A 53,722-nucleotide genomic window follows, 5' to 3' on the forward strand; every position below is an offset into this window, starting at 1 on the left:
ACACTCCCACACACACAGGGAGGTGTCAGTGCCAACACTCCCACACACACACACACAGGGAGGTGTCAGTGCCAACACTCCCACACACACCGGGAGGTGTCAGTGCCAACACTCCCACACACACAGGGAGGTGTCAGTGCCAACACTCCCACACACACAGGGAGGTGTCAGTGCCAACACTCCCACACACACACAGGGAGGTGTCAGTGCCAACACCCACACACACACACAGGGAGGTGTCAGTGCCAACACTCCCACACACACACACAGGGAGGTGTCAGTGCCAACACTCCCACACACACACACAGGGAGGTGTCAGTGCCAACACTCCCACACACACAGGAAGGTGTCAGTGCCAACACTCCCACACACACAGGAAGGTGTCAGTGCCAACACTCCCACACACACAGGGAGGTGTCAGTGCCAACACTCCCACACACACACACACAGGGAGGTGTCAGTGCCAACACTCCCACACACACAGGAAGGTGTCAGTGCCAACACTCCCACACACACAGGGAGGTGTCAGTGCCAACACTCCCACACACACAGGAAGGTGTCCGTGCCAACACTCCCACACACACAGGGAGGTGTCAGTGCCAACACTCCCACACACACAGGAAGGTGTCAGTGCCAACACTCCCACACACACAGGGAGGTGTCAGTGCCAACACTCCCACACACACACACACACAGGAAGGTGTCAGTACCAGCACTCCCACACACACACACAGGGAGGTGTCAGTGCCAACACTCCCACACACACAGGGAGGTGTCAGTACCAACACTCCCACACACACACAGGGAGGTGTCAGTGCCAACACTCCCACACACACACACACACACAGGGAAGTGTCAGTGCCAACACTCCCACACACACACACAGGGAGGTGTCAGTGCCAACACTCCCACACACAAAGGGAGGTGTCAGTGCCAAACACTCCCACACACACAGGGAGGTGTCAGTGCCAACACTCCCACACACACACACACACAGGGAGGTGTCAGTGCCAACACTCCCACACACACAGGGAGGTGTCAGTGCCACACTCCCACACACACAGGGAGGTGTCAGTGCCAACACTCCCACACACACAGGGAGGTGTCAGTGCCAACACTCCCCACACACACAGGGAGGTGTCAGTGCCAACACTCCCACACACACACACACAGGGAGGTGTCAGTGCCAACACTCCCACACACACACACAGGGAGGTGGCAGTGCCAACACTCCCACACACACACACACATTGAGGTGTCAGTGCCAACACTCCCACACACACAGGAAGGTGTCAGTGCCAACACTCCCACACACACAGGGAGGTGTCAGTGCCAACACTCCCACACACACACACACAGGGAGGTGTCAGAGCCAACACTCCCACACACACAGGAAGGTGTCAGTGCCAACACTCCCACACACACAGGGAGGTGTCAGTGCCAACACTCCCACACACACACAGGGAGGTGTCAGTGCCAACACTCCCACACACACACACAGGGAGGTGTCAGTGCCAACACTCCCACACACACACACACACACAGGGAGGTGTCAGTGCCAACACTCCCACACACACAGGGAGGTGTCAGTGCCAACACTCCCACACACACATACACACAGGAAGGTGTCAGTACCAGCACTCCCACACACACACAGGGAGGTGTCAGTGCCAACACTCCCACACACACACACACACACACACACACACACACACACACACACACACACACACACACACACAGGAAGGTGTCAGTGCCAACACTCCCACACACACACAGGGAGGTGTCAGTGCCAACACTCCACACACACACACAGGGAGGTGTCAGTGCCAACACTCCCACACACACACACACAGGGAGGTGTCAGTGCCAACACTCCCACACACACAGGGAGGTGTCAGTGCCAACACTCCCACACACACAGGGAGGTGTCAGTGCCAACACTCCCACACACACACACACAGGGAGGTGTCAGTGCCAACACTCCCACACACACCGGGAGGTGTCAGTGCCAACACTCCCACACACACAGGGAGGTGTCAGTGCCAACACTCCCACACACACAGGGAGGTGTCAGTGCCAACACTCCCACACACACACAGGGAGGTGTCAGTGCCAACACTCCCACACACACACAGGGAGGTGTCAGTGCCAACACTCCCACACACACACACAGGGAGGTGTCAGTGCCAACACTCCCACACACACACACAGGGAGGTGTCAGTGCCAACACTCCCACACACACAGGAAGGTGTCAGTGCCAACACTCCCACACACACAGGAAGGTGTCAGTGCCAACACTCCACACACACAGGGAGGTGTCAGTGCCAACACTCCCACACACACACACACAGGGAGGTGTCAGTGCCAACACTCCCACACACACAGGAAGGTGTCAGTGCCAACACTCCCACACACACAGGGAGGTGTCAGTGCCAACACTCTCACACACACAGGAAGGTGTCCGTGCCAACACTCCCACACACACAGGGAGGTGTCAGTGCCAACACTCCCACACACACAGGAAGGTGTCAGTGCCAACACTCCCACACACACAGGGAGGTGTCAGTGCCAACACTCCCACACACACACACACACAGGAAGGTGTCAGTACCAGCACTCCCACACACACACACAGGGAGGTGTCAGTGCCAACACTCCCACACACACAGGGAGGTGTCAGTACCAACACTCCCACACACACACAGGGAGGTGTCAGTGCCAACACTCCCACACACACACACACACACACACACACACACACACACACACACACTGATGGAGAAGATTGTGCGAAAAAAACTAGTGGAGCATCTGGAGCGAAGGAACTTTGTAACACAGCATCAACATGGGTTCAGGGATGGCAGGTCCTGCCTCACAGGGTTACTTGAATTCTACGACCAGGCAACAAAAATAAGGCAAGAAAGAGAAGGGTGGGCAGACTGCATATTTTGGATTGTCAGAAAGCCTTTGATACAGTGCCACACAAGAGGCTAGTGCGAAAGTTGGAGATGCAGGCTGGAGTGAGAGGGAAGGTACTCCGGTGGATAGAGGAATACCTAAGCAACAGGAGACAACGAGTCTGTGTGAGGGGTGAAGTCTCAGATTGGCGAGACGTCACAAGTGGAGTCCCGCAGGGGTCAGTCCTCGGACCTATACTGTTTCTGGTATATGTAAATGATCTCCCAGAGGGTATAGATTCGTTCCTCTCAATGTTTGCCGACGATGCAAAAATTATGAGGAGGATTGAAACAGAGGATGATAGTAGGAGGCTACAAGATGACCTGGATAGACTGAGTGAATGGTCCAACAAATGGCTGTTGAAGTTCAACCCGAGTAAATGCAAAGTAATGAAACTAGGCAGTGGAAACAGGAGGCCAGGCACAGGATACAGAATAGGAGATGAAGTACTTAATGAAACAGACAGAGAGAAAGATCTAGGAGTTGATATCACACCAAACCTGTCTCCTGAAGCCCACATAAAGAGAATAACGTCTGCGGCATATGCGAGGCTGGCTAACATCAGAACGGCGTTCAGGAACCTGTGTAAGGAATCATTCAGAATCTTGTACACCACATATGTAAGACCAATCCTGGAGTATGCGGCCCCAGCATGGAGCCCGTACCTTGTCAAGCACAAGACGAAGCTGGAAAAAGTCCAAAGGTATGCTACTAGACTAGTCCCAGAACTAAGAGGCATGAGTTATGAGGAAAGGCTGCGGGAAATGCACCTCACGACACTGGAAGACAGAAGAGTAAGGGGAGACATGATCACAACCTACAAAATCCTCAGGGGAATCGACCGGGTAAACAAGGACGAACTTTTCAACACTGGTGGGACGCGAACAAGGGGACACAGGTGGAAGCTGAGTACCCAAATGAGCCACAGAGACGTTAGAAAGAACTTTTTCAGTGTCAGAGTAGTTAGCAAATGGAATGCATTAGGAAGTGATGTGGTGGAGGCTGACTCCATTCACAGTTTCAAATGTAGATATGATAGAGCCCAATAGGCTCAGGAATCTGTACACCAGTTGATTGACGGTTGAGAGGCGGGACCAAAGAGCCAGAGCTCAACCCCCGCAAGCACAATTAGGTGAGTACAATTAGGTGAGTACACACACACACACACACACACAGGAAGGTGTCAGTGCCAACACTCCCACACACACACAGGGAGGTGTCAGTGCCAACACTCCCACACACACACACACACACACAGGGAGGTGTCAGTGCCAACACTCCCACACACACACACACAGGGAGGTGTCAGTGCCAACACTCCCACACACAAAGGGAGGTGTCAGTGCCAACACTCCCACACAACAGGAAGGTGTCAGTGCCAACACTCCCACACACACACACAGGGAGGTGTCAGTGCCAACACTCCCACACACACAGGGAGGTGTCAGTGCCAACACTCCCACACACACAGGGAGGTGTCAGTGCCAACACTCCCACACACACAGGGAGGTGTCAGTGCCAACACTCCCACACACACAGGGAGGTGTCAGTGCCAACACTCCCACACACACACAGGGAGGTGTCAGTGCCAACACTCCCACACACACACACAGGGAGGTGTCAGTGCCAACACTCCCACACACACACACAGGGAGGTGTCAGTGCCAACACTCCCACACACACACACACATTGAGGTGTCAGTGCCAACACTCCCACACACACAGGAAGGTGTCAGTGCCAACACTCCCACACACACAGGGAGGTGTCAGTGCCAACACTCCCACACACACACACAGGGAGGTGTCAGTGCCAACACTCCCACACACACAGGAAGGTGTCAGTGCCAACACTCCCACACACACAGGGAGGTGTCAGTGCCAACACTCCCACACACACACAGGGAGGTGTCAGTGCCAACACTCCCACACACACACACAGGGAGGTGTCAGTGTCAACACTCCCACACACACACACACACAGGGAGGTGTCAGTGCCAACACTCCCACACACACAGGAAGGTGTCAGTGCCAGCACTCCCACACACACACACAGGAAGGTGTCAGTGCCAACACTCCCACACACACACACAGGGAGGTGTCAGTGCCAACACTCCCACACACACAGGGAGGTGTCAGTGCCAACACTCCCACACACACACACACAGGGAGGTGTCAGTGCCAACACTCCTACACACACAGGAAGGTGTCAATGCCAACACTCCCACACACACACAGGAAGGTGTCAGTGCCAACACTCCCACACACACAGGGAGATGTCAGTGCCAACACTCCCACACACACACACACAGGGAGGTGTCAGTGCCAACACTCCCACACACACACAGGAAGGTGTCAGTGCCAACACTCCCACACACACACAGGGAGGTGTCAGTGCCAACACTCACACACACACAGGAAGGTGTCAGTGCCAACACTCCCACACACACACACACAGGGAGGTGTCAGTGCCAACACTCCCACACACACACACAGGGAGGTGTCAGTGCCAACACTCCCACACACACAGGGAGGTGTCAGTGCCAACACTCCCACACACACAGGGAGGTGTCAGTGCCAACACCCACACACACACACACACAGGAAGGTGTCAGTACCAGCACTCCCACACACACACACAGGGAGGTGTCAGTGCCAACACTCCCACACACACAGGGAGGTGTCAGTACCAACACTCCCACACACACACAGGGAGGTGTCAGTGCCAACACTCCCACACACACACACACACACACACACACACACACACACACACACACACTGATGGAGAAGATTGTGCGAAAAAAACTAGTGGAGCATCTGGAGCGAAGGAACTTTGTAACACAGCATCAACATGGGTTCAGGGATGGCAGGTCCTGCCTCACAGGGTTACTTGAATTCTACGACCAGGCAACAAAAATAAGGCAAGAAAGAGAAGGGTGGGCAGACTGCATATTTTTGGATTGTCAGAAAGCCTTTGATACAGTGCCACACAAGAGGCTAGTGCGAAAGTTGGAGATGCAGGCTGGAGTGAGAGGGAAGGTACTCCGGTGGATAGAGGAATACCTAAGCAACAGGAGACAACGAGTCTGTGTGAGGGGTGAAGTCTCAGATTGGCGAGACGTCACAAGTGGAGTCCCGCAGGGGTCAGTCCTCGGACCTATACTGTTTCTGGTATATGTAAATGATCTCCCAGAGGGTATAGATTCGTTCCTCTCAATGTTTGCCGACGATGCAAAAATTATGAGGAGGATTGAAACAGAGGATGATAGTAGGAGGCTACAAGATGACCTGGATAGACTGAGTGAATGGTCCAACAAATGGCTGTTGAAGTTCAACCCGAGTAAATGCAAAGTAATGAAACTAGGCAGTGGAAACAGGAGGCCAGGCACAGGATACAGAATAGGAGATGAAGTACTTAATGAAACAGACAGAGAGAAAGATCTAGGAGTTGATATCACACCAAACCTGTCTCCTGAAGCCCACATAAAGAGAATAACGTCTGCGGCATATGCGAGGCTGGCTAACATCAGAACGGCGTTCAGGAACCTGTGTAAGGAATCATTCAGAATCTTGTACACCACATATGTAAGACCAATCCTGGAGTATGCGGCCCCAGCATGGAGCCCGTACCTTGTCAAGCACAAGACGAAGCTGGAAAAAGTCCAAAGGTATGCTACTAGACTAGTCCCAGAACTAAGAGGCATGAGTTATGAGGAAAGGCTGCGGGAAATGCACCTCACGACACTGGAAGACAGAAGAGTAAGGGGAGACATGATCACAACCTACAAAATCCTCAGGGGAATCGACCGGGTAAACAAGGACGAACTTTTCAACACTGGTGGGACGCGAACAAGGGGACACAGGTGGAAGCTGAGTACCCAAATGAGCCACAGAGACGTTAGAAAGAACTTTTTCAGTGTCAGAGTAGTTAGCAAATGGAATGCATTAGGAAGTGATGTGGTGGAGGCTGACTCCATTCACAGTTTCAAATGTAGATATGATAGAGCCCAATAGGCTCAGGAATCTGTACACCAGTTGATTGACGGTTGAGAGGCGGGACCAAAGAGCCAGAGCTCAACCCCCGCAAGCACAATTAGGTGAGTACAATTAGGTGAGTACACACACACACACACACACACAGGAAGGTGTCAGTGCCAACACTCCCACACACACACAGGGAGGTGTCAGTGCCAACACTCCCACACACACACACACACACACAGGGAGGTGTCAGTGCCAACACTCCCACACACACACACACAGGGAGGTGTCAGTGCCAACACTCCCACACACAAAGGGAGGTGTCAGTGCCAACACTCCCACACACACAGGAAGGTGTCAGTGCCAACACTCCCACACACACACACACAGGGAGGTGTCAGTGCCAACACTCCCACACACACAGGGAGGTGTCAGTGCCAACACTCCCACACACACAGGGAGGTGTCAGTGCCAACACTCCCACACACACAGGGAGGTGTCAGTGCCAACACTCCCACACACACAGGGAGGTGTCAGTGCCAACACTCCCACACACACACAGGGAGGTGTCAGTGCCAACACTCCCACACACACACACAGGGAGGTGTCAGTGCCAACACTCCCACACACACACACAGGGAGGTGTCAGTGCCAACACTCCCACACACACACACACATTGAGGTGTCAGTGCCAACACTCCCACACACACAGGAAGGTGTCAGTGCCAACACTCCCACACACACAGGGAGGTGTCAGTGCCAACACTCCCACACACACACACAGGGAGGTGTCAGTGCCAACACTCCCACACACACAGGAAGGTGTCAGTGCCAACACTCCCACACACACAGGGAGGTGTCAGTGCCAACACTCCCACACACACACAGGGAGGTGTCAGTGCCAACACTCCCACACACACACACAGGGAGGTGTCAGTGTCAACACTCCCACACACACACACACACAGGGAGGTGTCAGTGCCAACACTCCCACACACACAGGAAGGTGTCAGTGCCAGCACTCCCACACACACACACAGGAAGGTGTCAGTGCCAACACTCCCACACACACACACAGGGAGGTGTCAGTGCCAACACTCCCACACACACAGGGAGGTGTCAGTGCCAACACTCCCACACACACACACACAGGGAGGTGTCAGTGCCAACACTCCTACACACACAGGAAGGTGTCAATGCCAACACTCCACACACACACAGGAAGGTGTCAGTGCCAACACTCCCACACACACAGGGAGATGTCAGTGCCAACACTCCCACACACACACACACAGGGAGGTGTCAGTGCCAACACTCCCACACACACACAGGAAGGTGTCAGTGCCAACACTCCCACACACACACAGGGAGGTGTCAGTGCCAACACTCACACACACACACAGGAAGGTGTCAGTGCCAACACTCCCACACACACACACACAGGGAGGTGTCAGTGCCAACACTCCCACACACACACACAGGGAGGTGTCAGTGCCAACACTCCCACACACACAGGGAGGTGTCAGTGCCAACACTCCCACACACACACACACATGGAGGTGTCAGTGCCAACACTCCCACACACACACAGGGAGGTGTCAGTGCCAACACTCCCACACACACACACAGGGAGGTGTCAGTGCCAACACTCCCACACACACACACAGGGAAGTGTCAGTGCCAACACTCCCACACACACACACAGGGAGGTGTCAGTGCCAACACTCCCACACACACACACAGGGAGGTGTCAGTGCCAACCCTCCCACACACACAAACAGGGAAGTGTCAGTGCCAACACTCCCACACACACACACATGTGTGGGAGTGGATGTGACACCTAATCTAACTCCTGAGGCACATATAAATAGGATAACGACAGCAGCGTACTCTACACTGGCGAAAATTAGAACTTCATTCAGAAACCTAAATGAGGAAGCTTTTAGGGCGCTTTACACTGCCTACGTGAGACCCGTCTTAGAGTATGCCGCGCCATCATGGAGCCCCCACCTGAAGAAACACATAAAGAAACTGGAGAAGGTTCAGAGGTTTGCGACGAGGCTTGTCCCAGAGCTACGAGGGATGGGATATGAAGAGCGGCTGAAGGAACTGAACCTTACGACACTAGAGAAAAGAAGGGAGAGAGGAGATATGATAGGGACATATAAAATACTCAGGGGAATTGACAAAGTGGAAATAGATCAAATGTTCACACGTAATAATAACAGAACGAGGGGACATGGGTGGAAACTGGAAACTCAGATGAGTCACAGAGATGTTAGGAAGTTTTCTTTTAGCGTGAGAGTAGTAGAAAAATGGAATGCACTTGGGGAACAGGTTGTGGAAGCAAATACTATTCATACTTTTAAAACTAGGTATGATAGGGAAATGGGACAGGAGTCATTGCTGTAAACAACCGATAGCTAGAAAGGCGGGATCCAAGAGTCAATGCTCGATCCTGCAAGCACATATAGGTGAGTACATATAGGTGAGTACACAGGGAGGTGTCAGTGCCAACACTCCCACACACACAGGGAGGTGTCAGTGCCAACACTCACACACACACACAGGGAGGTGTCAGTGCCAACACTCCCACACACACACACAGGGAGGTGTCAGTGCCAACACTCCCACACACACAGGGAGGTGTCAGTGCCAACACTCCCACACACACACAGGGAGGTGTCAGTGCCAACACCCACACACACAGGGAGGTGTCAGTGCCAACACTCTCACACACACACACAGGGAGGTGTCAGTGCCAACACTCCCACACAAGTGTAAACGATAAAGTGCCACTTGCTGCAGACGATGAGTCATAATAACGTGGCTGAACACATGTTAACCAAACCACACATCAGAAAATGGAGAAACGACGACGTTTCGGTCCGTCTTGGACCGAAACGTGTCAAGTGGTGTGCGACTTGCTATCATGATTAGAAACACAGATTTGACAGAAGTAGAAGTCAATAAAACAAATACATCACAGTTTGATACAATATCCCTATGGGTAGTAAATGCACCACGGCAGGAAGCTCAGCAAGCCAGTGGTAACTGTGAGTGGTAACTCTTACGTTTACCTCCCTTAAGAGGTGGACCCCAAACAAAAGGAACTGCTTACTTACAAATTTTTACTTTAAGCCTGAGCCCGTAAAAAAGCGGGAGCAAACCGCCAGGCTTCCACCACACGGGTAAAAACCTGTGTGGTGGAAAACAAGCAGAACATGAGTGGAACAAGAATAGTTGAAGGGTTGACATCAAAGACCGTTTTCGATAACAATAACAAGTTTATTAACAGAGACTAAACGGCTACAACATCGAGTTTACGTTACGTTAATGTCCATCCAGTGGCACTCAACAGCTACTTAACAACCCCGAAATAGCAACGACTCCTGTCAATTGCTGCATGGCTGAATACTGAACTAACCTGAACACAGGTGTGCCCACTGACGACGCAACATTGCAAACAAATAATTCACAAGACAACGTTTACACAACAGTGAGCGTTACGTTACGTTAATGTTCATCCAGTGGCTCTTGTAAGACAGCTATTCAACAGCCCCTCGAGAAAAAACAACAGTCTGCATATTGCGGTTACTGGGCTGACTGAATAAAGTAACTGAACAATGGTGCCCACTGGTGACACAAGCTTGCACTCAATATATCTCACGGCCCTCCTGGTGAGCAATATACTATAATCACAATCTTACTGGCACTGGCAGCCCTCCCGGCGAGGTGGGTAATCCAACACTGATAACCCCCCTATCAGTGTCTTTTGTGAACACTCTATGCGACTCCCTGCAATGAAATTGCAAATGTAAACAAAGTTAGGCAAGGTGGGGTCCTGAGACACTTCTCCAGTAACCCCCAAGTTACTTTAACTCTCATCTTCAGAGACGATAATCAAACAAATTGCCTTAGTCAATTGCAATATTGATTATGTGATTAATTACATTAATTGACTGTCAACAGCAGCCAGCAACAAAGTACTTCTACGTTAATCACGAACACTTGTCTCACTCAGACAACAAACATCAATAGTACTCTATGTTAATCACCAACACTTGTCTCCTACAACAAGTCACACTGTTAACAATAACTCGTTATCTCTAAATTACATCACATTTGACCCCCCTCAAGCATTCAGTGAGTAATTCCCAATTATTGTCAACGGACAACTAATTAAATTCCAATCGAGTTACGTTAACTAAGCCTACCACTCTCACTTGGTAGCTTCTCAACAGTCTATGTCAAACTTACTTTAATGAGTGTTAATTACCCTAATTAACCCAGAGCAATTATTTAACTGTCACCTGGACCGACAATTAATTATACATAAATACGTCTCACTCCGCACTGCCTAGGCAGGTCTCATCAAACACTGTGAATTCCCGGAGGAGGTGTTAATTATCCGAATTAACATGAGTGCTTAATCATCTACCGTCCCGCGACAGATCAAATTAATCCAACGAGTTACGCTAGCCCAATGACATCGCCCTACGAGTCAGTCAATCCCTTTGACGTTAATTACTCCACTAATTAACATGAGCCATTAATTGCCGTCCCAGACTGGTAATTAGTCACGAGCAAATTACGTTAACACAAATATTGTCAACCTTTGACAGTTCCTCCCCACTATGTGAATTCATGACAAGAATGCTAATTACACAATTAGCTAGAGTGGGCAATTAGTTGTCATACGGACAATTAATTGCTCCTGAAACGTATCTGGACAAGTGCAACACTGTTTACCATAACAGCTCCCTCATTAAGTAATGTGCAACCCCTTATGACGTTAATTACCCCTTAATTAACTCTCACTGAATCCTTAAATCATCAACACAACTTAAAGAAAACATAAAGTAACCTCAGGTTACATAGGTCAAACTCTCAGTGACATAACAAATAAATGTCACGGCCCCACACGCTTGCAGGAACCTGCAACACGTTATTCTTGAGATCTTCTTGAGATGATTTCAAGGCTTTAGTGTCCCCACAGCCCGGTCCTCGACCAGGAAACCCACCCCCAGGAAGCAGCCCGTGACAGCTGACTAACATTCAGGTACCTATTTTACTGCTAGGTAACAGGGGCATAGGGTGAAAGAAACTCTGCCCATTGTTTCTCGCCGGCGCCCGGGATCGAACCCCGGATCACAGAATCACAAGTCCAGCGTGCTGTCCGCTCGGCCGACCGGCTCCCTGCACGGCGCAGGAACTGGTGATGTATTGGCATTGAAATCGAAATGAAATGTATTGAAATCGTATTAGCGTATGTTTTTCCATTGGAGACTTTCAGCGACGTGGAGAGGGGGAACCTGCTGCCTGGGTAACAGCTTCTCCCCCGAATCAACCTACCGGATGCCTACTACTGAGACACCGTAATTTCATAAATCTGAGTACTCACGTTACCGGTCTCCGCATTTATCCTTACATACATCCCCTCCAGGTTGAAGCAGATCATACAACTTGCTCCCAAGTGGTTTTGCCATACCCATGTGACTCAACCCGTTGTGGCCACAGGGTGTGGCGGTAGGGTGTGGCCATGGAGTGGTGCGCCGCGCTGGCCTCAGATGTATACAGTCGGTGTGGAAGACATGTGAGTACCAACCTGTCCTCTTAAAAAGAACGTCGCTTTTGGCCGTTTGCCCGTATGGCCGAATTTGGACACCGGGTGTGATGGATGGCGGTGACGAAACATGGATGACACGGCAAGGTGAAATTTCAATGTAACATGGGCCTGTAATCTCCCCAAAATTACACTTGAGGGCTTCCCCTGAACACCGGGAAGCCCTACCCGAAGGGAACTTACAAACATTCCATGGGGAACTGTTCTAAGTAATACAAGTCCTACAGAAGGAATAGAAAAACTGACTTCAGAAGCGTATCAAGTCTGTCTGAAACATGTTCCTTTGAGGAAAGCCAGAAAGTGATCTAACGTAGAAAGAGAACGCAGACGACACTATAAACGCAGGAAAAAATAACGGAACTGCTTATGCAGACACGAATTTCCCGTCAAAGAAGGAATAATTTAAATAGGGAGATTGAAGAAATCGAGCGGAAATATAAACACTCATATGAAACTGAAGAAAGGCAGTTAGAACAGAAAGCAATTCAGGAAATAAAGAAAAATCCAAAATATTTCTTCTCATATGCGAAATCAAAAGCAAAAACCACTGCCAGTATTGGACCTATTCGTACAAGTGAAGGTTCATACACGGAGGATGACAAAGAAATTAGTGAAATCCTAAAAAAGCAGTATGAGGACATGTTTAGCACTCCAATAAACAACATGAAGGTGGAAGATCCAGACAATTTCTTTATGCGGGATATTCAAACCCCTGTAAATATAACTGATATAAACACGAGCGCACTAAATTTTGAAAAAGAAATTGAAAACATGCCCATGCACTCGGCCCCAGGTCCAGACTCACGGAATTCAATATTTATAAAGAAATGCAAAGTGCCGGTAGCACAGGCACTCAGTATAGTGTGGAGGAAGAGCTTGGACACGGGGGAGATACCAGATGCACTTAAAGTAGCAGACATAGCCCCTCTACACAAGGGAGGGAGCAAAGCATTGGCAAAAAATTATAGACCAGTTGCACTAACATCGCACATCATAAAAGTATTTGAGAGAGTGATTAGGAGTCAGGTCACCAATTTCATGGAGACCAATGACCTTCACAACCCAGGCCAACATGGATTTCGAGCGGGGAGATCGTGCCTCTCACAGTTACTTGAGCACTACGACAAAGTCACTGAGGCATTAGAAGAAAAACAGAATGCTGATGTGATTGTCGGAAAATCCGACACCATTTAATAATCATACAGATAATAGCTGTATTGTATAAACAAGTTACCCATAGAAAACGTAACTTGTAGTGGAATTACCGTCTAAAGAAAACGGGATATCATCACCACATACTATTATAATTCACCAGCTATTCTGCTGGGAATTATTCTTAAATACATTAGTCTTTGGACTTTACCATCATAAAAGATCTTATATAAATTAACTTAATTATCAATATTAAAGTAGAGTAAATGTGACCCTTCTATCACTTTCTGACATGTGGACAATGTAAGCCAGGCGTCAGAGTGAGGAAGGAGGGCAGCCATTGTTGTGTCACCTCCGAGACGTGTGGAGCAAATTTGGCTCCTATCATATCTGGACAATGTCGGCCAGGCGTCAATAGTATGGAGTGTTAGATGCAGCCATTGTTTATACGAGACCAGAGGCTCACACGGGAGCAAATTCGGCTCCTGTTAATTTTACTTGGACGTAGTGTTATGGAACCCAAAGGTGTACCATTTTCAACACGCTGTCAACAAATTCAAGTTAAGTGTTCTTTCCGAAACCCATGTATCTTCATTTTTGGCCATTAATGTCATTATATAGGGTGATCCGGTTAGAGCACGTGGAGGCCTCAAACTAAAGGTAATTAAGCCAGGTCTTTATTGTTCCATGTACAGTTTTCTCTGAAATACTTGTCATATATAGGATTCTGGCTTCACAGCTAGCGCACTTTTGACAGGTCAAGACGAGGAAGCATGTTTGTGCTTCAGTTACCAGCACGTGGAAGCTACCTCAAAGAGGGAAAATGTGGTCTACATCCTGGTTATACCTGCTGTACAAATAAGATAAGGAACCTTTTCAATGTATGTAGTTAATTCTGTAGTATGATTGGCTGCATATATATATTAATTTAATAAACCCCCCCTAATGTGTAGAGGATCGATTTGTGAGATTGAGATTATTGCAGAAATACACACTTATCATTATACAAATTGCTATCGAAGTATATAAATTAACGTAAATATAAATTCATATAAATTAAATAAATATAAATCTCACAGGTCGGTCCCCACAGTGATATACACGGACTTCGCAAAGGCTTTCGATAAATGTGACCATGGCGTGATAGCACACAAAATGAAGTCAATGGGAATAACCGGTAAAGTAGGACGCTGGATACTCAGTTTTCTGTCAAACAGGACTCAGCGAGTAACGGTCAACCATATAAAATCTAGTCCAAGTGCAGTTAAAAGCTCTGTACCTCAGGATACAGTCCTTGCACCGCTGCTTTTCCTTATTCTCATATCAGATATAGACAAAAATACAAGTCACAGCTTCGTATCATCCTTTGCAGATGACACAAAAATCAGTATGAAAATTACATCGGCTGAGGACATTGAAAAACTTCAAGCTGATATTAATAAAGTTTTCGACTGGGCATCAGAAAATAACATGATGTTTAACAGTGATAAATTCCAGGTACTCAGGTACGGTAAAAATGAGGACCTTAAACATAATACAGAGTACAAAACACAATCAAATGTACCCATAGTAGGAAAAGAGAATGTAAAGGATTTGGGAATAATAATGTCTGACGACCTAACGTTTAAGGAGCATAACCAAGCAAATATTGCGACAGCCAGAAAAATGATAGGATGGATTATGAGAACTTTCAAATCCAGGGATCCCGTCACAATGGTTGTACTCTTCAAGTCACTTGTGTTGTCCCGTCTTGAGTACTGCTCAGTACTCACTTCCCCCTTCAGAGCAGGAGAGATTGCTGAAATAGAGGGAATACAGAAAACATATACGGCACGCAATAAAGCACCTAAATTATTGGGATCGTCTCAAAGCCCTCCAAATGTACTCACTAGAAAGAAGACGAGAGAGATATCAAATAATATGCACCTGGAAGATACTGGAGGGCCAAGTACCAAATCTACATAGTAAAATAACAACGTACTGGAGTGAACGATATGGAAGAAAATGTAGAATAGAACCAGTGAAGAGCAGAGGTGCCATAGGCACTATCAGAGAACACTGTATAAACATCAGAGGTCCGCGGTTGTTCAACGTCCTCCCAGCAAGCATAAGAAATATTGCCGGAACAACCGTGGACGTTTTCAAGAGGAAACTAGATTTATTCCTCCAAGGAGTGCCGGACCAACCGGTCTGTGGTGGGTATGTGGGCCTGCGGGCCGCTCCAAGCAACAGCCTAGTGGACCAAGCTCTCACAAGTCAAGCCTGGCCTCGGGCCGGGCTTGGGGAGTAGAACTCCCAGAACCCCATCAACCAGGTAACCAGGTACCCGATTCCACCTCTTGCCAGTTATCATAGTAAATATAACAGACGACCACGAATGTTATCAATAACGTCAGATCACAACGAGGCTGCCTCGTGCCTCGGCTGAGCACGTGTTCACTCATTCAGATTATTTTCTCAATTCGTTTCCTTAATAATTGTTCCACGATCACGCAAATTGGATCCAGGTATGATTCACGATAGCAGGGTCACCGTAGTGATAAGGAAATTAATGATTACACGGCGATACCGGCGATAGCAACATGCCACCTGGGCATATAGGGCATGGGTGAACTTCTTGTCTCTAGAGCACTAGAGCGCTAGAGTGCACCATACACTCTAGCCCAGTCTAGAAAAACTAGCTGGGAATTTCATGCCCTCACAGTAACAAACCCCCTGTCCCTATATCTTAAATGGCGAAAAGGGATCCCGAAAAGGCTTTATAGGCACCATTATACTTCTACTGAGGAATGTACAAAGCAACCCAACTAAACAATATTTGTTTTAGAGGTTCCCGTTCAGCTGCCAATGTAATTATGTTCGTATGCTCCTCTGGTGTTAGAATTGACGTGATATCAATACACTAAACCATTTTTTTCTTTATGCAGATGATGAGTCGTAATAACGTGGCAGAAGATATGATGACCAAACCACAAATCAGAAGATGGATAATCGACGATGATTTGATTGTTGCTGCCGAAGGCGGCTAGTTTATTGTGCACCCCATACTCATCCTGTGAGCGGTAGCGCAAAGCATGACAGAGGGCACAAAAGGTCTTTATCAGACCTCATCTTAGATTATTACCTAAACAATTTCTTCTATCCTTCACACCTTATAGTTACAATGTTAGCTAGTTACAGAGAGAGTGCTATTACAAGAGCTACATATTTACAGTAAGTCATCATACATTATTGGTAGGTCTTATCGCTAATACATAATAGTTTGGCCAATGGGGATATTACAGAGTCATAGGGGAGCTTCTGTTTATTATTAGTCCTCACAATACACCACTTGTTTCTGAATCTCATATGTCGTTCATCTACTGGAAGCGAAATGTGGGTACAGTGCAAGGATTTCAGGTAATTTATCCATTAAGGAGCCGGTCGGCCGAGCCGACAGCACGCTGGACTTGTGATCCTGTGGTCCTGGGTTCGATCCCAGGCGCCGGCGAGAAACATTGGGCAAAGTTTCTTTCACCCTATGCCCCTGTTACCTAGCAGTAAAATAGGTAGTACCTGGGTGTTAGTCAGCTGTCACGGGCTGCTTCCTTGGGGGTGGAGGCCTGGTCGAGGACCGGGCCGCGGAGACACTAAAGCCCCGAAATCATCTCAAGATAACCTCAAGATGGTAATAAGATAGGTTGCCATATCATACAGAGTGAGCTTAGATTTATCTAAAAGGCTCAATTTTACAACAATCCAAGATATAGTGTTCGAGTGTGTGTCCCTGCCTATGTCCACACACTTTACACTTTACTTCATCTAGATCCCTATACAAGCCGAACTGCCAGAGATACTTGTAGCCAAGTCTTATACTAGCTGTGACAACATTTGTTAGTCTACTGACTTTGTTACTTGCCCCATACACATCGACGACGTTTTAGTCCATCCTGGACCAATATCAGGTCATATATCATCGAATTTGACATACGACGACGTTTCTCCATCTTCTGATGTGTGGTTTCGTCACCATTTTTGTCTCTGTCTTGTAACTGCCGTCTCCTTGCTACCCAGATTCCCTCGAGGGAGGAGATGTTGCGCAGGCGGGTAAACTGCCAGGCGGGGGCCCCCAACCTGACCAACGTCAACACCTACAGGGCCCACAACAAGCTCCTCTACCCCATCAATGTGGCGAGGAATATCGCCAGGCTGGCCGCTCGCACCTACTTCGTCTTCCCAGCAGATGTGGAACTTTATCCCTCAGTCGACTTTATCCCAGGTGAGGCGTCTATACATTAATTAAATAACATTGATAACAACAGATACAGCGCCAACACCAGCATCAGCGGTGGTAATACCAGCAGCAACACTAGAATCAGCCATGATAATACCAGCAACAGTAGCAATGGCAGCAAGACATCATAAGAAAAGTTATAATTAGTCGGGTTCCTATCCTGGCCGGGGCGGATTGACTGGGCGCTAATCTTTAACTGTAGCCTCTGTTCACCCAGCAGTGAATGGGTACCTGGTTGTTAAACGAATTGGCGGGTCGTATTCCAGGGAAATTTAAAGGATTAAGGACTTACCCAAAACCCTATGCGTGCTAGTGGCTTGAAAAGAATGTAAGAATGTAAGATATATATATATATATATATATATATATATATATATATATATATATATATATATATATATATATATATATATATATATATATATATATATATATATATGTCGTACCTAGTAGCCAAAACGCACTTCTCGGCCTACTATGCAAGGCCCGATTTGCCTAATAGGCCGAGTGATTTTCTTTATTTTCAATAAATTGTTTCCAATTAGTTTATTTGAATTATTATTATTATTAAATTATATTAAGAACATAAATTATTGACATAATTGTGTTTGTTTAGGGTAGGTTAAGATAGGTTAGGTTAGGTAGGGTTGGTTAGGTTCGGTCGTATATCTATGCCAGTTTTAACTCAAATTTAAAATAAATTAACTCATACATATTGAAATTGTTAGCTTTATCATTTCATAAGAAAAAAATATTGAAAAATATATAAATTCAGGAAAACTTGGCTTATTAGGCAAATCGGGCCTTGCATAGTAGGCCGAGAAGTACGTTCTGGCTACGCTCTACGTTCTGGTGTGTGTGTGTGTGTGTGTGTGTGTATATATATCACGAAAATAAACACGTGATTAAAAATGTGACAGTGTCAGACCACAGAGGAAAATTAAAACAGGAATTTCCTTATTCCTGTTTCAATTTTCCTCCATGGTCTAACACTGTCATATATATATATATATATATATGTGACGGTAACGCGTTGGTGTTCGGCTGTTTAAGGCTAGGGGTATGGCCTCGTCACATAGTTATAAAAAAAAATAGAAAAAACTGGAACTTCGTCTGTGGTAAGGTAAGGAGAAGACACACAAAACACAAGTAAACTTTAACAATGAAATTTTAATTACGTTAAATAAATCAAAACATGGAAAAATGGACAAACAAATTCGTATAATAAAATCAATCAATCAAAAGAATAAGAATAATTAAATGACACAATGAAAAGTTACGTTAAGACAAAATAACAAGAAGTGCAATACAAAAATAAATGTGAGGTGCTGGAATATTGGCTTTAAGCTACCACCTCTCTCAGTACACGCTAACGTCTAGCCGGGAGAAGTGTTAACCGTGGAAGCACTGAATATTCTGAGGTCTGAGGTCGTGGCGACCCCAGACATCAAGTAGTATGGGGGGGGCGAGTGCAGTTGCAGCCAGACCGGCGACCAATCAGCGAGGAGCCGGCAGCGATCAACAGGTAGTTTGGCGGTTTGAGTCTGAACAGGTGTCCCTGGCTGCATACGTTTTGCGCTCTGGCAAACCTTGCTGGTGTTGTTGTCGTTGTTGGACATTTCTTCCATAGTAGTTATATATATTTGTTGCGACGTATTTGTGGAGAGAAGAGCAGGCTCAATCTCTTGAAGGAGATTATCGTCACAACTCTCCCCCGAAGCCTGCGGTTCTGGAAGAAGTACGTCGTTATGTGGTGGAGTATTAGATGGAGTTGCTTCTACTTCATAAACTCTGGAGAGATCATGGGCTAAGATGTTGTCAGACTCTTGGTATAGCGTGTCTCCAGGTTGAATTTCTGCAGGTAGCAAGCCCATAGTAGAAGACGTTGAGATGAGAAGTGGGCGTGCTGTAGGAGGTGTAGGGTGGTGTGGTCCGTATTGATGGTGGACCAAGCACTTTTCAGGTGTGGAGTGAAGTGCTGAAGTTTCAGGATGAGGAAGAGTAGCTCCTTGCCAATTGTTCCGTAGTTCCTTGTAGCAGTAGTCGCTGACAGGTGTATTCTTCTCGCCTCGTTGCTGCATCACGACACCACCAACGTCGGTACCCCTGGCGTCGACATGGAGGATGAAGGGCTTATCTGACGAGGTGAGAGTGGAATTAGAAGAGGGCAAAGGAGCACGATTATTATCCTGAAAGCATTTGGGAAGATCATTAAGGATTTCGGAATTAGAAAGCGCTGACTCCTTGTCAGTGCTTTCGGGAGGAGAAGCTGGGAAGGTCTCACTGTGGATGTAGGGTTCTGTGAAGGTAGAATAGTTAGTCAGGACAGTGGGAGGAGTACCATTATATTGCTTCAGGAGGTTGACGTGGCACAGCTGGGTCTTCCGCCGCCTATCTGGAGTCTCTATTACGTAGTTGTTATTATTCCTGCACTCTTTGACGCGGTAGGGTCCTGAAAATCTGTTTTGTAAAGGTGAACCTGGGATAGGGAAATAGGCAAGGACGAAGTCTCCCGGCTTGAATTTTCTTACTTTGCTGGTCTGGTCGTAATGAGTCTTCATTCTCACCTGGGCTTTCAATAGATTATCATGGGCAAAACGGTGGACTCTCTCTAGAATGTGTTGAAGGTTTTGAAGAAACTGGGGCACATTCTGATGCTCACTGAAGGTGGCATCTCGGAGAGAGTCTTTGAAAGCCTTAAAGGGAGTACGGCACTTACGGCCGTAGAGCATCTCATAAGGAGATACTCCTAGGGACTCATTGGGGAGACTTCTGAAAATACACATTATAAGGTCAATCTGCTTATCCCAATCCTTCGAGGTTTCACTACAAAACTTTTTCAAGAGTGCTTTGATGGTCTGATGACTACGTTCAAGAGAACCCTGTGAAGCAGGATGATAGGGGCTGGACAATACCTGTTTGATGTTGAACTCCTCCAGTGTCCTTTTGAAGAGATCACTGGTGAAGTTGGTACCACAGTCACTTTGAATCTCCCTGGGAAATCCGTATTGAGTGAAGATCTTCAATAGATGTTTGATAACCGTAGCAGCCGTGATGTTCTTCACTGGAACTGCTATGGGAAATCTGGTGGTAGGACACAGGATGGTTAGGATGTAGGCGTTACCTGAACTGGTCCGAGGTAAAGGACCAACACAGTCTATTATGAGTCTGTGGAAAGGTTCCGCAGGCACCTGTATGGGAATCAGTGGCGCTCTGGGAATGGAGATGTTCGGTTTGCCTGCCATCTGACATGTATGACACTGTTTTACGTACTGTTTGACGTTATTTACCATACCTGGCCAGTAGTAGTCTTGACGAATCCCATGGTAAGTCTTGTTGAAGCCGTAGTGGGAGAATGCTCCGTGGGCCAGGTGTAGAATAGTGGGCCGCAGCTGGTGGGAATCACAAGTTGTTCGATGTTGGCCCAGTCGTCCTCCTCCTTCAGTTTACTGGGTCTATATCTGCGGTAGAGCAAGTCGTTCTCTAGGAAGAACCCAGGAATACTGTCGGGTTGAGTCTCAGCCTGGAAAAACAATGGTGTTAAAGTAAGATCTTCCCTCTGCAACTTACGGAACTCCAACTTGGTCAGATGCGGGGGTAGTTTCTGAGGGTCTTGAGGGACAGCGGTAGCAGTAGAGTCAGCTGGCTGTGGACGTGCGGCTTGTGCACGGGTGGTCACGAGAACCGGAGGAGAAACTTCATCACTCTCTTGAACCTCTGCTGGAACATACTCTAGAATAGGGTTTATTGGCACAGAGTTACACACCTGGGGTTTGTCCATGACGATCAGGTTGGTCGGTTGCAGGTCTTCTGCCAAGTCGTTGCCTAGGAGAAGTTGCACTCCAGGCATGGGAAAAGGCTTTTCCCTGACGGCGACTTGGACTTCCCCGTTCACGTAGGGACAATCCAGGTGGACTCTGGCGAGAGGGTATGGAGTGGTAGCAGTGAGGTCAGTGATGAAGACAGTTTCTCCGGTGTAGGTGATGTTGGGCACAGCCGACTTCAAGATGATCGATTGTAGAGCCGCTGTGTCCCTCAAGATCTTCAATTTGAAACGTCCCTCCGGATTTGAACCGTTGGCAGAGACAGTTCCAGTATACAGGTGGTTACTGAAAAGAGAAAGATCATTAGCCTTAACACCAACATTCATCACAGGCTTACCGGACTTAGGAGGAGTGGGTTTGGGTCTTTGTTGGTCAGTGGTTCCCTTGTATTGAGACTTACCACACTTGTCTATGGTATGTCCATAGAGTCTACAATACTTGCAGTACAGTTGTGAACCAGCTTGATCGGGGCTCACCTTCTCGTAACTGTACCACGACTTCTTACTGGAGGATGGTTCGGGTGTCAGCCGGTGGATGAGGCTGTAAGTGTCAGCCGACTTAGCACACTTCAGGTAGTCGGTTTCTTCTTTATCTACTAAGTAGAGGCGGACAGGAGGCGGCACACGTCTCAAGAATTCTTCAACAAGCATCAGGTTGACGAGTTCTGTAAAAGTAGAGACATGTGCTGCTTCCAGCCATTTCATGAAATACCTCCGTTTCGTGTTAGCAAACTCAAGGAAGGTAGTGGTACTTGCCTTCAGGTGGTCACGGAATTTCCTTCTATAACTTTCGGTGGAAAGTAGGTAGGCGTCTAACACTGCTTGTTTCAGAGTGTAGTAGTCATTCTCAGACGCCGAAGTACTGAGTGTGACTGCAGCTCTACCTGTAAGATGGACTCTGAGAAGTGTGGCCCATTGGTCGACAGGCCAACTGAGTTCATTAGCAAGGGTTTCAAAGGTGGTGAAAAACACATCAACTTCTGCTTCTACAAAGGATGGCATTAACTTACTTGCATGTGATATATTAAAACTGACGGGAAGATTGGCAGTAGCTTGTTGGCGTTGAGTGAAGTGTGAAGTTTCCAAGGCGATTTCACGTTGACGACACTCTAGAGCCAGAGTCGCTTGTTGCTTGTCATGTTCGCGTTGTATTTCCAACTCGCGTTGTTTGGTTTCAAGCTGTACTCGTTCACGTTCACGGAGTAATGCGACCTCACGTTCGTGTTCTTCTCTCCTCAAAGCGGCCTCGCGTTCTTGTTCGTTTCTCCTCAAAGCAGCCTCGCGTTCTTGTTCGTCTCTCCTCAAAGTAGTTTCACGTTCTCTGAGGGTGATTTCTCGTTCTTGTTCTTCCCTACGTATGGCAGATGCTTCTCTTTGCTGCTCACGTTCAATCTTGGCCAGCTCTAGTTTGAGTTTCAGCGTTGCCAAGTCAGGTTTCTCTGCAATATAGTAAGTTTCATGAGTTTCAGAGTCGATCTTACCTTGCTCTAAATAGTAATCCAGCAACAGGTTGTGTAGGTCATTTTTGTTGGCTTGGTAGGGAACTTCTAATTGATACTCATGTGCAAGAGTTTGTAATTCAGTCTTCTTGGCACGACTTAAAGTCCCTATTTCACCTGCTGGATTTGTACGGAAAGCTTGGAGACGAAACATGGTGAAATTAGCAAATAAAGGTACACGAATATTCAATAGTGAATGTCAGAAACAGGACAACGTGGCAACTGGTACCTATCCTGTGAGATCTTTAACAATTAAAGTTAAGTAAAAGATGTTAAATGATTAAATTAAATCAAGGGCGCAGGAAATCTTGTACCCGGTACTCATGTAAGAGGATAAGGGCAAGAAAATCCTACTAACAAATGAAACAGAGTTTCGAAAACAAATGAAACAGTTAAATGCTTCAAAAGTAAAATTGGTAGTCCAAGGATGTAGGCATACCTTGCCACGTCTCTATAGGACATAAAGCAAGTTTTTCCCACTGAATTTAATATGATACTTACAGAATTAGCGAACTTTTGTGCTCTGAAAAAGTAAGCTAATTCCCTACCGTTGTATGTATCATCATCTCTGACTGACGTGTAGGGGTGCGAGGTGTCAACTGGTGACGAGAACTGCTGCTGAGGTCCCAATTCAGCAACTAAAGTTCGAGCTAGAGGAACTATGGCCCTCTTTGTCCTCCTACAGTCAGATTGCAGAAGATTGGGTACTCTTGACCCAGGGCAGACCACAGTACCAGGGTACCAATATGATGATCTGTCAAAATGAGAAATATTCAAGGGACATAGATGGTAAACACGAGTAATAACACGGAGGGAGAGATGACCAATTAAGAGTATGACTGCGGCCTACAGTCACCACGTAAACCAAAGTTGTCTCACCTTCACTATATGTTACTCTCGTAATGCACAATACACCGCACCTTATAAAAAATGAAATTGAATATGAAAAATAGTAAAGCTACGTTAACAAAGTTAAATACGCTTACCATAAATTACCACTTGGCACCAGTACCTGAGTGAAGCTCCTAGGACAGGCCCCCATATAACTTGTGACGGTAACGCGTTGGTGTTCGGCTGTTTAAGGCTAGGGGTATGGCCTCGTCACATAGTTATAAAAAAAATAGAAAAAACTGGAACTTCGTCTGTGGTAAGGTAAGGAGAAGACACACAAAACACAAGTAAACTTTAACAATGAAATTTTAATTACGTTAAATAAATCAAAACATGGAAAAATGGACAAACAAATTCGTATAATAAAATCAATCAATCAAAAGAATAAGAATAATTAAATGACACAATGAAAAGTTACGTTAAGACAAAATAACAAGAAGTGCAATACAAAAATAAATGTGAGGTGCTGGAATATTGGCTTTAAGCTACCACCTCTCTCAGTACACGCTAACGTCTAGCCGGGAGAAGTGTTAACCGTGGAAGCACTGAATATTCTGAGGTCTGAGGTCGTGGCGACCCCAGACATCAAGTAGTATGGGGGGGCGAGTGCAGTTGCAGCCAGACCGGCGACCAATCAGCGAGGAGCCGGCAGCGATCAACAGTAGTTTGGCGGTTTGAGTCTGAACAGGTGTCCCTGGCTGCATACGTTTTGCGCTCTGGCAAACCTTGCTGGTGTTGTTGTCGTTGTTGGACATTTCTTCCATAGTAGTTATATATATTTGTTGCGACGTATTTGTGGAGGGAAGAGCAGGCTCAATCTCTTGAAGGAGACTATCGTCACAATATATATATATATATATATATATATATATATATATATATATATATATATATATATATATATATATATATATATATATGTCGTACCTAGTAGCCAGAACGCACCTCTCGGCCTACTATGCAAGGCCCGATTTGCCTAATAAGCCAAATTTTCATGAAATAATTGGTTTTCTACTACCTAACCTACCTAACCTAACCTAACCAAACTTTTTCGGCTACCTAACCTAACCTAACCTATAAAGATAGGTTAGGTAGGGTTGGTTTGGTTCGGTCATATATCTACGTTTATTTTAACTCTAATAAAAAAAATTGACCTCATACATAATGAAATGGGTAGCTTTATCATTTCACAAGAAAAAAAATTGAGAAAATATATTAATTCATGAAAACCTGGCTTATTAGGCAAATCGGGCCTTGCATAGTAGGCTGAGAAGTGGATTCTGGCTACTAGGTACGACATATATATATATATATATATATATATATATATATATATATATATATATATATATATAATATATATATATATATATATAATATGAAGCATATAAAATGGTTTGAATCTGTTTCAGACTTCCTCACAATGTTGAAAAAACCTGATGTGTCAAATTCAACATTCCCGCGAGTGTTCGTGTTCTCTGTTTTCGAAGTCAAAGAGAATATCAGCATTCCAGAGACGAAGAATGAGCTGCTCGGTTTGCTCCACAAAGGTGACGCTGCTCCATTCCATAAGAATGTTTGTTCTGCTTGTCACAGTATACCTGGATCACAGGTGAGTACTAGGATATGAAGTGCTGTGAACTCACTCCATGTGTTAGGTAGGGAGTTTCTTTCGCAGGCTTCAAGTGTCCTGAAAAGGATGTACTAATGTAGTTTATCGATAGAAATGCATTTTTTGAGACAGCTCCGAAATATATGCTACGTTGGATATACCACGAATACACTGAGTAAACATCTCACACTTCATTTGCAAGTGGGAGGTCGGTCGGCTAGTAGGCTCTGCCATGTTAGAGTTACGTAACCTCCACGTGCAAGTTAGAAGCATGTAGTGATTTGGGTCAGTTTCAAGTATGTTGTGGATGGTCTCTAGGACCAGTGTTACACTAGAATAGGAAGTTTGAAGCCAGAGTCATGATTGGTATCTGAGTCTAGTGTAACCAGTTGGATGTGTTGTGTAAGTAGTCAGCCCATCAGATGTTGTGTCCATCATTCACTCGCTAAAAACCAAAACTGGGGAACATTAGTGAAATACCATGGATGGTTTCAAGACTGCCTCCCATGCCCTTGCACCACCCATAGCATTGCTGTTCAATAAATCCTTAGTGTCATACCTTCCCTGATATCCTTAAAAAAGCAAGAGTAACGCCAGTTCATAAAGGAGGTAACACGGCAGATATAAATAATTACAGACCCATATTGAATCTATCTATATTATCAAAAATATTTGAAAAAATTATTTACAAACAGCTATACTCCTCTCTCGTAAAATTCAATATGCTAAATCCCTGTCAATTGTGCTTCCGCTCCCAAGATAGTATCAATGATACAATTGTTAGTCTGCTTGACTTGATCTACTCAGCCCTTGACAAAAGTGAGTTTCCGATTGGACTCTTCATAGATCTTAGAAAGGCCTTTGATACTGTTAACCATAACTACCTTTTACTTAAACTCCACCATTATGGAATCCGTGGCCTTGATCTGAACTATATCCGATCCTATCTTAGTGACAGACACCAATATGTAGCCATCAATGATATAACCTCTCCTACACTACCACTAACTGTAGGGATGCCCAGAGCAGCATCCTAGGACCCCTTCTGTTTCTTATATACATCAATGATCTCCCTAATGTCTCTAACATGCTTGAACCTATACTGTTTGCTGATGATACTACTCTCATCTACTCTGACCCCAACCCACTCATGTTAAATAATGTTTTAAACAATGAATTCAAAAAGTCCACTTGTGGATGTCAACCAACAAACTCACATTAAACATAGAAAAGACCTACTATATCATATTTGGAAACAAATCAACAAATGCAATTCAACTTCAGATAGATAATGTAAACATTAGCAATAAAAATTATGGAAAGTTACTTGGCCTGTACTTATACAAGAGACTCAACTTCAGCACCATATACAACACATTATCAAAAAGGGTTCTAAAATAGTTGGTATACTCTCTAAGATCAGATATTATGTACCATACTCTGCTCTCCTCTCGTTCTAATATGCACTTATCTATTCCTATCTTACTTATGGTATCTGTGCTTGGGGTTCAACCTCTGCAAATTACCTCAAGCCCATCATCATCCAGCAAAAATCTTCTATCAGGACAATAACTAACTCTGCCTTCAGACAACACACAGCTCCCCAGTTCAAATCCCTAAACATGTTAAACATAAATTCACTCCATACATTCTCTTGTGTAAATTACGTTTATAAAACCCTTTTTCTAAGTGCAAACTCTGTTCTGAAACTCTTCCTGGACAGATGTAATAGAACACATGCCCACCACACCAGACATAAATATCTCTTTGATATCCCTAGAGTCAAACTTAACCTATGTAAACACTCTATGCAAATAAAGGGACCTAGTCTAAAGGGACCCAGGACTATATGCAACTGAAACTCACACCCTAAAAGTGACTCGAACCCATACTGCCAGGAGCAACGCAACGGGTATGTACAGGACGCCTTAATCCACTTGACCATCTCGACCAGACATAAGCAGGTGATAGCGGAAGCTATTTGAACCCCCCCCCCCCCCCCCCCCGCCAGCACCTGGATGGTAATCTTGGGCATAGCATTTTATCAAATCACCTCATTCTTTGGGGCACATGTGAGGAACACAAATGCGAACAAGTCTGAAAGGTCCCCAGGACTATATGCAACTGAAAACTCACACCCCAGAAGTGACTCGAACCCATACTGCCAGGAGCAACGCAACTGGTATGTACTGGATGCCTTAATCCACTTGACCATCTCGACCAGACATAAGGAGGTGATAGCCGAAGCTATTTGAAAGAACCTCCCGCCAACCCGGATGGTAATCTTGGGCATAGCATTTTATCAAATCACCTCATTCTTTGGGGCACACGTGAGGAACACAAATGCGAACAAACCTGAAAGGTCCCCAGGACTATACGCAACTGAAAATTCACACCCCAGAAGTGACTCGGACCCATACTGCCAGGAGCAACGCAACTGGTATGTACAGGACACCTTAATCCACTTGACCATCTCGACCGGACATAAGGAGGTGATAGCCGAAGCTATTTCAAAGACCCTCCCGCCAACCCGGATGGTAATCTTGGGCATTGCATTTTATCAAATCACCTCATTCTTTGGGGCACACGTGAGGAACACAAATGCGAACAAGCCTGAATGGTCCCCAGGACTATATGCAACTGAAAACTCAAACCCCAGAAGTGACTCGAACCCATACTGCCAGGAACAACGCAACTGGTATGTACAGGACGCCTCTATCCACTTGACCATCTCGACCGGACATAAGGAGGTGATAGCCGAAGCTATTTGAAAGACCCTCCCGCCAACCCGGATGGTAATCTTGGGCATAGCATTTTATCAAATCACCTCATTCTTTGGGGCACACGTGAGGAACACAAATGCGAACAAGCCCGAATGGTCCCCAGGACTATATGCAACTGAAAACTCACACCCCAGAAGTGACTCGAACCCATACTGCCAAGAACAACACAACTGGTATGTACAGGACGCCTTAATCCACTTGACCATCTCGACCGGACATAAGGAGGTGATAGCCGAAGCTATTTGAACCACCCCTCTGCCGGCACCCGGATGGTAATCTTGGGTATAGCATTTTATCAAATCACCTCATTCTTTGGGGCACACGTGAGGAACACAAATGCGAACAAGCCTGAATGGTCACCAGGACTATATGCAACTGAAAACTCACACCCCAGAAGTGACTCGAACCCATACTGCCAGGAGCAACGCCACTGGTATGTACAAGACATCTTAATCCACTTGACCATCTCGACCGGATATAAGGAGGTGATAGCCGAAGCTATTTGAAAGACCCTCCCGCCAACCCGGATGGTAATCTTGGGCATAGCATTTTATCAAATCACCTCATTCTTTGGGGCTCACGAGAGGAACACAAATGTGAACAAGTCTGAATGGTCCCCAGGACTATATGCAACTCAAAACTCACACCCCAGAAGTGACTCGAACCCATACTGCCAGGAGGAATGCAACTAGTATGTACAGGACGCCTTAATCCACTTGACCATCTCAACCGGACATAAGGAGGTGATAGGCGAAGTTATTTGAAAGACCCTCCCGCCAACCCGGATGGTAATCTTGGGCATAGCATTTTATCAAATCACCTCAGTCTTTGGGGCACACGTGAGGAACACAAATGCGAACAAGCCTGAATGGTCCCAGGACTATATACAACTGAAAACTCACACCCCAGAAGTGACTCGAACCCATACGGCCAGGAGCAAGGCAACTGGTATGTACAGGACGCCTTAATCCACTTGACCATCTCGACCGGACATAAAGAGGTGATAGCCAAAGCTATTTGAACCAGCCCCCCGCCGGCACCCGGATGGTAATCTTGGGCATAGCATTTTATCAAATCACCTCATTCTTTGAGGCACACATGAGGAACAGAGATGCGAACAAGCCTGAATGGTCCCCAGGACTATATGCAACTGAAAACTCACACCCCAGAAGTGACTCGAACCCATACTGCCAGGAGCAACGCAACTGGTTTGTACAAGACGCCTTAATCCACTTGACCATCTCGACCCGATATAAGGAGGTGATTGCCGAAGCTATTTGAACCACCACCCCCCCCCCCCCCCCGCCAGCACCCAGATGGTAATCTTGTGCATAGCATTTTATCAAATCAACTCATTCTTTGGGGCACACGTGAGGAACACAAATGCGAACAAGCCTTAATGGTCATATATGCAACTGAAAACTCACACCCCAGAAGTGACTCGAACCCATTCTGCCAGGAGCACTCTGCAACTGGTGTACAGGACACCTTAACCACTCGACCACGACCGGACAAAAGGTGATGGTAGCCGAGGCTAATTCTCCTTCATCTCGCTGGCACTCTGATGGTTGTCTTGGACATAGTATTTTATCAAGTCACCTCATTCTTTGGGGCACGCGTGAGGAACACAAATGCAAACAAGTGTGAATGGTCACCAGTCATATAGTAGTAGTAGTAGTAGGCATCCTTCAGTCTCGGGAGACTATGGAGTTGCGCCCTAGTTGTCTAATCCTGGTGCAGCATCTGGTGTGACTGATGAGGCCAATCCGAGAGTGGCAGTCCATCCCACACCGAGCACAAACGAAGTCCGATTCTGGTCCGTCTTCCTGGCTACCGGCTTTCCTTCTCTGTCTCTTAGCCTCCAATTCCTTGGCAAGTGACTCTTCGAACTTGGAGAGACCTCTTTGAACAGACTGCCTCCAGGCTGAACGGTCTGTAGCCAGTGTCTCCCATATAACAAGATCGACGTCCTTGGCTTTCAGGTCCCTTTTGCATACGTCTTTGTACCGTAGCTGGGGCTTGCCTGTTGGACGCTTTCCCTGCCTCAGCTCTCCGTACAGGAGATCCTTAGGGATCCTGCCGTCGCCCATTCGCACAACGTGCCCGAGCCAGCGCATTCGTCTCTGTTTCATCATTGTGTACATGCTGGTGATTCTTGCTCTCCCCAAGACGTTGTTGTTTGTCACCTTGTCCTGCCAGGTGATGTCCAAGATGTGTCTAAGGCTGCGCATGTGGTAGGCATTCAGCTGTCTTTCCTGACGGGCACGGAGTGTCCAAGACTCACTGCCATAAAGGAGAGTGCTCAGGACACAGGATCTGTAAACCTGAATCTTAGTATACTCAGTTAGCCTATTGTTGGCCCACACTCTCTTTGTCAGTCTGGACATGGTAGTAGATGCCTTACCGATGCGTTTGTTTAGCTCCGTATCAAGAGAGAGGGAGTCAGAGATTGTGGAGCCCAGGTACACGAAGTCGTGAACGACTTCCAGTTTGGAATCAGAGATGCCGATGTCAGGTGGGGAGTCCACTCCTTGTCCCATGACTTGTGTTTTCTTCAGACCGATGGTGAGTCCGAAAGCCTGAGAGGCCTCGCTGAAGCGGGTTATGAGCCGTTGGAGGTCTTCAGCTGAGTGGGCAGTGACTGCTGCGTCGTCGGCAAAAAGGAAGTCGCACAGACACCTCAGCCGAACCTTCGTCTTGGCTCTCAGCCTGGCGAGGTTAAAGAGCATTCCATCCGACCTGGTCCGGAGGTAAATGCCTTCCGTGACAGATCCGAAGGCGTGCCGCAGCATAACTGCGAAGAAAATCCCGAATAGGGTTGGAGCCAGTACGCAGCCCTGCTTTACTCCACTTCGGATGTCAAAGGCGTCTGATGTTAGGCCATCAAAGACCACGGTGCCCCTCATGTTCTCATGGAAAGATCTGATGATGCTGAGGAGCCTGGGTGGGCATCCGATCTTGGGGAGGATCTTGAACAGGCCATCCCTGCTGACGAGGTCGAAGGCCTTCGTCAGATCTATGAAGGCTACGAAGAGTGGCTGCTTCTGTTCCCTGCATTTCTCCTGTAGTTGTCTGAGGGAAAAGACCATGTCGATGGTGGACCTGCCAGCTCTGAATCCGCATTGTGATTCCAGTCATATACGCATCTGAAAACTCACACCCCAGAAGTGACTTGAACCCATACTGCCAGGAGCACTCTGCAAATAGTGTACAGGACACCTTAACCACTCGACCATCACGACCGGACAAAAGATGATGATAGCCGAGGCTAATTCTCCATCATCCCGCAGGCACTCTGAAGGTAATCTTGGGCATAGTTTTTTATCAAATCACCTCATTCTTTGGGGCACACGTGTGGAACACAAATGCGAACAAGCCTGCATCTGCTACAACATTAACATATATTCCAAAAAGCATCCCGCCGCAAAACAATAGCCAAACTCTCAAATCTAAGTCAATAATACTCCAGAAACTATTCTAACATGTCATTATATCCTCTTTTTTATATCTTCGTCTCTCCAAGGAGGAAACACATCACTTTCACCTACGGTCATTAAGGCTGTCTATGAATACCCAAGAGAAGATAACCAAGTTCGCCTGCCTCATCCAGCAAAAAACACCAACAACTAAATTTGTAACAAAAACATATTGAAAACTTCCAACATCAGAGCACAAATCAAAATGTAAAATTTAACAAGGAAATACAGCAGGCACTATTCGAGTCATCCCCAGCCATGAAGAAATGTCTTCACACAATTCTGCCACAGCAGAAGCTCTACAGAACAGACACTCACACTCGTACGAAACAATATCATACCATGAGCATATGACACCAGATTAGACCCATTAGTTGTTGGCGAACCTGAAATCTATAATGACACCTATTATTTTCCACCTAGGTTACCAGGTGGCTTTACAAGAAAAAATGCCAACATGTCAAGCAATGGCTAAGCCCGGTACTTGGTGATGCTGCACGAGGTCTTCTTACGGAACTCATAAGACTTGTCAACACGTTCATAATGGTATACCAGAGGTCATCAACCCACTTTTTATTTTTTGGTGCTTACCGCTGTACACTTAATAAGATAGACGGGGCCATGCCAATCACGGTTGGCAACATTATCTTACGCTTCGTTGTTCAGGCATTATCAACCAACAAGCGGCTCAATTGGTGAAGCCAAATCAACTTCAATTGGTGGTCCACAAGATTGTGAAGCTGCCGCTCGTTCAGAACGAGCATACATCGGCAACATCTCTGACCGAAAGTCTCTAATCAAACTGGACTTTATAAATGCCTTCAACACGGTCCGAAGAGATGCAGTGCTCCGTGTTGTATATTGCCACTTCCGTCCTCTTTGCCCATTCATTCTATCGTGCTACAGTAGTGAATCAAAGTTATTCTCTGGCAAACATGAAATCAGATCAAGAGAAGGTGTCCAGCAAGGGGATTTCTTAAAAGAAATCACCAAAAGTTTGTAACTGTTCTTGGACGATTGCAGATCGTCCAGGAACAGTTACAAACTTTTGGTAGTTTCTATTAAGAAAATCGTGTTAGAAATAGCTGTCAACCTTCCCCTTAATGACTGTCAGATTAAACAAGAAACTCTTCCAGTCAGACTCGGTGGCCTTGGTGTCCATATTGTTACCCAAATTGCTGTTTCATCCTTCCTGTCTCTCCCTTCAGCATCAGATGACCTGATGATGGAAATTTTACCTGATAATTTAGGTGACTTACAGTAATACATGACACATACTGAACAGAATGCATCACTAATTGGGATATCCTGGCAACCACAGCAATCAGACCAACACTACCAAAAATCAACAAACTATCCACCTGGAACAGCCCCATCGTGGACAAAGAGACTACAACTTTGCTGGAGACAACAACAATACCCAGCAACATGCTCACCTCTCAACCATATATGCTCCCCATGCAGTGGATTTCCTTTTGGCATTCCCTATGTGACAGGTATACATTTCTTGATCTGCAGTGGCTTTGTATTGCAGCTGCCTTGCTGTTCTAATCCACACTCTATGTAAGTGTGTTTGTGGCAAAGCAGATGTGGAGCCATCATCAAGTAGAGCCTTTCCTCTGCCCAGCGTCCAGTAGGGAGAGAGCCTCGTCTTCTAATATCCCATCACTTTTCTGACTTTGCTGGTCAACTGGATGGAATCACACTACACCTGTGGAGGAATGGCAGACAACTGGTGTGGGACTGTACTCGTAGACCGTCCTTGGCAGCCACATAAACATTACCCTCTCTGTTGGTCAAGCTGCGGCCACACACATGTTTTGTGTGTGTGTGTGTGTGTGTGTGTGTGTGTGTGTGGTGTGTGTGTGTGTGTGTGTGTGTGTGTGTGTGTGTGTGATGCTGGTCGGCAACCTGTCAACAATTGCTGGAAAAGTTGTCAATAGTCTTTTTAAGTGCTATAGTAGCATCATTTTTTTGCTTTTTAATATCAGCAGTCTTCACCAAAACATTTAATCGTTAAATAATCCACATCTCATTGAATCATGTTTAAAAAAACGCATTAATGTAAAGTAATTCATATAAATATTCAAACTACATTTTCTGGAAGGAGTGGTTGGAGGCCCCAGTGAAGCCAGGCATGACTGTATTCCAAATTGGTAAACGAACGCCGCCCTTCCAGTCCTGGGAGCCTTTCTTCGTGGGCACCAACCTCGACCCTCTCTATGATGAGAGACTCACCTGGGAAGGCAAGAGTGACAAAATGACTCAGGTTAGTACAAATTATGCCACTCTCTTTTCCCTCTCTGTCTCTCACTCCTTTTTGTCTCTCACTCTTTTCTGTATGTCTCTCTCTCTCTCTCTCTCTCCTCTCTCTCTCTCTCTCTCTCTCTCTCTCTCTCTCTCCTTCTCTCTCTCTCTCTCTCTCTCTCTCTCTCTCTCTCTCTGTCTCTCTCTCTCTCTCTCTCTGTCTCTCTCTCTCCTCTCTCTCTCTCTCTCTCTCTCTCTCTCTCTCTCTCTCTCTCTCTCTCTCTCTCTCTCTCTCTCTCTCTCTCTCTCTCTCTCTCTGTCTCTCTCTCTCTGTCTCTCTCTCTCTCTCTCTCTCTCTCTCTCTCTCTCTCTCTCTCTCTCTCTCTCTCTCTCTCTCTCTCTCTCTCGCTCTCTCTCTCTCTCTCTCTCTCTCTCCTCTCTCTCTCTCTCTCTCTCTCTCTCTCTCTCTCTCTCACTGTCTCTCTCTCTCTCCTCAGGACTAGAATAAACTTTGTGTATGTTCACTGAGAAGTTGGGTACACTTCAAGGCGTATATATATATATATCTTTCAAATGAGAAAGATTTCTTGAGCACTGATAATGAACACGAGCTGAGAGTTCTCTGTGTTTATGCAACCTTCCTTCATCTGGCGTCCGTAACTCCTTGTCCCTCATGGACAATCTTCCATAAAATACTTTGCCAGACTTCGTCATCATGAACTAGTTAATTAAATATTATAAAAAAATCATTACACTACGAAATAAGGTCGAATTACTCCCAGGTTATTTGCCACAGATTATTTCAAGCAGTTATTAATTTTCTCTCGTTGAGTCACTCCGTAAGAAATGCAACTGTTTAGTCTACCCAGTAACACAGACTCGAGTGACAGACTTTATTATCAAGACCGAGGCACAGAAAATGTCAGTTTATTCTGCCATATTTCTTGCTAATATATTGTATTTTTTTTAACGATTGCGTAAAGAATGTGACGTATTACGAGAGAGGCTGGATCGCGTCTGAATTAATTAAGAAAGGATATTTATATTACTATTAACTGAAATGAACTGAACTGATTATCTTTGTATTAAATGTGCTGATAAATTAAAAGACTTAAAGTGCCAGTTGCACTCTTATCTTCACCGTTCCCTCATACAAAGGGGTGAATCCTCTTCTCCCTCATCACTGGCATCTTACCTCGGGTGTCGTTGGCTTCCTCGCTTCCTACTCTTACGAAAGCCACGTTACCACCGTGCTTGGGTCGGCCACATTCTCGAGCACAGAGTCCCCGACCTCCACAATTAAAGCATCGGCCGCCTCCCTGGGCGACCCACTACCAGTCACCCTGGTAGCACCAACGGCAGACGTACCCTGGGTCCTCTTTGAACTCCCCGTCGTCGGTTCTCTGGCAGTAGCTCCTGCTACAGAGTTAGGTCCGCCACTCACACATTGGGGCCTCCTCCCAGCGTCCCTCGAGCTCCTGAACCGGGGGTTCACTTCACTGGGTAAGCTCTTGAGAGAGCCCCGCCCGTCCTCGCTCTTCCTGAACTCTTGAAGTTCCCTCCAAACCATGGGTAAGGCGAGTGTCAGGGCGGTCCCTCCCTACGGAGATGTAGTGCCTCGTTGACCAGACCACACACTAGAAGGTGAAGGGACGACGATGTTTCGGTTTCTTCGACGACACAATCGACTTGAGAATGGTCCAGGACGGACCGAAACCTCGTCGTCCCTTCACCTTCTAGTGTGTGATCTGGTCAACATACTTTTGCCACGTTATTGTGACTCATCGCCTGCATGTAGTGCCTCCTCCAGCATGTCGGCTCTGTCCACGGCAGCTTTAAGGTCCTTAATTCCTGCCTCTTTCACTCTGACCTTGAGTTCTGGATGGAGCATCGACATGAACTTTTCCATCACAATCAATTACTTCAGGTCCTCCATCGTTTCCACCTCTTCGGCTTTCAGCCACCTGAGAAACTTACGCTCCATGCCACAAGCAGTCTCAGCATACGACCTCCCCGATGCTCTTTTGCACTCACGAAAACGTTTCCGGTAGACCTCCGGAGTCAGTCTGTATGAGTGGAGCACCGCCTTCGTGATTGTGTCGTACCTGGCGCACTCCTCAGTGTCTAACATGTTATAAGCCTCTCTCGCTTCACCGTTCAGTCTGCTCTGCACCAACGCATACCAATCCTCTTCCGGCCATTTCTTCAATGTTGCTATCCTCTTGAAATGGTTGAAGAAAGCCTCGGCCTCTAGAGATTCAAAGGTTGGTAGGTCGTGCTTCCTTGCCTTGAGGTCGTCCCGGCGTGCAGGTACCGAGACTAGCCCGTGTTCAACACGTCTCAGCTCGACCTCCTTGTTCACTTCTACCTCGGCTCGGCGCATCTGGAGCTGAACCTTACGTCGCTGCTGTGCCTCTCTCTCTTCTTGCTGCAACTGTGCCTCTCTCTCTGGTCCCTTATATTGCTGCTGCGCCTCCCTCTCCTGCTCCTCATGCTGTGGCTGTGCCTCTCTCTCTCGCCCCTCAAGTGTTAGGGGCATAAGCCCCCTTACCTGCAAATCTTATAAATGATAATTTCTCCATAAATAAGTAATCTATTTAGTAGCCTCTTATATCAAATGACTCCTTGCATCTCAGGAGTGAACCTGCAAGGTACGAGAATATGACTCTTAACACTGGCATTGGGGAGAAATAAGGAGAGGGCACCGTAACATTGCTGAGTATAGAAGTGCATTGTATTACCACCTTCCTCTGGTGAGGAAGGTGGTAATACATTGACGTACACTCTTTCCATGCATGAAGCCATATATCTAGGGATACAACACGTTACTAATTCTGTAAAGAAGACGGTAACTCCAGTCTCCCCGGGTGATGTAGCTTTGCCTTTATGTAGAGCAGAGTCTACATCCTCTTCAGTAAAAAAACATGTCAGTCATCCTCTTGATGAAGCATTAAGTCAAGGAGCCTTACTCTATCAGCATATCTATTATTTAACTCATTCTGTGTGAGTAGAGGAAGCCTGTCAAAGCTGGAAATTGTGGCCCAAGCATCAATAAGCTCATTTGCTCTGTGCAGATGATTAGGGTGCGAGATCTCTGCAGCTTTTTTCCCTTTAATCTTGTTTATATCCTTCCATGCCCGGCTTATTTGCGTGTGGGAATTGAGATCGATGACAAAAGTTTCCCAGTCTGTCTGCCTCAGCTCTACCATACGTAGAGCTTAAGCATTTCAGCAGTGCGGGTCCTTCTATAAGTTAGTCCAATTCTTCTGGCAGTGCGTTTTACTGTATATAATTTGGAATCATTATAATAGGCAAAAGCGTAATTTGGGTTACGTGGCCTGGACGATGGATTAAGTGATTCTATAAACTGTTCGATAGTACCTGTGAGTTCATTGTTAAAATCTTCAACTGAAGAAGGCTCAGATGAACTGTACCATTCTGACTCATAAGCAACAAAATTGTTGCTTTTGTGTTAAATAGAGCTTCCGTCTATTTAAGCTTTGCTTAAATAGACGCCATATCTGACACTATTAAAGAGACGCAGACGGTGTGGGAGACGTTGAAACCGAGACATAGATCAAGAATACCTCCATAGATATGCGTCGGTTTAAGGCCACCCACAATCTGTGCATCATTGTGACTACCTAATAGTGACAACAGTTGGTTGCCGTTACGATTACTGAGCTATGAATTACCAATATTCCTAAGTCTAGCGTTATAATCACCTGTAATGATGGTAGGCTCAGTCTGAATACAGATAGGAAGGTCAGTATAATTAAACTTATTACTAGGAGCATACAGGTTAAAGATATTGAGAGCAGAGTTCCCCACGTAGATCCTCACACCATGATACTGAAGCCCTTTGGTTGACTTGGCTGGGAGTGGCTGGTGAGGAAGGGACTTCTTAACATACAAAATACAAGAGTGACTGGATTTAAGGTTATAGACAGCAAAGGAGAGTAATTTAGGGGGGTGGAGACCTGGTGGGAACTCTGCACTCCAGAAGGCAGACGACATCAATGGGCTCGGTCGTCACTTTGTGGTGATCAGGAAGTCTTTTCCTGAGTGATGCTATGTTCCAACTGAGGATACGAAGCACCGATGTATTGGGGGAGTTTGTGGAGGGATCCATACTTGATATCTAATTTTTAGTCCACAAGAGCTTATATGTGTGTTTGTGTAATTTACTGTCCCTTTGCTTTGCTTTGTATCACTCCTGGTATCCCTCTAAGTTCTGTGATGCAGCTGGCTGCAAGGCAATACAGCTGCAATACACTGTCTCTGGTATGAATTTTTTGACTATGAATTCTGTGCGAGATTTATGAATTCATATTTATTTATGAATTCTATTTATGAATTCTGTTTTAAGGGATTTGGAAGCACTGTTTTTAAAAGGCTTTCCAGTTCCGCAAGTTCTAGTTGTGATATATCAAACCCACTAGCTAGACGAGTGGTGGTATTTAAGTCACCAGGTGTGTGAGTCTCGCTCACTGTACTGCTCTCAGTCCTGGCTGCTGACTGTGGGTTACTGTCCAGGTCACTATACTCATATACTCACTATGTTCTTCGCGATGACAACGACAGCGCTGCTGTTCTTCCTTCAGCATCTGCTCATACGTCTGTTTAACTGTTACCATAGCTGCTTCATGCTGATGGCGAATCTCTTCTAACTCAAGTCCCCGAGTGTGCTCAACAGGTCTGGAGAGCATTTACCACACAGACAAACGTTTCACAGACAAATCACCGAGAGCAACACAAGGTTTCGCTTGACACAAATAGTAGAGATTTTATACTTTCAGTCGGCTAGCGTTGACACATTCACTTCCAATACATATTTCCTTAAATTAACAGGTGGATGAGGCTGTATTAGCTACACGGACTCAGGCATGGCATAGCTGGGCTGGTGGAAGGCATAGATGGCAGTCTTCTCCCACAAGCACTCCCACATGTGTCAGGTTTATTGTTTGACATAACAGCGTGCAGGTACACGTGAGGTACACTTGAGACGCACAGGTTGTAGGGCGCTTCATGTGATGGCTCGGAGCATGAAGGTGGACTCTTGATGTAGTGACTCGGAGCATGAAGGTGGACTCTTGATGTAGTGACTCGGAGCATGAAGGTGGACTCTTGATGTGGTGGCTAGGAGCGCGGTTCTATCGTAGTTTCTCACCTTAGACTCCAAATCAAGTAAATAACGTGGTTGTCTTTCTGAAACTATCGGCATTTGACTTGGATTCGCACATAGTGAGATTAACTGCTTTATGAGCTTCTAGAGGTTATCGATACTAATTGGGTCATTATTAATTTGATGCACGTTGTGATGCACAATCCCCTTTTCAGAACTGATGACCAGAAAGAACTCCAGTTAATACCCATAAACGGCCCAGCGCTCCTGGACAGAGTGGAGGGACCTGGAACCCGACCTCAGGTAGGGTTCCCACTCCTAGTACTCACTGACTATTACTCGAATCCATACTACTCTAATTCATGCTTGTCTATGCCTGTTATACCTGAAAGGGATGAAAGCTTCGCATCTCCTTCGTCCACTGTCTCTTCCAGATGAGACCGCAAGGCAGGGTCTTGTGCTGGTGATGGTACTGAGGGAGCTATAATGCCTGACCTTCTGGCCTGGAGTCTGATGTTTTGACCCGTCGCCAAGTCTGCCACCACCTTTGTGTAATCTTGAGGCTCGAACTGTGAAGCGGCCTTGTAGTGAACTCCCCAAAATCCATCCCACAGTGATAATGTCTCCGTTGACCCTATGTGTCAGATTAGAAACAATCAGCTCTTTAGGCCTCGGTAGGTGGTAGAGATATGGAACACAGATGACTGAAACACAAATTTTTGTCAAATTTACTCAAACTAAAGCTGTAATGCAAAATTTGAACAGAATCCTGGTCACTGAGGCCGAAGTAAAGAAAAGCATTTATCAAAATCAGACAATTAACAGCGAAGTACTTAACTAAATAAGCTCCAACAAAAGACTACTGCTGACAGGTGAAGTATATGTCCACCTTCTGCACTGGTTGGAGGTTCACCGTAAGGGATCCTTTCAGTCCCTCGGCCTCAACCTGGTGAGGAAATATTCATCCATCATAATCAACTTGCCCCTTGTAATAACCAATTATCTGTGTCTAGCAACGTCCACAACTACTACGTGACTGAGTGATCCTCATTTAGTCAATTGCCTGCTCCTTGTGGATGGTCCCATGATACTGGGCTCTTCTGTATAAGTTTTTCTGTAATAAACTTTCCAACCATCCGCCGATATCTGAGAGCATGATACTTGTGTGACTCACTCGAGCGAATCGGTATGCCAGGCGTACCAAACACGTCTTCTTTTCCAGTCTACATCGGTGTGAGGGTATTTATTTTTTATTGTTTTCTTCCTACAACAACCTGCAATTGCATGGGACTGCACCAACACCGGTGGTGGTCACACTGCATGAGGTCACGTTGCAGAGAATAACAACAGGCGAGAGCAACTGCCGAGGTCCACTGTATCTCAGGTGTCAAGGTGTGGGGCTTGCAACTGCCAGGGCCCCCTGGTGGACACACCAGATGTAAGGTTCTGGTCAACTCTCATCACCAACCCAGCATACTAGGTCACCGTCGTTAGTCCCTCAACTGCTTAAGCAATCTAGTAAATAAACTAATGAATTATCACACCGAATTTGTATTCATTAGTTGAGGCTATGGGGTCTTGATACCCTGAGCCAACCCAATTAAAACAAGTAGCAATAATTTTAATAACAGAAAATAATGGGCAGTACTCAGAAAAAGGGATGACGGAAAGACACGTGTACAGCAAAATAAATTGGTTCAATAAACTTACTCATTAATACACTTTGACATGAAGCTACATTACGTTAATCTAAAGTGTTGCTTTCAACAGCTAAACAATACCATTGGCAGCAAAACACGGTCCTATCACTCTAAATGGTAAGAATGAGACCTCATTTACACTTTACTGGACTAGATGATCACAACCATGCACTGACATGTGTTTACTCACCCACACATGACGGTCACCCTTGAATGGCGTGTCACCCTTGAGAGGTGTGTCACCCGTGAGAGGCGTGTTACACTCGAAGTGTCATCACTGTATATTTATGCACTGCGAGGGAGCTCAAGCTAGTAATAAAAGCTTTGTTGTTACTTACAATATCCTGTAAATAAACTACTAATGACACAAAGTTTGGTCAAATAAATTTCAGGTATTAGACGTTCACATTAAAATACACAAAACGTAGGGGAAGATAAGAGCAACAATCCTTGAGATATCCACATTAAAGTGAGTTTCAGTTTGCTACAAGAAGTTCTTATGGTTCCGGGATTCCTAGTGATCCAAACAGTGCAATCACATACATGTTTGCATCAGTTTTGTTTGTTTCTACTTCTTCACCTTTTCTGCTTCAAGTAACGTTAGATACGCACTTGAAGAAGTCTAATAGCCCAAATAAAACTGAAATTAGCAACAATCTGAATGTGGACAATTTCAAGGAACAACAAGAAGGTAAAGTCACTTATGTAAATATATACAGCAATAATAGTTCCTTACCACGAATATATATACTTCATGACCTTGTGATGCCTTTAACCTTTGTCTCCTCCTGCCCACCCCACCAGGCATACATCATGTGCCTGCACGACTACGAGTTCCACGTGCTGGACAACGCCTTCCTCGTGCACCGGCCGGGCATCAAGGTGTACCGCACGGAGCCTGCCAGAGGGGCAGTTTGTGGGCCCCCAGAACATCTTAATCCACAACAAGATCCAGCATCAATACGATGTCCTCTTCGGCTCCGGCAAAAATTGTTCTATATGACAACAGAGTTGGAGAGACAGAGTGACATTACTAGTAGTGTATGGAGTGATGTTCTCAATAGTGTATGGATGTGCCATTATCAATAGTGTATGGAGTGACTTTGTCAATAGTGTATGCATGTGAGGCTCATGTGCTATAACAGATTATTCTCACATTTGTAGAAGCATTTCAGGAGTGTATTTTATGTGAAATAAAAGTTTTTATTGTCTTTTTATATTTTGTTTTATTGTGTCTGATCAGGGATGTCTGTAGATAGCGGGACTGCGGCAGGAGCACTGCCGTCTCCAACCAAGACGTTTTCTAGAGCAAAACTATGCTTCTAATGCACGAATCAATATTGATTGTGTCATGTGACACTGAGCACCTCACAGTGTCATGTGACACTGAGCACCTCACAAGTGTCATGTGACACTGAGCACCTCACAGTGTCATGTGACACCTGAGCACCTCACAGTGTCATGTGACTCTGAGCACCTCACAGTGTTATGTGACTCTGAACACCTCACAGTGTCATGTGACTCTGAGCACCTCACAGTGTCATGGGACACTGAGCACCTCACAGTGCCATGGGACACTGATCACCTCACAGTGTCATGTGACTCTGAGCACTTCACAGTGTCATGTGACTCTGAGCACCTCACAGTGTCATGTGACTCTGAGCACCTCACAGCATCATGGGACACTGAGCACCTCACAGCATCATGGGACACTGAGCACCTCACTGCGTCATGGGACACTGAGCACCTCACAGCGTCATGGGACACTGAGCACCTCACTGCGTCATGGGACACTGAGCACCTCACAGCATCATGGGACACTGAGCACCTCACTGCGTCATGGGACACTGAGCACATCACAGCGTCATGGCGCTGAGCACCTCACAGCATCATGGGACACTGAGCACTTCACAGCGTCATGGGACACTGAGCACCTCACAGCATCATGGGACACATGAGCACCTCACAGCATCATGGGACACTGAGCACCTCACAGCGTTATGGCACTGAGCACCTCACAGCATCATGTGACATCGAGCACCTCACAATGTCATGTGACACTGAGCACCTCACAGCGTCATGGAACACTGAGCACCTCACAATGTCATGTGACACTGAGCACCTCAAAGCATCATGTGACACTGAGCACCGCACAATGTCATGTGACACTGAGCACCTCAAAGCATCATGTGACACTGAGCACCTAACACGGTCATGTGAAACTGAGCACCTCACAGCGTCATGGCACTGAGCATCTCACAGCATCATGTGACACTGAGCACCTCACTGCGTCATGGGACACTCAGCACCTCACAGCGTCATAGCACTGAGCACCTCACAGCATCATGGGATACTGAGCACCTCACAGCATTATGGGACACTGAGCACCGCACAGCATCTTGGGACACTGAGCACCTCACAGCATCATGTGACACTGAGCACCTCACAGCATCATGTGACACTGAACACCTCACAGCATCACGTGACACTGAGCACCTCACAGCATCATGGGACACTGAGCACCTCAAAGCATCATGGGACACTGATCACCTCACAGCATCATGGGACACGGAGCACCTCACAGCATCATGTGATACTGAGCACCTCACAGTGTCATGTGACACTGAGCACCTCACAGCGTCATGGGACACAGCACCTCACAGCGTCATGGGACACTGAGCACCTCACAGCATCATGTGACACTGAGCACCTCACAGCGTCATGTGATACTGAGCACTTCACAGCGTCATGGGACACTGAGCACCTCACAGCATCATGGGACACTGAGCACCTCACAGTGTCATGTGATACTGAGCATCTCACACTGTCATGTGACACTGAGCACCTCACAGCGTCATGTGGACACTGAGCACCTCACAGCGTCATGGGACACTGAGCACCTCACAGTATCATGTGATACTGAGCATCTCACAGTGTCATGTGACACTGAGCACCTCACAGCATCATGGGACACTGAGCACCTCACAGCATCATGGGACACTGGGCACCTCACAGCGTCATGGGACACTGGGCACCTCACAGCGTCATGGGACACTGAGCACCTCACAGTGTCATGTGATACTGAGCACCACACAGCATCATGGGACACTGAGCACCTCACAATGTCATGTGACACTGAGCACCTCAAGCATCATGTGACATTGAGCACTTCACAATGTCATGTGACACTGAGCACCTCAAAGCATCATGTGACACTGAGCACCTCACAATGTCATGTGACACTGAGCACCTCACAGCGTCATGGCACTGAACACCTCACAGCATCATGGGATACTGAGCACCTCACAGCATCATGTGATACTGAGCACCTCACAGCATCATGGGACACTGGGCACCTCACAGTGTCATGGGACACTGAGCACCTCACAGTGTCATGTGACACTGAGCATCTCACAGCGTCATGGGACACTGAGCACCTCACAGTGTCATGTGACACTGAGCACCTCACAGCATCATGGGACACTGGGCACCTCACAGTGTCATGGGACACTGAGCACCTCACAGTGTCATGTGACACTGAGCATCTCACAGCGTCATGGGACACTGAGCACCTCACAGTGTCATGTGATACTGAGCACCTCACAGCGTCATGGGACACTGAGCACCTCGCAGCGTCATGGGACACTGGGCATCTCACAGTGTCATGTGACACTGAGCACCTCACAGCATCAAGGGACACTGAGCACCTCACAGCATCATGGGACACTGGGCACCTCACAGCATCATGGGACACTGAGCACCTCACAGCGTCATGGGACACTGAGCACCTCACAGCGTCATGGGACACTGGGCACCTCACAGTGTCATGTGATACTGAGCACCTCACAGCATCATGGGACACTGGGCACCTCACAGTGTCATGGGACACTGAGCACCTCACAGTGTCATGTGACACTGAGCACCTCACAGCATCATGGGACACTGGGCACCTCACAGTGTCATGGGACACTGAGCACCTCACAGTGTCATGTGACACTGAGCACCTCACAGCGTCATGCGACACTGAGCACCTCACAGTGTCATGTGATACTGAGCACCTCACAGCGTCATGGGACACTGAGCACCTCGCAGCGTCATGGGACACTGGGCACCTCACAGGGTCATGTGACACTGAGCACCTCACAGCGTCATGGGACACTGAGCACCTCACAGTATCATGTGATACTGAGCATCTCACAGTGTCATGTGACACTGAGCACCTCACAGCATCATGGGACACTGAGCACCTCACAGCATCATGGGACACTGGGCACCTCACAGCGTCATGGGACACTGGGCACCTCACAGCGTCATGGGACACTGAGCACCACACAGCATCATGGGACACTGAGCACCTCACAATGTCATGTGACACTGAGGCACCTCAAAGCATCATGTGACATTGAGCACTACACAATGTCATGTGACACTGAGCACCTCAAAGCATCATGTGACACTGAGCACCTCACAATGTCATGTGACACTGAGCACCTCACAGCGTCATGGCACTGAACACCTCACAGCATCATGGATACTGAGCACCTCACAGCATCATGTGATACTGAGCACCTCACAGCATCATGGGACACTGGGCACCTCACAGCGTCATGGGACACTGAGCACCTCACAGTGTCATGGGATACTGAGCACCTCACAGCATCATGGGACACTGAGCACCTCACAGCATCATGTGACACTGAGCACCTCACAGCATCATGTGACACTGAACACCTCACAGCATCATGTGACACTGAGCACCTCACAGCATCATCATGTGACACTGAGCACCTCACAGCATCATGGGACACTGAGCACCTCAAAGCATCATGGACACTGAGCACCTCACAGCATCATGGGACACTGAGCACCTCACAGCATCATGGGACACTGATCACCTAACAGCATCATGGGACACTGAGCACCTCACAGCATCATGTGATACTGAGCACCTCACAGTGTCATGTGACACTGAGCACCTCACAGCGTCATGGGACACAGCACCTCACAGCGTCATGGGACACTGAGCACCTCACAGCATCATGTGACACTGAGCACCTCACAGCATCATGGGACACTGAGCACCTCACAGCGTCATGGGACACTGAGCACCTCATAGCGTCATGGGACACTGAGCACCTCACAGCATCATGTGACACTGAGCACCTCACAGCGTCATGGGACACTGAGCACCTCACAGCGCCATGTGATACTGAGCACCTCACAGCGTCATGGGGACACTGAGCACCTCACAGTGTCATTTGATACTGAGCATCTCACAGTGTCATGTGACACTGAGCACCTCACAGCGTCATGGGACACGTGAGCATCTCACAGTGTCATGTGACACTGAGCACCTCACATCATCATGGGACACTGAGCACCTCACAGCATCATGGGACACTGGGCACCTCACAGCATCATGGGACACTGAGCACCTCACAGCGTCATGGGACACTGAGCACCTCACAGCGTCATGGGACACTGGGCACCTCACAGTGTCATGTGATACTGAGCACCTCACAGCATCATGGGACACTGGGCACCTCACAGTGTCATGGGACACTGAGCACCTCACAGTGTCATGTGACACTGAGCACCTCACAGCATCATGGGACACTGGGCACCTCACAGTGTCATGGGACACTGAGCACCTCACAGTGTCATGTGACACTGAGCATCTCACAGCGTCATGGGACACTGAGCACCTCACAGTGTCATGTGATACTGAGCACCTCACAGCGTCATGGGACATTGAGCACCTCGCAGCGTCATGGGACACTGGGCATCTCACAGTGTCATGTGACACTGAGCACCTCACATCATCATGGGACACTGAGCACCTCACAGCATCATGGGACACTGGGCACCTCACAGCATCATGGGACACTGAGCACCTCACAGCGTCATGGGACACTGAGCCACCTCACAGCGTCATGGGACACTGGGCACCTCACAGTGTCATGTGATACTGAGCACCTCACAGCATCATGGGGACACTGGGCACCTCACAGTGTCATGGGACACTGAGCACCTCACAGTGTCATGTGACACTGAGCACCTCACAGCATCATGGACACTGGGCACCTCACAGTGTCATGGGACACTGAGCACCTCACAGTGTCATGTGACACTGAGCATCTCACAGCGTCATGGGACACTGAGCACCCTCACAGTGTCATGTGATACTGAGCACCTCACAGCGTCATGGGACATTGAGCACCTCGCAGCGTCATGGGACACTGGGCATCTCACAGTGTCATGTGACACTGAGCACCTCACAGCATCAAGGGACACTGAGCACCTCACAGCATCATGGGACACTGGGCACCTCACAGCATCATGGGACACTGAGCACCTCACAGCGTCATGGGACACTGAGCACCTCACAGCGTCATGGGACACTGGGCACCTCACAGTGTCATGTGATACTGAGCACCTCACAGCATCATGGGACACTGGGCACCTCACAGTGTCATGGGACACTGAGCACCTCACAGTGTCATGTGACACTGAGCACCTCACAGCATCATGGGACACTGGGCACCTCACAGTGTCATGGGACACTGAGCACCTCACAGTGTCATGTGACACTGAGCACCTCACAGCGTCATGGGACACTGAGCACCTCACAGTGTCATGTGATACTGAGCACCTCACAGCGTCATGGGACACTGAGCACCTCGCAGCGTCATGGGACACTTGGCACCCTCACAGGGTCATGTGACACTGAGCACCTCACAGCGTCATGGGACACTAAGCACCTCACAGCGTCATGGGACAGTGAGCACCTCACAGCGTCATGTGACACTGGCACCTCACAGTGTCATGGGACACTGAGCACCTCACAGCATCATGGGACACTGGGCACCTCACAGTGTCATGGGACACTGAGCACCTCACAGTGTCATGTGACACTGAGCACCTCACAGCGTCATGGGACACTGAGCACCTCACAGTGTCATGTGATACTGAGCACCTCACAGCGTCATGGGACACTGAGCACCTCGCAGCGTCATGGGTCACTGGGCATCTCACAGTGTCATGTGACACTGAGCACCTCACAGCATCATGGGACACTGAGCACCTCACAGCATCATGGGACACTGGGCACCTCACAGCATCATGGGACACTGAGCACCTCACAGCGTCATGGGACACTGAGCACCTCACAGCGTCATGGGACACTGGGCACCTCACAGTGTCATGTGATACTGAGCACCTCACAGCATCATGGGACACTGGGCACCTCACAGTGTCATGGGACACTGAGCACCTCACAGTGTCATGTGACACTGAGCACCTCACAGCATCATGGGACACTGGGCACCTCACAGTGTCATGGGACACTGAGCACCTCACAGTGTCATGTGACACTGAGCACCTCACAGCGTCATGGGACACTGAGCACCTCACAGTGTCATGTGATACTGAGCACCTCACAGCGTCATGGGACACTGAGCACCTCGCAGCGTCATGGGACACTGGGCACCTCACAGGGTCATGTGACACTGAGCGCCTCACAGCGTCATGGGACACTAAGCACCTCACAGCGTCATGGGACAGTGAGCACCTCACAGCGTCATGTGACACTGGGCACCTCACAGTGTCATGGGACACTGAGCACCTCACAGCATCATGGGACACTGGGCACCTCACAGCATCATGGGACACTGAGCACCTTACAGGGTCATGTGACACTGAGCACCTCACAGCATCATGGGACACTGGGCACCTCACAGCATCATGGGACACTGAGCACCTCACAGCGTCATGTGACACTGGGCACCTCACAGGGTCATGTGACACTGAGCACCTCACAGCGTCATGGGACACTAAGCACCTCACAGCGTCATGGGACACTGAGCACCTCACAGCATCATGTGACACTGGGCACCTCACAGTGTCATGGGACACTGAGCACCTCACAGCATCATGGGACACTGAGCACCTCACAGCGTCATGGGACACTAAGCACCTCACAGCATCATGTGACACTGAGCACCTCACAGCGTCATGGGACACTAAGCACCTCACAGCATCATGGGACACTGAGCACCTCACAGCGTCATGGGACACTGAGCACCTCACAGCATCATGTGTGACGTCTCGAGTACCCCAGCCAGTCAACATAACAGATTCTTCTTCCCCCCCTTCCTGAGTGCCTCTGCTCACCCCTTGGAAGCGTCTCTGTCGACCTGCTGAGCAGAGTTCTCCACCGAACCCCAGCCTTGTACACTGCAGGTGATGAGGGTAACCCTACCACACCTTATGTTCGTTATTGGGGTGTCCATAGATATGGAAACTCAAGATTTACTAGAGGTCGAGTTGCCCGCCCATAAAATTTCATACAAGGTCGCTCAAGACCATACCCAACTTAGCTGGTTATACAGTCATTCACAACTGTAGGCCAAATAAAAAAGAAGTGTCACAACTATCTATTACCAAGATACCTTTATTTGCAATAGTGTCATTAGTGATTGAGACGACTACTGTGAAAATTCCTTTGATCAATTCTCGATTAAATCCCTTATATACTCCTTCTATTGGAGCTATCTATAGATTTCCCAATACTAATACAACTGTATTCTCATTTAACCTAAGGAATCCTATCATAAACAACAACCTCAACAAATATAATATCATTCTAGAGGGTGACTTCAATATTGACCTGTGTCAACAAAATAACCCTCAAGTCGATTATTTCCTAAACAGCATGAACTCCTGCATTCTAATCCCGACAATCACCAAGCCAACCCGAATCATTCAAACATCCGCTACTACAGTGGAACACTTATGGACTAACACAACAGCTTCCCTTGCATCTGGTATAATCGTTGACAGAACAACTGACCACTATCCTACCTTTCTCGTAGTAAACATGGACATATCATCACCAGCTAACAAGAAACTTCAGACTACACAGTGAAGCAGCAATAGGCAATCTCACAAATGCACCTCACAATATTAACTCGGAATCTGAATTCAATAATACACAGGATATAAATTCATTAGCCAACATCTTCCTTTCCAAAACTTTAAGCCTCTACAACACTCATTGTCTCCTCAACAGGTAAGTAACTGCCAAAAGATTAAACAACCCCTGGCTCACAAATGACATACTCAGAGCAAGCAACAAGAAACATGAATATGAAAAAACCTTAGGATTGGCCTAGTTACAAAAGAAGTAGTTAAGAGATACTCATCAATGCTTACCGGTATAATAACGCAAGCAAAACTTTCCTATTATGAGAGTAGATTCAAAGAAGCAAAAGGAAACATGAAAAGCACATGGAAAGCCATCTCTAATATTCTAGGATCTAAACAACAATCATATATCAAGCATATAAAATTCTTCAAAGATGGTTACACTCTTGCAACAGATTTGGAAACAGCAACAGAATTTAATAGCTTCTTTTCGTCAGTTCCTGCTAACCTAGCCATATAAATCTCACAGACCCAGACAGCAGCATTTTCCCTTGTTGCAGAGTGTTACGGATTCCCATTTAAGGAATACTCACATTAATATACTTACTAATTTAAATTCCTTCATTTATCTGTATATGTTGTTAAATATGACCGAAAAAGTAAGAGTAATAATTCTAACACGAATTTTCTCAATATTTCTTATGTTTCTTTTTACTGTCGATGGTAATTGAAAAATCAATTCTCCAAAATTAATTTTTATTTCTAGTCTCACGCGATGCTTGAACGCGTTTCGTAATAACTTACTACATTTTCAAAGACTTTAGTTTACACACACACAACTCTAACCTGAAAACACTAAACAGAGTTTTACTTATGCTAAACACTTAAACAGCTTGTCTTATATTCTCGCATTTGGGTGAGGTGATATGTTGCAACAGTTTTGGAGTAGGTGAACAAACTTTTGACCAACACAAGACAGAACATGGAACATTGGGTATTAATTGGATAAATGAGGGGGAAGAATGGAAGTAATTGCAAAGAGCCTATTGGCCCATACTTCCTCTTGATGCTTCTATATTGGTATGGAGTCTTGAAGTGGGTAGAATATAGATGTGCATTAATTGGCTGTTGGCAATTAATGCACACTTGGGGGCGGTAAGCCCCAAAGAACTTAGTATATAGGCAAGACAACAACATCTCTTTCTAGGCGATTAACAATTCATAAGCAACAGGGCTCCATCAAGGAACATATAATCTCTTCTTAGAACCAGACCATCACCTGAGTGGGCGGTAAATGCCCACTTGGGGACGGTAAGCCCCAAAGAACTCAGTATATAGGCAAGACAACAACATCTCTTTCCAGGCGATTAACAATGCATAAGCAACAGGGCCCCATCAAGGAACATATAATCTCTTCCCACAACCAGACCATCACCAGAGAAGTCTTAACAAACGACACAGAAATCAGCGATAGATAAAGCGATAGCAGGCGGCTTGACATCTGCAAAGCCCTACACATCAAAAAGTCAACACCAGCAATCAACAGCCAATTAATGCACATCTATATTCTACCCACTTCAAGACTCCATACCAATATAGAAGCATCAAGAGGAAGTATGGGCCAATAGGCTCTTTGCAATTACTTCCATTCTTCCCCCTCATTTATCCAATTAATACCCAATGTTCCATGTTCTGTCTTGTGTTGGTCAAAAGTTTGTTCACCTACTCCAAAACTGTTGCAACATATCACCTCACCCAAATGCGAGAATATAAGACAAGCTGTTTAAGTGTTTAGCATAAGTAAAACTCTGTTTAGTGTTTTCAGGTTAGAGTTGTGTGTGTGTAAACTAAAGTCTTTGAAAATGTAGTAAGTTATTACGAAACGCGTTCAAGCATCGCGTGAGACTAGAAACAAAAATTAATTTTGGAGAATTGATTTTTCAATTACCATATATATATATATATATATATATATATATATATATATATATATAATATATATATATATATATATATATATATATATATATATATATATATATATATATATATATATATATATATATTTACGTTAATTTTAACTCTAGTAAAATAAAATTGACCTCATACATGATGAAATGGGTAGCTTTATCCTTTCATAAGAAAAAAATTAGAGAAAATATATTAATTCAGTTAAACTTGGCTTATAAGGCAAGCCGGGCCTTGCATAGTAGGCTGAGAAGTGCGTTCTGGCTACTAGGTACGTCATATATATATATATATATATATATATATATATATATATATGTCGTACCTAATAGCCAGAACGCACTTCTCAGCCTACTATTCAAGGCCCGATTTGCCTAATAAGCCAAGTTTTCATGAATTAATGTTTTTTCGTCTACCTAACCTACCTAACCTAACCTAACCTAGCTTTTTTGGCTACCTAACCTAACCTAACCTATAAATATAGGTTAGGTTAGGTTAGGTAGGGTTGGTTAGGTTCGGTCATATATCTACGTTAATTTTAACTCCAATAAAAAAAAATTGACCTCATACATAGAGAAAAGGGTTGCTTTATCATTTCATAAGAAAAAAATTATAGTAAATATATTAATTCAGGAAAACTTGGCTTATTAGGCAAATCAGGCCTTGAATAGTAGGCTGAGAAGTGAGTTCTGGCTACTAGGTACGACATATATATATATATATATATATATATATATATATATATATATATATATATATATATATATATATATATATATATATATATATATATATATATATATATGTCATACCTAGTAGCCAGAACGCACTTCTTAGCCTACTATGCAAGGCCCGATTTGCCTAATAAGCCAAGTTTTCATGAATTAATGTTTTTTCGATAACCTAACCTACCTAACCTAACCTAACTTTTTCTGCTACCTAACCTAACCTAACCTATAAAGATAGGTTAGGTTAGGTTAGGTAGGGTTGGTTAGGTTCGGTCATACATCTACGTTAATTTTAACTCCAATAAAAAAAATTGACCTCATACATAATGAAATGCGTAGCTTTATCATTTTATAAGAAAAAAATTAGAGAAAATATATTAATTCAGGAAAACTTGGCTTATTAGCCAAATCGGGCCTTGCATAGTAGGCTGAGAATTATGTTCTGGCTACTAGGTACGACATATATATATATTATATATATATATATATATATATATATATATATATATATATATATATATATATATATATATATATATATATATATATATATATATATATATATAGCGGCCGGGAAGCGGCCAAGTCACGTAAATACAGAGACCTTGAGCACCACTACAATTTTGTCCCCATTGCCTCAGAGACGCTTGGTGCCTGGGGTAAAAGTCCTGCTAGCTTTTTAAAGGAGTTGGGGTCTAAGCTAATCGAAACAACTAGAGACCCCAGAGCTGCCAGTTTTCTTTTTCAGCGCCTTAGTGTGGCAATCCAGAGAGGAAATGCTCACTGCATCCATGGTTCCTGCCCGCCATCTGAGGAGCTGGAGGAGCTATTCAACTTGTGACAAGCAGCCTTGTACCCTGTATGTAATCAATATTGTAACTTTTTTTGTGTAATGACATTTTCAAATAAAGTTAGATAAATATACACACTTAACAAAAGAATAGGGGTGTA

At 46.3% G+C, this 53,722-nt stretch overlaps 1 protein-coding gene across 1 annotated transcript; it reads left to right on the forward strand.

The window, feature by feature from the left end:
* The first annotated feature begins 17,792 nt into the window (after nt 1-17,792).
* LOC138362023 (beta-1,4-glucuronyltransferase 1-like) lies at nt 17,793-42,239 on the forward strand. Its single transcript, XM_069320962.1, has 4 exons — nt 17,793-17,979; nt 25,620-25,819; nt 34,186-34,347; nt 41,955-42,239. Exons 1-4 carry the CDS (start codon nt 17,793-17,795, stop codon nt 42,237-42,239), a joined length of 834 nt encoding a protein of 277 aa, XP_069177063.1.
* The last annotated feature ends 11,483 nt before the right edge of the window (nt 42,240-53,722 follow it).

The sequence above is a fragment of the Procambarus clarkii genome, unplaced genomic scaffold (assembly GCF_040958095.1).
Source record: "Procambarus clarkii isolate CNS0578487 unplaced genomic scaffold, FALCON_Pclarkii_2.0 HiC_scaffold_1080, whole genome shotgun sequence".
In the NCBI taxonomy this organism is placed as follows: domain Eukaryota; kingdom Metazoa; phylum Arthropoda; class Malacostraca; order Decapoda; family Cambaridae; genus Procambarus; species Procambarus clarkii.

Coding starts and splice junctions, on each gene's coding strand:
- LOC138362023 (XM_069320962.1), top strand. CDS start 17,793: ATGTTGCGCAGGCGGGTAAACTGCCAGGCGGGGGCCCCCAACCTGACC. Junction 25,820..34,185: donor ACAGTATACCTGGATCACAG/GTGAGTACTAGG, acceptor ATTTTCTGGAAG/GAGTGGTTGGAGGCCCCAGT. Junction 34,348..41,954: donor AGAGTGACAAAATGACTCAG/GTTAGTACAAAT, acceptor CCACCCCACCAG/GCATACATCATGTGCCTGCA.